The following is a 62,442-nucleotide window of genomic DNA, read 5'->3' on the forward strand; positions in this document are numbered from 1 at the left end:
ATTATTTGCAATATCAATTCCTTCTTGCACTAGACGGAAAGCAGTCTGCTTACTATCTAATGTTATATCATACGACATGGCATTATTTTTTACAACCGCTAACACCGAATTTAAACCAGTGACTGTTTCAATATCTTCGATTGCTATTCTTTCACCAATAACATCTGTATTGATTACTTCAATTCTCACAGTACAATCTCTCTGATACGACTTTACATCACGAACATAATTTTGCTTTTGATTATATCCATTCCCAGCACCACGGCTGCCATTCCGTTGAGAAAAATAAGATTTTTTACTAGTTTGCTCCATTTCGCCGGTCATTCCGGAAAATTACAAGCAAGCACAGCCCAAATTTGTAAACAAACACTCGAGTGCTCCTAAACGACCCTTCTTTTCCACACGAATAAATCGTCGGATTAGGGGAACTACAGTTTATTATGACAGTTTCTCTTCTTAATACAACACAGTTTTGTTAATAAAACATGAATAAATCCTTACTGTTATTATCGAATCATAATATCCTGTTATGACACAGATTTGTCCACCGGAGCAATTATGACACGTCCATCCTGGGCTGCGCTCAGTTGGGAATCAAACAGGAAAAGAGACGGATAGCTTAACGTGATTAAGTTCCATGTACTATTACATTGATATACCACTGACAATGCAATTTCACAATTTTGTAAATGTTGAGAAACAATGTCTACTACATGAAATAAATGATAAAATAAGGTATACTAAACCCAATTAATTAACGTGACGCAGAAAATAGACAAACTGTCAAGACAATAATGAAGACTACGTAAAATTGTTTATAAAAGAAATGTGAGTCACAACGACTAAAAAGTAAGTCAGGTTCCACCGAGATTTGAACTCGGATCGCTGAATTCTATATCTATCAGTCATCAAATTGCCAAATATGAGAGTACAAGGATAAAGGCTGTTGATTTTCTATAAAAGTCTTGATTTATTTGCCACAAAGTCCTCTTTTTCAGCGGAACAGTAAAAAATAATGCTTTGCATCAAGTTTCCCCTTGGAATATGTACAAAATGGCCTATCTCTATTATTCATCATATTTGTAGTTTTGATACAATTTAATTTTGAAAAGTTCGTACAAAAACGGCTACAGAAGGGTACATAAACCTTAACAGGTTTTATGGTATAATGGTAAGCACTCTGGACTCTGAATCCAGCGATCTGGGACTTCCGGTTTGACTTCCATGATGTGCTGACGTCTTTTTATCAAAGAGTGTAATCCAGAAGATATTTAGTGTACCCACAGGCCATCAAGTTTTGGTGGCTGCTATCGTCAAAGTTACTGTTCCAAGTCAGGTATATTCTGAACTTTTGATTGTTATTTTTGAATTTTGAGCGACTTTAGACTTCCATGTCTGGTGAGAGGGGAGGCTGTCTTTTAAAAGATCTTACATTAATTGTCGACGTTGCAGACAACAAGACGGTTGGTGCAAATAGTATTATAGAAGAAGCTGAGGTTTTGTGTGGAGAAGGTAACGTTTTAGCGGTGGTACCCAGAAGTGGTAACTTATATGAAATAACTTTAGCAAATAGTGACGCGGTTGATGAACTCAGTAATGGTCCTTTTGTAATTGGTACAACGAGATATAATTGCAATGCGATATATTAAAAAGATAGAGTTGTAAGCTTTATGCACTTTCCGGTCTTTATCTCTGATAATGTGATAAGGGATAAGTTGGAAGCATATAATGTTGAATTCAAATCCCCGATAAAACAACACATGTATGATGGTACGAGTGTGACCGACGGAACGAAATATGTTGTGGTTAAATTTCCGCCAAATATATCAAGTCTACCGTACACCATGAAGTTTGATTTAGGTAACAATCAACATGAATACATTAGAGTCAAACACGACCACCAATCAAAGGTGTGTTCGAATTGCTTGTCACCTAATCATTTGTATCTAAACTGTCCAAACAATAAGTGTTATCAGTGTCAGAGTTTTGGGTTTATTTCAAAATATTGTGAAAGCTCCAAATGTATAAAATGTGGATTTTATCCTCGTAGATGAAAGTGCGAGTCGTCAGATAATTGTACTGCCTCTGAAAATTCTGAAAAAAACGACGAAAAAAAGACACAGAAACTAAACCAAAACAGTGTGATACCAATGAAAACGAGCAAAACGATGAATCCGAACAACCCCTCCAAAAGAAAAGCCGAGTTGAAAATTACACACCTACAAGTGAAACGTTAGAAAAATCTGAACCAGTTATTGACAATTTAAATTCCGAAACCGTTATAACCGTTGAAGTACACAGCAATGCAGATACCGTTATAAATGTTGACGTACACAACAATGATGAATCCAATGGTGAAGACTTAAATATAACCGAGACAGAGATGTTCGAAGCAGAAAAAACGTGTGAAACAACGACGACCGAGGTTGCTGATGAAGCAGTTGATAATGAACTTGATTTACTTATTGATAATGACAATGTTGTTAATTCTTTTGATAATAATGTGCCCAGCCCTGGGGTTATATCTGAAAAGGGTGTTGTTTGTGGTAAAGAGTCAGTGGACATAGAACACGAAGAGTGTACCATGACCTCTGACCCTGATGTATCTATTGACAAATTGAACTTAGAAAATGAGTCTTTGGTTGAAATGACTGATGAAGAAATGGCTAATGAATTAGTAAAATATGGTGGTAGAGCCAGACGTAATCGCATTGTTGTTAGGCCAAATATTCCATATGTTAGAAGACATTCTGTCGGTAATAAGTCGAGTCCTAAAAATATTTAATTTTTCGCTTTCAAGGGACAACTTATTTGGTATATTTTTTTCTTGATGGTATAGTGTGTTACCATCAATGTTAATGGTTTGTTTGATGTTGCTAAGTTTATAAAGACGGTGCAACTTGTTCAGAAAATAGATATGATATTGTAGCTTTACAGGAAACCTTTTGGAACCCTGATTTTATTGTTAAAAACAAAAAACATTGGAATGGTGAAAAAAAAAATTCATGTTCAGATACAAACAGACAAGGAGTAGCATTTCTTGTTAGTCCAAAGTAGAAAAATTATGTCACTGAAATCAAAAGTTTTGATGGTAGATTTATTTATATTCAACTTGAAGTTGATAACAAAATTATCGACATTGTACATGTGTATTGTCCAAATGTCGTCAATGAGAAAGATTTGTTTCTGAAAAAAGTAAATGATAATATACCAAATTCGGATGATTTGCTATTGCTTGGTGACTTCAATCAATCACTATCCCCATTGGATAGGGTTGGAAAACATTTTGAAGATAAACTTTTAAATCACTAAATAATTTATTAGATAGCTTTAACATTTATGATGTGTGGCGCGCTCGATTCCCAACATCGCGGGTATTTTCTTGGAGACGTGTGATCGAGAACAAATTAGTCCAGAGTCGGATTGATTATAATTTCATTATAATTTCATTTCTAAAATGTTTACGTCGTTCGTTAAAAATGTGTATTATAAACACACAGCTTTTACGGATCATTCGTTTGTTGTATTAAATATCGATTTTTCTTTAATCGAACGCGGGCCAGGGGTGTGGATTTTCAATAATATGCTCCTGGACGATGGAGTGTATGTTGAAAAAAAAACAATTTAATTATAAACTGCCGACTTTATAATGAAGCCCCATTAATTTGGAGAGATAATTTAACATACAGAATAAAAAGAGAAACTCAAGTGTATGCTAGAGATAAAAAAAAATGTAGAGAAAAAGCTGAATATTTCAAAATACAAAACAAGTTTGATAAGATTTCAAATCAAGAGGCAAATAATTTAGAGTATAATACGAATGAATATGAAGAAATAAAATCTAAAATGAAAGATTTTGAGGATAAAATATGTAAAGGCGTAATTCTTAGATCAAAAGCTTTCTGGGTTGTTGAAGGCGATAATAACTCAAAATATTTCCTGCAGTTGGAAAAATTTAGACAAGAAAATAATGCTATTTAAAGAATTAGAAAATGATCAAGGCAAATTGCTGACAAAATCTACTGATGTCTTTGATGAAATACAAGATTATTATAAAAATCTGTACTCATGTACAAATATTGATGAAACTAAAATGAAAGAAATTAACAATTTTCTAACAAATAAAGTTTCTGAAGATGATGTAAATTTTTGTGATACAGATATAACATTAGAAGAAATCTTTAAATCTTTACATGAAATGAATAAAAATAAAAGTCCTGGTTCTGATGGTTTAACAGGCTCGTTTTACTGTAATTTTTTTCATTTATTTGGTGAAATTTTTCATAAATTTTTTAAAGTCATAGGTAAAGAAAAAATAATGCCTCGTTCAATGAGATTAGGTATGCTAACATTGATTTATAAAAAGAAAGGCAAAAGAGATAAAATTTCAAATTATAGACCCATGTCGCTATTGAATGTAGATTATAAAGTCTTGGCACGTATAATGGCTAATAGATTAAAACATGTACTGCCTAAAATGATTTCTCCCAGTCGAACATGTTGCATTTTAGGTAGAGACATTGCTGACACAACTGCAAGTCTGAGAGACAAAATTGAATTAATAGACCATGATAATTTAGAAGGACATTTAATTAAAATAGACCAAGAAAAGGTCTTTGACAGAGTGGACCATAAATATCTATTTCATATTTTGTTCATTGGATAAAACTGTTTTATAATGGAATTAGGAGTACAATATTTGTAATGGATTTTTGACAAATTATGTGCCAATATTAAATAGTTTAAGACAGGGGTGTCCACTTTCTGCTCTTTGCTACGTTATAGCAGCTGAACCTCTAGTACAGGCAATTTTGAAAAATAAAAACTTAAAGGAATAGAAATTTCAAATTCAGATAAAAATTCTACTGTTTTTGCGCACGCAGATGACTTTACTTTTACAGTTAAAGATAAACAGTCCATAGATGAAACTTTTAAAGTGTTGAATAATTATAGTGAAGCTTCAGGTGCTAAAATAAACAAACAAAAATCAGAAATAATGTGTTCAGGTTCAGGTTCAATTTCTAATCCGGAATTAACAGATTATTGAATAAAACAAGCTGATGAAGTGACACAAATATTGGGAATTTACATGGGGAAAAATTCTGAAATTTGTGATTATCTAAATTGGGATTCAAAAATAAAAAAGGCAAAAACCATTTTATACTTTTGGTCTAAAAGAGAATTAACGCTGCACGGGCGTGCAACAGTTCTGGCATCATAAATTATGTCAAGATTTTATTACACTTTAACAGTTTGTCCAATTCCGGAAAAGTACAAAAATGAAATAAAAGCAGTAACATTAAAATTTCTTTGGCAAAATAATTCTCATTTAGTAAAACACAAAACAGTAGTTGCGGCTAAAATTGAAGGAGGGTTAAATATCCCTGACATTCATTTAAGAATGCAAGCTTTTAGATTAAAAAAAATCAGTAAATTTCTAGATTCTAATTGTCATACACTTTGGAAGAATACAATGAAATATTTTATAAACAAAATAAAAATATGAAAATCGTCGAAAATATTGCGTATGCTTGTTTTAATTTAAATCAGATAAAAATCTTACCAAATTTTACCAAGAAATGATCCAAGCATATTATGCAATTAAATCCAAAGTTGATTTCAACATACACGTCCAGCATATCTATGAAAATCCGTTATTTTGTAATCCGGTTATTAATGTGAAAGGCAAAGCACCGTTATACAGAGAATTCATAAATTCCGGTATTGTTAAAATCAAAGATATTTGCTACGAATTTATTCCAGGTTTTCTTTCAAAAGATTCAATCATTGAAATAGTACAAGAAAAATACCCAGAATTACGAAGTTGGGTTATCATAAATGCATACGGAAGAATTGTAAATGCAATACCGCAATTGTGGAAAAACGAATTAACAGCAATAAATCAAGTTAATGTTGACAGATTTCCATGTTTAACGGTCGGAACAAATATGACCGAATTCTCGAAGGCTACTACAAAAAATTTCTATAAACTCCTCCTACAAAGTTTTTCCAAGCCGCCCACATCAGAAATGTTTTGGTTGAAACACTTCCTTTCAATGTGTTTTCGTGCATTATACCGGGTTGTCAATCAATATCATATCCCGCCTGAGTGTATTAGCCTAATTATAGGGCCGCAACAAACACTATATTTACGTTTGATAAATTACAACGTATTAACAAGGTAGATAGTAACACGTGTTTGTCATGCAAATCAAGCCCTGATGATATGTTTCACCTTTGGAGTAGTTGTCCGTTTCAGATCGATTTCAAACGGTATACACAATGTACTTTTAAAAGATACACAACATCCAATCATGGATTATGATCAGCTGAACTTACACGGATATTTGGTTAATACAAAAGCAGTTAAAACATATTTTGTCAATTTTCTAAAGTGTTGCAAGATTGTCAATATATAAAACAAGTCAAATAAAAATTTACGAAAAAAAAGATATAGGTACAAAAAGATTATTTATCTTTATAATACACAAATATGTTGAATATGAACACACATATTATAAAATGACCAACAGATTACATCTTTTTATTAAATATTTTGTGGAAAAGAATCCACTGCTGCTGTACACATATGAATCGGGTAGCTACAAACTTTTAATTTAAAACGTCCATTTGTAGACGTAAAGGTAAAAAGACATAAGATTTATTCCTCTTGTATCAATGAGTGTAATTTAGTGCATGTGAAAGACGATATTTTAAATTTGAAAATGGATAACTATTTTGAGCTCTCATAGACAATGAACATTATTTCGATATCTGGATAGAAAGTAAACATACAATATAGATTGAATTCTGTTAAGATTTACAAACACATAACTTGGTAAATTAACAAAAAATGTTTTAAATACTAGTTAATTCGGAGACTTGCCGATTCACATTTTATTGTACATATTGTTAATAAAAAATTTATTGAATGAGAAAAAAAGAACTCTGGACTCTGAATCCAGCGATCGGAGTTCAAATCTAGGTGGAACCTAAGCTTTTTCTGCCGTTTAAGTTTTACAAACTTACTCAGAAAGTTCAATAAATATTGGAAACTGGTTCAGTGATGGAGCTATAATTCGCCATGGCGAAATAGGAAAAGAGATGGATAGCTTAACATGATTAAGTTTCATGTACTTATCTATTACATTGATATACCACTGACAATGCAATTTCATCATATACTGTACGTGGATATTTCAAGTATGTAAATATTGAGTAACAATGTCTAATACATGAAATAAATGATCAAATAAGGTATACTAAACCCAATCAAATAACGTGACGCAGAAAATAGACAAACTGCCAAGACAATAATGAAGACTACATCAATTGTTTATAAAAGAAATGTGAGTGTGAGTCACAACGACTAAAAAGTAAGTCAGGTTCCACCGAGATTTGAACTCGGATCGCTGGATTCAAAGTCCTGAGAGATAAATGGTATAAACAATTAGATAAGAAAGAAATGAAGGACACTCCATCCAGACCAGCATGCATCAGAAAGCAAGTTAGTTTTGTGAAATGATTTATTTTTTTAAAATAATTTAAACAGTCTTGACGGTAAATGTTCTAAATTTTAAGTATGCATGCTTAACAAAATCACTAGCATTCTCATTCAAATATTCTAGGTTTACAACAAGAAAACTATGTTTGCATATATTATATTAGTCCGAGATTACTTTGACGTCCAACGTCTGTTTTTCCAGACAAGCTGGGGCTGTCCGACATCTCAGAGTAATCTCGGACTAATATTATATTATATCAATCTCCTACTTTCATGACCCTTTTCTCCCAGAAACCCAAATGGTCCGACCCCTATGCAGATGACCTATACACACCTGAACTCTTAGGTCCACAAATTTTCAAATCAACTACATGAATGATAGAAGTACCATGAACTCTGCCTATGTATAGCCTATGGTTACATGTATATTTCAGCCTAAAAAAGAGGGGGTCATTGTTTAATTGTTTGCTCCGGATATTGTTTTGAAATTTCTTCCGCTAATTTAAAGCTAACAAATTATTTTCAGGGGTCGTGAATCGTTCTTTGGGCATTTATATTCAATTCATTAGTACTTACTAACAATGTATCAGTTTTCCTCCTTTTCAAGATCTGTTTACATCCATCTGCTTCAAAAGCTGCCAAAATGAAGATCGTTATCTATAATTTCGATCTGCATTACAGTGTTCATGAAAAGCAGTTCACGTGTTCGATTATTATAAGTTATTCTTTCTTCAGTCTTCTCCGACGTCAAGAACATGCTCCATATTTTAAGAACGGAAGTACTATTTCGACAGTGACAATTTTTGCAATAAACCTTAATAAGTTTTGAGATTGCAGTTAATAGTTATTCAACTCATTCTCAATGTATTTAAATAAAAAAAAATTTAATGATCAAATTTTATTGTTATGGCAAATTACGACAATGTACATGACTTACGATATCAATGCGCAACTTTATGCGCAGACGGCGCAAAAAATTTAAACACCCGATCTATCTTAAGTCTGTTCATAGAAGTATAAAGAGAGTATAAAGATATTAATAAAGCTCCTGGGCTTGATGGATTGAATGTTGAATTCTGCAGAAAATTTTGGGAAGAATTAAAAACTTTTATAGTCGATACTTTTAATTATTGTTATGAAAAAGGAAAGCTATCAAACACTCAGAAAGTAGGTTTAATATCCTTAATTTATAAAAAAAAAAATGACCCTCTTTCACTTGATAATTATAGACCTATAACTCTTTTAAATAATGATGCTAAATTACTCGCTTATGCATTAGCACAAAGATTAAAACCCCTGCTACCCAAAACTATACACACTGACCAAAAACGATATGTACAAAATAGGTATATTGGTTTTAATTTTGACAAATACAAGATGTTATAGATTACACTGACACTTTTAAAATAGATGGGGCAATCTTATTCCTTGACTTTACAGAAGCATTTGACTCATTAGAAAGGGACTTCTTGTTTGAGACTTTAAAGAAATTTGGCTTTTTAAATGTATTAGGTGGGTTCAGACAATGTACTCGGATATTAAAGGATGCATTATTAATAACGGATGGGTTTCTACTAGATTCAGTGCTTCTCGTGGAATCCGACAAGGATGTCCGTTATCATCGTTACTTTTTGTTCTAGCAGTAGAAGTAATGGCAATTAAGATAAGGGAAAATAAAAACTTAAAAGGACTAGAAATAAAACTAGACAGCAAAAGTAATACTCTGAAAATTTGTCAACTAGCAGATGATACCACTTTATTTCTTCAATCAAAAAATGATGTTACTTTTGCAATTAATTTAATAGAAATATTTGGTACTTTTTCAGGTTTAAAACTAAATAAAACAAAAACTGAAGGGATATGGCTAGGACAATTGAAACACTGTCGTGATAAATGTGAAGATATAAATTGGTGTACTACACCTATTAAAAGTCTAGGAATTTATTTTGGGCATGATAAACAAGAATGTCAAAAATTAAACTTTGAAAAACAGCTTTTAAAATGTAAAAACATAATAACTGATTGTAGTAAAAGAAATCTTACTATTATAGGAAAGATAGTCATCATCAAATCACTTGTTTTGCCAAACCTAACATATATTGCATCAAACACTATAATTCCTAAAGAAATGTTGCAAAATTTTAAAACTTTGATATATAATTTTATATGGAAAGGCAAAAAAGACAAAATAAAAAGATCCACACTTTCAAAAGATTTTTTGGAAGGTGGACTTCAAATGACAGACATTGATGTTTACATAAAACTATTGCATATTAATTGGATTCTAATATTAAGAGAAGATAAAGATGATAATTGGACAATCATTCCAAAATTTTATTTAAACAAATTAGGGGAAAATCTTCTTGTATTCAAAATGAATTTAAAGAGTATTAAAGACATTGATAAAAATAAGTTACAAAATATGCCAGACTTTTACAAGCAACTAATTGAAGATTGGATTAGTGAAAAAGGAGGAAATACAAAGATCCCGAAAGATTTTTTGAAATTAGAAAACAAGTTTTGAGGGGAAATGATAATATTAGGTTTAACAGAAAATGTCTAAACTTTGATGATTGGATAAAAAGCGATATAATTAATATAAATGATATCATTGATGAACAGGGTACAATCTCTGAAACTACCATCTTATCTAAACTTAAATATAAACAAAATTGGATAAACCAAATATATATGTTAAAAAAAGCGATACCAATGAATTGGAAAGTAATTCTTTGTACTGAAGAATACATCAAAACTAAAGTTAAAGTTGTCAACGAATTAAAAAGTAGGTATACAATAATATCTCCATTAACGAGCACAAGAGAACTTTATAAAATATTTAAACTAAAAGAAAATCATGAAAAACCGAACGGGTTTCTTTTGTGGGAAAAACTATTTGACAAAAATTTAAATCACAATTTCAAAAATAACTTTGTTTTTTATTTTTCAATATCTCACTGATAACAGATTGAAAATATTTAGATGGAAATTTATTCACTATATTTTGCCATGTAATGAACTTTTAAAAAAGTGGAAAATTACTGAAGACAACTTATGTAAGCATTGTAAAGAAAAAGATAACTATGAACATTTTTTTGTCAACTGTTTATTTAATACAGACTTCCTAAAAATAGCAATGAAATTAATGTCTCAGAAAAGAAAACAAAAAATAATAAACATTTTGAAAATTTTCCAAAAAGAAATTTCAGATATAATTGAAATGAACAATTTTAATAACGAAAATAATAGTAAGACAATTCTAAAAACAAATAAATTCATTGAAGATTATAAAAAAAAATAGAATTAAATCAGTTTTAAATGTTTGAAACATTATTTAATAATAAGAACTAAACGTAAGCACAATTTTAATTGTTTATAAGCCATATATGGTCATGTTTATTCACAGGTTCAATCATGCATGTCGGCATGTGTTACAGATATGTTTGTAATAATGTTCAACCATGCATAAATAACGACATGATATATATTGTTGTTTTATTCATAAACATTATGAGAAAAAAAAGAAACATGTGTTATCACGATTATTTAATAATTTTATTCATAGCTTAGACAAATTGTGAACTGTGCACGCTAAAATGAATGATTTAGCTTGTGTAATACATATACACGACGACATACAATAGATCAGTAGAAATTTAAACAAAAAATGTATATTTACCAAATTTTATAAAAAGAGTTAAGTCCTGTTTATTTAAGAATATTCAGACACAATCGATAATGCGATAACGCACATGCTTGCCGAACCAACGGTATGCCCAATTTCATTCAATGGAACTCGGATCATTTGATAAAATCGATAACGGAAAAAATTCCGGAAAATCAATGTATAAAAAAAAAGGCAAAAAACTTTTAACAAAGATCTGTATGTGTAGTCACAATATTTATTTTATATAATTGTGAAATCAATTATACTATAGCTACTAATATTATGAATGAGTTATATCTTACCAAATAGTGCTTCCCTAAACTATTAGGTAAACTAACATGAGGGATACTAAGTTACAAGCTGTTAACTTAGTAAATTGTTACAGCAAATTATATGCAATAAAGATATTATTACGTTTAAAAAAAATAAAAATAAAGATAGTATGACATAAAATGAATTACAGTGAGAGATTCACACAAAAAGCCTAAATAACAAAAATTAACATAAAATTAGCATCGTCTTTCAATATTATACAATTATGGCCCGTCGGAAAGGGGAATATCCAAAACTGTCAACACGAGAAGGTTATGTCATTGAGGGCGTAGCCCGAGGTGGAATAACTTTTAAGGTTTGATAATTTTGGATATTCATCGCTTTTAAGGGATCACAATTGTTTTTTTATACCGAAATAACAGTGGAAGGGAATTCTACATGTTTGAAACATTAAAAAAGAACTAAACTTATTTTAGTAACAAACACAAGTTGACGTTCGAAAATACATATGTTTCTGACACACCTACAGGCGTGGAAGTTCTTGTATGTTCAACAAAGGTTGAATCTTTTTATAAAATGTTGATTGCCCTGAAAAGGACCGTTTGTAAGAGATACCATTGGTATTAGATGCATGTAAATAGTCTTATTTGCGCGTCCTTCGATGGTCTTTGAAAACTTATGGTAGATCAGAAGTAAATATTTTTTGAGACAAGATTTTCTTATACTTAGCCAAACTGAAGATTTGACTATGCTCTTTTCAAAAATATAATATAAAGTATGGGTCACCGTGCTATTATTCAAGCTATGAGTCGTTGAAAATTACCTAAATTTGGTTAGATTAATCATGGAAAAACACATTTGTGTGCACAAAAAAAAATCTATCAGATAGAATTTTGAAATATATTGAGAAAAGATAGCTTTTGTAATATATATTTAAAAAAAATAAAAAGAAAAAATGGTGTCACTAAACTTCTTTTCTTGCTACAAGTAAAAGAAAAAAAATCCCTATCAGTCCAGTATAATTTCAAATGGCTCATTTGAAAGAAAAATGATTCTAAAAGCAAAAAAAATAATATTTGTTTATATATTTTAAATTATACAATACATTACCAAATTTTCTTTATATTATTTAACAGTTTAACCTTTAAATTTCAAATCTGTCTCCAAATTTGCAGAAATAGGCAAATAACTAGACAGATTTTTTACTGTGTTGTACAATCCTAGATGGCGGTATACCATGTATCTACCTTATATGTTGCCATTTTATTTATTTACATCTGTGACGTCATTTTCATTGGAGATAACTTGTGTTCAAATCAAGAAACTGAAAAGGTTATTCGCCTGAAGTTTTCAGGGTCATTCGTCCTACCTTGGAATTAAATAAAAATTAACTGAAATATTCCATGTCACGTGATAACGTATTATCCAATCGAATTGTTTGTAATATATTTAAGGTATAATAAGAATGATTATCATTGTCTTTCTGGAATGCTCATATCAAGTTTATATAGAATTCCTTCTGGTATTTTGTTTCAATATGATCATAACCTCTTGGAACTCAATAAGTGTGAATGACATTTTTTCTTGTTTCTCTTTTATTATTAACTGTCTTGTTTGTTCTAACAAAGACACACAGTGATCATCTCTGACAGTTAAATCAGCTTTGTTATGTATCATCAATGTTATCTTTTCTTTCCTATTTCTAATATCTTGCTCTTGTATTATCATTTGTTTAATTAAGGATTGTCCCTCTTTATCACATTGATTGACATTTAATCCTAAATGAAGGAGATGTGTTAGAAAAGCCGTGTTTTCCGAAAATATCAAATTCAAAAGGGATTTCGATAAGTTTTGCACTGACCTTTCATCAATGCATATACCTGACATTTGTATATCAGACAATATATCAAACAAGTCATTATTCCCCGAAAGCGATGTAATTTGATTTTCTTTTTCAATCAGTTCTTGAGTGATTTTAAAAAAGTTAAACCATACTGCAATTTGTAATGGGGAAACATTCTCGTTAGTTCTAATGGTCACATCTGCATTATGTTTAATAAGAATTTTTACTGTATCAAAATGACCAATTTCCACTGCAACAAACAATGGAGTTTTGTTCACATTATCACACTGATTAACATTGGCTCCGTTTTGTAAGAAATATTCTGCAACATCATTATGTCCCTTTTCTATTGCTTTATAAAATGGAGATTTGTTGTATTCATCGCAGAGGTTAGCATCGGCTCCGTTCTCTACTAGATATTTTACAATTTCAATGTGTTCTACATTTGATGCTTGATATAATGGAGTCCGGTTAAAGTTATCACACTGGTTGATCTCGGCTCCGTTCTGTACCAGATATTTCATGACTTCGTAATGTCCGCTTTCTACTGCTAAAAATAATGGAGACATGTTATAAGGACCGCACTGGTTAATATTGGCTCCATTTCGTAACAAATATTTTACGACATCATAATGTCCATTTTCTGATGCTCCAGTCAAAGGAATAAATTTGTGTTTACCCATTTGGTTTACATTGGCTCCGTTATTGACCAAATATTCTACCAGGTTATATTGTCCTAAGAGTGATGTAAGATATAATACAGAACGACCAAGCATATTACAATGGTTGATATCGCATCCCTTCTGTACCAGATAATTCATAAAGTATTTTTGTCCTCCTCTTACTGCATAAAATAATGGAGAGTTGTCCAATTCATCACACCAATTAACGTCGGCCCCGTTCTGCACCAAATATTCTACAACGTCATAATGTCCGTTCGCTAATGCGACATGTAGTGGAGACACATTACCCTTACCACACTGGTTAACATCTTCGTCGCTCCGTACAAAACAATCTACCTGCATCGGAGACTTGTTGTATTCATCTTTTAGGTTAATATGGGCTCCGTTTTGTACAAGATATTTTACTACGTCATAATGCCCTTTATCAGAAGCTACAAATAATGATGTGTCTGTTCTTTCCTCACATTGGTTAACATCGGCTCCGTTTTGTACAAGATATTTTACAACGTCGACATGATCGTTGAATGAAGCTGCCAAAAGCGGGAAATGTCGACCATCATCACATAGATTAATCTTTGCATTGTTCCTTAAGAGAAGCTGTACAACTGTTACATGCCCTGAACTACAAGCTGCTGTAAACGGTGTTAATACTTTATGTCTATTTCGATATAATTCACGGGGGTGGTAATGTATGTTTCCATCCAACGATGTTTTATTTATACAATCAATGTTGACAAATTTCAATATCGTATTTACCATACAATCTTCACCACTGTAACATCCTAATGTAAGTAATCGTGTTTGTTCTGTGATTTCTGACCCAAACACTATGTCAGTGGAATCATTGTGTTCTAGAACAAGATCGATAATAGTGTTTAAAAGACATGTATGTCCATAATAAATTAACCAACTTATGACTCTTATAAAAGACGTTCCATCTCTATCCATATCAAAATGAGTGTTTCTGAGTAATCTAATTTTTTTTGGTTCCTCGTTTTTCTCGACTTTAGTCGAATCGTTATCCGGATGTATTTTCAGATCTTCAAAATCTTTTTTTTTATACAAAAATAACGTCATTAGTTCCTCATATGGCTTCCTCCTCAGTGTTCTAATAAAAACTTCAAGAAACGGAAGATAGAATAATGATTTGTTCCTGAAAACATCAAACAGTTTTTGAGATTGTACATCTGAATACAGCCTTTCAGCTAGAATATCATAATGCTTTTCATCTATTACCACTAATAAATCGGTACTACCATTTTGGTCCATCTGAACTGTTATTTTAGTAGATATGAAGCTGCTTTTCATATATTTTAGTATCATAAGTGGGCAGATTTTGCCATAATGGTATGCAACCCTCATAAATTGAATCATGTATGAAATGGAAATCATTTCCAAATTTGTTTAAATAGGTTCCTTCTAACTTAAACAATTCATTTTCTATCTGTTTATCTGAGGTTCCTATGTTTACTCCGCAAGTATTGTATACATCTAATTTCATTTTATGGACTGGCATTGTTTGTATAGATAGAATATTGTTGCTCAGTAGGCACAGTATAAGAGCTGCATATTGGTGAGGAGAAATACATTCTAACTTATCCAACTCTTGAATGAGACAATCAAAAGGTTTTGAGAAAAATCTTTCCGCTGAATCATGAAGTAAATACTTTGTTGAAAATACTTTACACAGCAAGGGGAACATTATGTGTGATGCTGATAATGATAAATTACTATATATTTTTTCAGGAACTCCTCTATACCTACAATGTTTTGTTAGGATGTTTTCTTTTTCATCATCATTCAATGTGTTTTCAGTACTTTCTAAATCTTGAATATTTTCTAATACAAACGATTTAAGCTTAACTGCTTCATTATAGACACATTTTCTACAAGTGAATAATAGCTTTGATTCTCTACTTATTGCTTTTATGATATACTCTTCGTGGTTATTTACATTATTATATATTGATATATCTACAGCAAATATACCAAGTATGTCATCAAATAAAAATATTTGTTTCAGTTTGTTGTCTGCATAATGTAAAATTTCTTCGACTCTAAACACTGGTATTACTTCCCATCCGTTTTGTTCATATTCTAATGCTATATGCCTTGCCATAACTGTTTTACCGCATCCTGGTCCACCCACAAGGGCAATGATCGGACAAGACTCTACCATGACCTTTGTTGCTCTGTAGCAGTTTGTTTTATCATAATATAGCTCATCATCATTTTTCCATCTTTTAAGGATTTTTAAGTGCGTTCCTGGAATACAATAGAAAAGAATGTGCATTTTCGAGAACAAAACGATTAGAAAGCCTAACACAAGACGAAATAAATATAAATAGAACAGTCATAAAATATAAAGGCAAAATTAAGTGATTTGCTGGTACAACATGTGCAAATCTGTTCCACTCAATACCCTACTTGTTAAAACTGATACGATTTTGCAACAACCAAAACGTGATCACCAACCAAGACATCGGTGATCATGTCCTGATAAGAAGTTTTTAACCATATATATGCTGTTGAGATTATAAAAAATTCGTGAATACTAACTAAAGTGTTTCTTTAATCCAATACATGGATGACTCGGTCATATTTGTCACAATGTTTAACTTGTTTGTCTTTAATGCTTCTTATATATATTGTTATTAGTTTTGACTTCTTACAATGTATACACGAGCGAACCAAAGGAATCTTACGTTACAAGAAAGCGACTGCAGTGTACTAAACTATATAAACTGTACATATTGATACTATATTTAGTCACGATAAAATAAACATATAACCGTACATCTTATAATGCCCTGTAGCAACTAAGTAATAAAGAAGAAATAAGTATATGTACGAAAAATGATAATCCTTTTTTTAAGTACGATAGAGCATTATTGAAAAGTTTAAGTGATGTAAGGACATACTTGTTTTGGAAATTATAATAAATGGCTATAGACATTATATGATACAACAGTTAAATGAAATGGTAGGGATAATTCCTGATTGAAAGTATAAATCTTGTAATATTTTAGTAATGCATTATCTTTTTATTTATTTACAGTTCAAAATAATAAATACAGAATTTGAAAAAGTTAAAAAAAAGTATATGACACTACTGTGAGAATACCCATTAATGAGCCATGAAATATACCCATTAAATTAGGTCTATTAATTACGGTTACATTTAATGTGGTAAATTGCCATCAATTTGATCGTCTTGCCATTGATATCATGAATTAAAAAAAATGAATATTAACCCTTAAATAAAAACTGTATGTACTAATTTGTTAAATAACCAAAAAAAATGTCGCTTTCTTTCTAGGTTACGGTTGAGATACACTAACAAGACAAAACAGTATTTGAAGAGATAACTCATACAATTGGAAGTCTAAAAGCGCACTATCTATTCAATAAAATAACAAAAACTATCTCAGCGAAACAACTTTATACCACAAGAAAAATCGATATTTTTTCTTTTCGAAAATGTCACTTTCAGTCTCAAATGATAGCTTTATTCACACTGGGTGTGTTCACTTGAAGCTTTATAATCGACTTTCAAGAGTATCACGTGAACACACTAGAGTTGCTATTTGGAACAACTCTAAGTAACTCCAAGGTCGAACCCTAACCCGAGTTTAATCCTGATTCAGTGAGGGTGGTAATCTGGGTACGAGGGGTTAACTCGAGTGGTTCGAGTAAACTTGGATTGTTGAAACCCGAGTAATTTAAGTTAGCTCGAGAGGTTCAAGTAAACTCGGCCAATGATTCAAAAAATATATAGTTTGTATACACTTATGCCTGCGATAAAGAAATAATTTCCGGTATCAAATGGTAACTTTATATATGCATATAAGTAAATATATGGATTTAGGTACTTTTCCATAAAATAAGTGCAAAATATACTACTTCCAGTTCACTCAAGGTCATTTCCTATGAACTATTATAAATCTTTTCTTATTTCTTTTATTTTATTTTTTGCAATGTAGTTGTCAAATCCTCTTTTACTTGACGTGTTAAATGTATTTTTCCTTGTGTATTTTTCATCTCCCTTTATTGGCTTAACTTATTGTATTAACATTGTGTTTTGTGGAAGACTGTCATTTGCCTCGGGTAATATTTGTTGCTGGGTTGTTTTCTAGTTGCGTATACACTCTGAAACCCTCATTTATAAACAAACGTTCAGTTAATCATATCGGATTAAGTGCAACTCAAAAGGATATGAAAAATGATAAGAGGCTGCCTTGGATTAAAGTTATATATCACTTACGTCTTATATTAGAGAGAATGTGTTGGTTCTCCATTTTCTTGATTTTCTCGTGGTGTTGAACAATCGCTTCTTTGCAGTCAAACATATTTAGATGTAGTTTGTCCATTTCACTTTTCACGGTTTCCACATCTTTCTGATAACTTTCCAAAATTTCATTTTTTATCTGTTGATCTAATTTTTGCTTTAAAATGTTGCTCGCGTCCATTGACAGGGACCCAATGCTTAATCTTACAATTGCCTGAATACAGAATAAAGATAAATCGATAACTTCTCAACAATTATAGGTGTATTCTTTCTGATTTAATAATAACTCAAGAACTGTAAAAGTGACGCTTCCAAATTTGAACTGAGTTATGTGGTTAAAAGCATTATATGTACTTTTCCATACATTTAGTTCAGACAAACTCAAGTTAGAGAAAGAAAACAAAAAAATCAGTAATTTGTTCATTTGAAAGGGGGCATAATCCTAGAACGGTAATCAAAATGCTCGAACGCACTGAATGGTAAAGATTCCTTTAATGTGTCCATAGGAAGTAAAATTGAATATTGCATTGAATAAAGTATTGGTTTCAGTTGATTTAAAAACCATTATGGACAAAGAAAGATAACTCGAATTTGCAAAGAAAACTAAAAAATATTTATAAAAATGGAGGGTAAAAATTGCTTTAATTTGTCAGTAGAAGGCAAAATTAAACATTGCATTGTATAAACATGATGAAAATTGATTCAATTTTTATTATGGACAAAGGAAATACCTTCAATTTTAACCAGATGCTCCGCAGGGCGCAGCTTTAAACGACCGCAGAGGTCGAACCCTGAACAGTTGGGGCAAATATCGACACAACATTCAAGCTTGATACAGCTCTGAATTTGGATTGTGATTAAATAGTTGACACACCATAGGCTTCTGACACAGAATAAATGTGGTCTAAGAACTTAAACTTAAAAACTTGAAAAATTTAGATTGGACATTTATCTATTATGGTCCAATATCCAAAATCTAAGTACATGGTCAGATTAAGCATACCAAAAAAAACCCAAGAATTCAATTTTTGGTGAAATCAAATAATATTCAATTTCTGACCCTTTAGACCTCAATGTGGACAAATTTGATAACTGGGCCAAAATATTAAAAATCTAAATACATGGGAAGACTCAGCATATAAAAAAAAACCCATATACTTCACACGAAGTTTAATTTTGGACCCCGATTTGGACCAACTTAAAAACTGGGCCGATAATCAAAAATCTAAGCACATGTACATGTTTAGATTCAGCATATCAAAAAACACCAAGAATTTCATTTTTGTTAAAATCAAACTTACTTTAATTGTGGAACCTTTGGACCTTAATGTAGACCAATTTGAAAACGGGACCAAAAATTAAGAATCTAGATTCACGGTTAGATTTGGCATATCAAAGACCCCCAATAATTGAATCTTTGATAAAATCAAATAAAGTTTAATGTTGGACCCTTTTGGACCCTAATACCTAAACTATTGGGACCAAAACTCTCCAAATCAACCCAAACCGTCCCTTTGTGGTCATAAACCTTGTTTTTAAATTTCATAGATTTCTAGTTTTACTTATACTAAAGTTGTTGTGCAAAAAAACAGAAAAATGCTTATTTGGGCACTTTTTGCCCCGTAATTCCTAAACTGTTGGGACCAAAACTCCCAAAATCAATCCCAACCTTCCTTTTGTGGTCATTAACCTTGTGCTAAAATTTTATAGATTTTTTTTCACTAATTCTTAAATTATTGTGCGAAAACCAAGAAAATGCTAATTTGAGCCCTTTTTGGCCCCTTATTCCTAAACTGTTTGGACCAAAACTCCAAAAATCAATCACAACTGTAGTAAAGTCATCATCTCTAATCTGTTAACGTAATTATCTATGACAGATCACAGACATATTAATTCTCAGTTCTCCGGTCAATGTTTACATTATCCATGTTATCGGTGTTAGATATTTTCTATATACATCTGGTTTAAGTTAAAGAGTTAATAGGAAGCTTTCTCACGGTTTTGATTCATTCTGCATTCTAACTGTACAACTATCAACATGTATTATTTCAATAGATTATCAGTACTTTAAATGTGTTTCGTTTATATATGTAATCCAAAGTTACTACACAAATTGGCGACGAGGATAAACTATATTTTTCAAAACTCTTAAGCAATAATAATGGGAGACGACGCACCCGTCATAGTTATTCCGACTAACTATGGTCGTATTGAAGAATTCAATGATAAAGGCGATTGGATAGAGTATACGGAAAGACTCGATCACTATTTCGAGGCCAACGAAATAAATAATGCTGAAAAGAAAAGAGCAATATTGTTGAGTGCCTGTGGTCAAAGGACATATAAATTAATCAGGAATTTATGTGCACCTACTAAACCGAAAGATAAAACGTTTAAGGACATAGTGGATTTAGTTAAAACTCATCAGCATCCAAAACCGTCTTCAATTGTAGAAAGATGCAGATTCAATAGCAGAGTCAGACATCCAGACGAGTCAGTGAGTCAGTTCGTGGCTGAACTCAGGAGTCTATCAGAACATTGTGACTATAAAGATACACTTGATCACATGTTAAGAGACATGCTCGTGTGTGGAATTAAAGATGATAGGATTCAGCGACGTTTATTAGCAGAGACCGACCTAACATTTAAGAGGGCGATGGATATTTCAACGGCAATGGAAATGGCTGCTAAAAATGCACAGGATATCCAGGCCAGTGGAATACTTCAAAATTCCGTGAATAAAGTAACTAAAGGGAAGCCAAGGAGCAACTACAGTCAAAACAGTCAACATGAACAATCTGATTGTTACAGATGTGGAGGTAACCACAAAGCCGCAGAATGTAGATTTAGAGATGCCAAATGTCATATATGCCAAAAGAAAGGACATATTGCAAAACAATGCAGGAATAGGGATGACCGTAATCCACAATTTCAAAGAAGTAATGCAAATTCTGGATCAAGATTTTACAAAAAGCAAGCACACTTCGTTGAGCAGAATGCCAGTGAAAATTCTGGAAGCGACAGTGAAAACGAAGTATATTCGGTTTTTATCTTGGGATATAGCTGCGATGCATATAAAGTTGATATACAAGTGAATAATAAAAACATTATCATGGAAATAGATACAGGAGCCTCCGTTTCAATAATGAGTGAGGAGACGTATAAAGAATTTGAATCGAAGTTCAAGTTAGAGCCGACTTCAGTAAAACTTCGAACGTATCTTGGGGATTCCATTCCTGTGTTAGGACGTGCAACCGTAAACGTAACATATCAGAAGGAAAATGTTAAACTTCCGTTATTTGTGGTGAAACGGAAAGGTCCGAACTTATTAGGTCGAGATTGGATCAGCAAGATTCAACTCAACTGGAAGGAAATTTTCGCAGTACATGTATCGAAAGATCAACCAGGTTTGGAGGAGACATTATCTACTTACACCGACGTATTCAAGGATGAATTGGGGGCTATAAGGGGAGTTAAAGCAAAGATCTATGTCGATGAAAATGCAACACCAAAGTATTTCAAGGCCCGCCCATTACCATATGCGTTGAAAGAAAAGGTAGAACTAGAGTTAGAAGGTTTGGAAAAGAGAGGACAAATAAGTAGAGTCGAGTTTTTGGAATGGGCCGCACCTATAGTACCTATTGTGAAAGAAAATGGATCTATAAGAATATGCGGAGATTATAAAATAACAGTGAATAGAGTGTCAAAGTTGGATAACTATCCAATACCGAAAACCGAGGATTTATACGCCACGTTGGCAGGAGGGGAAGAATATACAAAACTGGATTTAGCCCAAGCTTATCAACAGATTGAATTGGAGGAGAATTCTAAACAATACACCACAATAAACACGCACAAGGGTTTGTTTCAATATCACCGTCTACCATTTGGAGTTTCTTCAAGTGCTGGGATTTTTCAACGAACATTAGAGAACATTATACAGGGGATTCCTAATGTACTTGTCCGCGTTGATGATATTTTGATCACCGGGAAGGACAGGAACGAACATTTGAAAACATTACATGAAGTGCTCAGTCGTTTCCAGAAGGCAGGTATGTTGAATTATTACAACCGATTTCTACCAAATTTGTCAACTTTGCTTCAACCATTACACAAGTTACTCCAAAAGAATATTACTTGGGAGTGGAAAGAGGAACAAGAGAAAGCGTTTGTAGATTCAAAAACATTGTTAACTTCATCTAAAGTGTTAATTCACTTTGATCCAAAGAAAAAAATCATACTAGCTTGTGATGCGTCAACTTATGGTGTAGGTGCAGTGCTTAGCCACAAGACAGAACATGGAGATCAACCGATAGCGTTTACATCGAGAACTTTGACATCTGCCGAAAAAAATTATTCCGTGCTCGAGAAAGAAAGCTTGGCAATAATTTTCGGAATTAAGAAATTCCATCAGTATTTGTATGGAAACCCAGTGACAATATTAACAGACCATAAGCCGATCATAGGGTTATTTCGTGAGGATAAAGCCGTACCCACAATGGCAGCGTCACGCATTCAAAGATGGGCGTTAACTCTTAGTGCATATGAGTATACCATGGTTTACCGAGAAGGGAGTAAAAACGGGAATGCTGATGGACTAAGCAGACTACCGTTAAAAATCAAGGATTCAAAAACACCCGTTCCAGGAGACACAATACTATTGATGGAACATTTGGATAACACACCAGTGAACGCGAAATCAATCAAGAAATGGACGCACAAGGACACCGTATTGTCAGTAGTTCTAAGGTGCATATTGAATGGATGGCCTAGTAACAGTCAGAATGAGGAGATACAGCCGTATTTTACTCGTAAAAGTGAGTTGAGCGCTCAGGATGGCTGCATATTATGGGGAGGAAGAGTAGTCATTCCAAAGCAAGGACGTGAGTCCATGTTAACAGAGCTTCACCAGGGACATCCTGGTATAACACGCATGAAACAGTTAGCAAGGAGTTATATCTGGTGGCCAGGACTTGACAGTGATTTGGAAAAAACCGTTATCAATTGTCAAAATTGTCAAGAAAGTAAAAAGTTGCCTGCCGAGGCACCGTTACACCCGTGGGAGTATCCTAACCGTCCGTGGTCTAGACTCCATTTAGATTTTGCAGGACCGTTCATGAACAAAATGTTTCTAGTCATCGTGGATGCCTATTCCAAATGGATTGATATACATATCATGAGCTCGACTACAAGCGAAGCTACAATTGATAAGCTGAAACAAACGTTCGCTACTCATGGCTTATGCGACTTGATCATAACAGATAACGGAACCGCTTTCACTAGCAGGGAATTTGCAGAATTCATCCGAGTGAACGGTATCAAACATAGAACAACCGCACCGTGGCATCCTGCAAGTAATGGATGTGCAGAACGGGCTGTTCAAACTTTTAAAGAGGGAATGAAGAAGATAAAATCAGGAACAGTTCAAGACAAGCTCAATAGTTTCCTATTCAACTATCGAAGGACACCACAAACAACAACAGGAATAGCACCGTCTGAATTACTTATGAAGAGACAGTTGCAGTCAAGATTAAATCTTGTATTTCCCAACATTGACGAAAAAGTGGTTGAAAAACAATTCAAACAGAAAACGTACCACGATAAAACAGCAAAACACAGAACAATCGAAGTAGGAGAACTCGTATTCGCGAGGAATTTCGTTGTTAACTCCAAACTGAAATGGATTAAAGGAGTTGTGGTGAATCAGACAGGACCGTTGTCATTCAAAATAGAACTTTCCGATGGACGGATTATACGTAGGCATATCGATCATATCAGAATTAGAAGTTCCGATTGTCGAGATACTGAAACAGGTGACAACATAGAGACAAGTGTCACAGACAAAAGTAATCTTGAGCTTAAGATTACTGTACCACCGTTATCTACAGAGCAACAAGACCAAGGTATGCCAAATCCGACAATTAACGAAGATTCAGATCCAATCAAAACAGCTGATCCGATTACAGATCGATATCCGACAAGAGCCAGAAAACAACCAGCGTATTTAAAGGATTATGTGCATAAATAAATGATTGGTGTATAAAACGGCATAATAATCCGTTCAATCATTAACAAGGTATTTTAGTGCTTTAATTCATTAGTATAATGGAGAAGATTTGCGAACATTTTTATAGTTCTTTTTAATTGCATAAGTACTCAAGAACGGACTACTTCAGTTTTCTTTAAAAAACATTAATTAAGTGATCTGACATTTTTCATTTGTTTTTATAACAGTTTTATTTCCATTCATGAAAGACATTAATTTAAGTGTGAAATTGTTCTAATTGATTGATGATCTAAGGGTGGAGATGTGTAGTAAAGTCATCATCTCTAATCTGTTAACGTAATTATCTATGACAGATCACAGACATATTAATTCTCAGTTCTCCGGTCAATGTTTACATTATCCATGTTATCGGTGTTAGATATTTTCTATATACATCTGGTTTAAGTTAAAGAGTTAATAGGAAGCTTTCTCACGGTTTTGATTCATTCTGCATTCTAACTGTACAACTATCAACATGTATTATTTCAATAGATTATCAGTACTTTAAATGTGTTTCGTTTATATATGTAATCCAAAGTTACTACAACAACCTTCCTCTTGTGGTCATAAATCTTGTGTTAAAATTTCATATTTTCATGATTTTTATTAACTTATGCTAAAGTTATAGTGCGAAAACCAAATGTCTTCGGACGACGACGACGACACCAACGTCATACCAATATACGACCAAAAAAATGTTTGCGGTCGTATAAAAATTAATTGATTGATATTTTCAGAGATAAAAAGATAAAACGTTTAGCTATTTTTTTTTTCATTTGTAAAGGGCATAACTCTAAAACAGTCAAAGTGACAGCACCAAATTTCCAAATTGATCTGAAATTGTGGTAATAAACATTGCGTATGCGTTTCATAACATTTGGTTAAGGTAGATAGGGTGTCTTCCTCCATTTTAGATTTTGAAATACCAGAAAACAAGGTCTAGATTTTTGATAAAATGTGCAAATTTTGAAATTAGTAGGTGATTCATGAGTAAGATTTTTCATTATAATATAGAATATGCCATGTTTTATCATATTTATGATTGTATTTTACCAAAAAACAAATTCTTTTGTTTGATTCATTTTTTCCCAACTATGCCAAAGAAGTCAAATGCAAGGACAGATAATTCAGATTGTGTAACATTTACAATAGAATGGGTTAGGAAATACACTCCAACTTATCCAACTCCAAAATGAGGCATCTGTACGGGTTTGCAAGAAAGCGTTCCATAGAGCCATGAATTTCGTGATTTGTCGTAAATACTTTGCAAAGTAGAGGGAACATTATGTGTGATGCTGAAAATAATAAATTTCTAAAGATGTTTTCAGGAACACCTCTATACTTACAATGTTTTGTAAGAATATTTTCTTTTTCATCATCATTCAATGTGTTTTCCTTACTTTCTAAATCTATTACATTCTCCAGTACAAACGATTTAAGCTTAACGGCGTCTTTATAGACAGACTTCCTACAAGTAAAAAACATTTTAGAATCTTTATTCATCGCATTCATTATACTGTCTTTGTGGTTATTTATAGTGCTATACATAAATATGTCTACAGCAAATTTACCAAACATATTGTCCAACACAAATATTTGTTTTAACTTTACATCTGCATACTGTGAAATTTCTTCAACTCTACACACTGGAACTACTTCCCAACCGTATTGATAATGTTTTAAAGCTAGATGTCTTGCCATCGCAGTCTTACCACACCCTGGTCCACCGACAAGAACAATAACAGAACAAGACTGTATCGTATCTTTTGCAGCTTTGTAAACATTTGTTCCATCATAATAAACCTCATCATCTTCTTTCCATTGCTTGAGAACTTTAAAATGTGTTTCTGAAGAAAACAAGATGAAGGTAAAGTGCCGATTCAAGTCAAGCAAGTGTGCCCAAAGTATTTTTTATGAATCTTCACCATTTATGCACGAGTCAAAAATAAAATTAAATAAAACTTTTGGGAGGATCAAAACCTAAAACAAATATTAAAGAAAAACAGTCATGTTTGTATACTATATCTAAATTACATATTTACTAAAACCACCAATACAGCAATACAATGCATTTAAATCATGTCTGACTCATAAGCGGAATGATTACTAAGATCAGTATGTTTTCAATAACAAATGTTGAACTAAATGACACTGTTTAAATGTTATTGATACATGCTTTGGAATTCTTTCATGAGGTTCTCAAAAACTTCAAATTTCTAAATATGTTCAATGTATGTCATCATAAAATCTGACAAAAGCGAAGCAAACGAGCCGAATCAGATAATTATCAATTTTGCTTGGAAGTTCGCTTGTCATGTGTCTGGGGTTTTGTCAGATGTTTGGAATCATCTGCTTTTATCCATTCGAACATCATAAAAAAATTGGTCCATTGACACTCATTTTCCTTTTTATAAATCTTTTACATGTATAATGGTAACCCATCAGTAAACGTCTTATACATTTTTAATAATGGTTTAATAGTTTTTTAGAACATAACCTTGTCAATGATAAAACTATAAAAAGTGAAGAGAGAATATTTTCCCGCCACATTTCAATGGCTAATTTTTTTCTCTTTTTGATTCCTTTATTAATCCTCTATCAGTATAAAATTATGTTTTGAAACTGAGAGGCGAACTCCCTTAAAAAATTTACCATAATGATTTTAGTTTTGGTACAAAGTTGAAAGGTCAATACTTATTATCATTTGGCATGGTGTGCTCATATAATCCATGTTTTATGAATATCCTCAGGGTAATGTATTGGAACAAAACTGTCAGTACCAAATCATGTACTAGTATTTCAGGGAATGCACCAAACTCTTTAAATCAAATGTGTCCAGGTTCTTTTTGAACAATTTAAGAATATTTAAAACAATACTACACATACGTCTGATATTAGAAGGTATTTGATCATCTTCTGTCATCTGGATTCTTTCCTGGTGTTGAACAATGGCTTCTCTGCATTCAAACAAATCCTGATGTAATATGTTTATTTCACCCTTATTGTTTTCAATTTCTCTCTGAAGATTTTCAAATATTTCTTTTTGTAACTTCTGATCTAGTTTCCTATTCAAAAGATTGCTCACGTCTGCTGACAGTGTGCCACAGCTTAAGCGTATGATAGCCTGAAAAAAAATGGTTTATCTTCATATAACAAGCACGAAAAAACGTAATTATAATTAAAACAGTGTTCAAATGATACAAGAACATTGCAACGTATACAGTACAGTAATTTGATTAAATGCTGTTCCCGTCTACGTAACATTAATATTTTTCTGGTTTTATTATCTACGTCGGTGTATGACTGCATTTGTCTAACTGTTGGTGTGTCCCAAAGTTAAGTTACATTACTTTTATAGAAACAGGATACTCATGAGCCATACAACATACAAGTCCCAAACACCCATACATCACGATTAAAAAAAAAGACAAACACCTGTTCACAAACTGTTGAAAACTTAACTACTGTGATGACGACATTGGAACATATGCAGTTGTGACAAAGAAATTCAGTCATAATCGATCTAATTACTGTGCCTCCGGAAACACAGTCAAATCCTTATAGCATGACGTGGATGTATTGTTATTTGTCTCAAGTCACAATGAGAGTAATTATGTTATTATTATATTCAGATCTTCATGGCAGTATATGAATGTGAATTCCTAAATAAAGCAACAAATTAAATTGTTGTTAGGTTTACAAGAAGTAGTGTAATCGTAAGGTATTCACTTGTTTATCAAATTATCAAGTTATTGTCAGGTGTACACTGTTATATGTATGTTGGCGTTTGGTTTTGTTGCAGTTCAGAGTTTCTGTTATTCCGTTTTTATCATCTTATAGTTGATTTGTTTGACTTTCCTCGGTTTTGGTTTGTTATCTAAATTAATTTTCGCTTAATCGATGTATGACTATTGAACAGCGGTATACTACTGTTGCCTTTGTGTACAATAAAGTGAGCTCCGATTATGGTTTGAATAATAATAGTTGTGTCTACCATATTATTGTTAATGATTATCAACGTGCCTGAGATAGATCAGTCCACATGTTATTGAAGTCCGAATCGTTTAATCTGAATTCTGTATTGTGAGCTAATAAGTTTCTGTTGTGTCGGATTCGTTCTATATCATCTTCTTTTGCAATGTCCCCTGGTAATGGCTGTGAACCCCAGCCGCTTGTTGGTGCTGACAGAGAGGTCAACGTGTTCCTTGTGAGTTTATATAGCAAGGAGAAATCAAAGTCGGTTGACTTAACATTAAGTGATGCGCCTGAAATATTATATTATTTGAAATAATTAAACCGCAAATATGTTTTAACCAACCATTCTATAAAGGTTTCAATTCATTGATCATCGCTATGCTGCAGGCTAAATTACAATAAAACTCTTTAGTGTTAATTGATGTATTTGTCCTTATTATTCCATGTTCTTTTTCCGTGAAAAGGAAAATGGCCATTGTTATATTATAGTTCCTGTCTGTTTGGTTTGCTTTCAAGTGCTTTTGTTGTATCGTTGTTCTCCTCTTGTATTTGATGTGTTTCCCCCAATATTAGTTATTATAAATTTTGAAACACGCGTCTGGCGTTAGTGTAAAATTTTAGTCCTTGTATCTATGATGAGTTTATTTACAACCACTGGGTCGATGCCACTGCTGGTGGAGATTTATTTTCTCATGTGTATCACCAGCCCAGTAGTCAGCACTTCTGTGTTGACTTGATTTATCATTGATATGTTCACAATGATAAATTAACTGTTAACAAAATTTTGAATTTTTGAAATACTTTGGCTTTTCTACCTCATGAATATATTACCTTAGCTGTATTTGGCAAAACCTTTAGGAATTTTTGGTCCTCAATGCTCTTCATCTTCGAACTTATTTGGCCTTTTAAACATTTTTTTATTTGAGCGTCACTGATGAGTCTTTTGTCGACGAAATGTGCATCTGGCGTAAGTGTTAAATTTTGGTCCTGGTATCTATAATGAGTTTATATACTATTGTTGCCTTTTTTTGCATTTACAGTTAAGAAATTCCATGTTATGTATTTCGGGGTTTTTTATTTGACAAAAAAAGAATTGCCTTGTACGATTTTTTAATGTATGTAAACCTTAAGAAATTTTATGTTGGTACTATTATTTTGTTTGCAATCCTTGTAAATTTGTAATGAACATGAAACGTAAATGTATGACAAAATCCCTTATACTAGTAATACACCTTGCTCTTGCTTTACATAGACAGTGATCCCGTTTGTGCTTATCAAAATGTTGTTTGTTTGTTTTTGGTTTTGCTAGACAAAACTAAATAGGAAACATAAGTCGGTAAATAAAAAATTGACAATTACAGGATCCGAAGCTGTGACAGGCATATACAGAAAATGGCGTGGTTGATATGTTTGTATTTGCCCAACCCTCTCTTAACTTTGAGCAGTGACGTATTAGAATTATCTAAGAACGCACATAAAAAAATGAAAAACAAAGTAGGAACCTAAGAGAACAAGGAGTTACAGAATACGTAATTTGTTTGATAGCACCAAACTGTTACTTGTTCGGGCCTTAATCATAAACCCTTTGGAAAATATTATTCAGCTTAGTATGCTTATAAATAATCAAAATTTTATACATGTTAAGAGAATGACATGAAGAAACAAGTGATGTGGACTTGTCTAATGTCTCCGAACAACCTAATTTGAATACATTATACAAAACATGCCTCGTCTTTTCGCCTTTACCAAGTTCGTTTTTTATTTAGTTTTAATTTTATTTTTCATTTCATAAAAAAAAAACGATTAATGATATTAATTGAGGATGTACTAAGGTGAGGTTTTGGAATTCGTGTCAAATTTTCGTTTCCATACAATGCAAGGTAAAATATTTTCCCCCATAACACCCAATTTTTTTTCGTAATAAGTCTAAAAACTCATAAATGGTCATTTGCCAAAATTTTAGAAGGTTCTTAATTTTCTTTCATTTGTTTTGAGACCCAAAAAATACCAAATGCAAATATGACGTAAAAGTCCAAGTCAGCCTTTTCCCGCCATATTTTAAATCTCAAATATCTCGAAAAGAAGGTCTATGAACTATCAATATTTTTAGCTTATTTTTATCCTTAACGAATGCTATTTTCACCTGACATTACCTATGTACATCCTTAAAGGATTGAAAATAATGTTATTAATTCAATGATAAAATAAAAATATGTGACTTAAGGGACATCATCTTTATTCATAGATTGTCCTTCCTCGTTTCATTAATAAAATATGAAGAGAATCATGATAAATACGACCAGCAGTTGAATTCCTTCCAATTTGTGATATTTCAATTATATTAAGAAATAACACTTTCTTTTCAGATTGTATTTTTAAATACCTGGAAACAGCACAGCTAATTGGTCACTAGAACATTTCCAGTAACTAAATCTTAAATTTTTCATATGACTATTCAAATGTGTTGCTAGAGTTGGCTCCGGGACAGTCTTTATGAAATACAAGCGAACTGATTCGGTTGCTATTGTCTGACAAAGTAGGAAGTATCGAAGAAAGTTGTTTTTCTCTTTAGGCAATGAATAAACTGGCTCTGAAAAAAGATATCAGATTATTAAAACAAATTACAACATTAAAGGTGTTGGAAAAGATTATATCTGCTGAAAAACAATTTCAAGTTCAGTTAAGTGTGTGAAAAATTACGTAGCAAAGTCTACATTAAACTCATTTTCAGGAGTACAGTCCACAACTGAGAAATTTTTAAATGTAGCAAAACATATAATGAGATTACAGTGCGTTAGGTTATTCCAAATCGAGACCGCCCTAAATGTAGAACTTAATGTCATACTTGCGAGCATTTAATCTAATAAGTCTATTGACAACAATTGTACCTGATGGGATTAAATTGGTTGTTGACATGAATATCAATAATGTGGTAATTTTTATAAATTTCCTGTTAACCAAACTTTGAAATTTTCGGCAAACTAATGATTTTCTTATTCCAGGCATAGATTTCCTTAGCCATATTTGGCACAAATTTTTGGAATTTTTGATCTTCAATGCTCTTCAACTTTGTACTTGTTTGGCTTTATAATTATTTTGATATGAGCTTCACTGATTAGTCTTATGAAGACGAAACGCGCGTCAGGCGTAAGAAAATTATAATCCTGGTACCTTTGATAACTATTTATTCCGAATTCAATTTTTTCCGAAAATATTTTCAAGTTTTAGATATAATTTATGTCTGCCATTTTTATTTTATAAAAGAAATTGCTTACCACCGAATACTTCCAATTGGATATTCCGACCAGTAACCGTTCCACTGATTGTAGTGACAGATAACTGGTAAACACCCGCATCTGTGTTATCTACATCATTTATAATAAGCTCAGGTGCTGGCAGGGAACAAGAACTTCCGTAGTATTTCATTGAGTGTGTAAGAATGTTTGTTGGTTTATTGTATTCCATCTTTTGCCATTTTATGAATGATTCAGGAGACGACGTTCTTACAGAAGCTAATAGTTTTATACTTCCTCCGTGTCCAATGTGAACCTTTTCATTTGGATATTGGTCAATGTAAACATCATCTATTTAATAAAACGCTAGCATACAATTGTGAAAACATAATAGTATTGTTTCATTCATAACCTACCATCAAAAAGAAGTGTCTCTAATCTACATATTTTGAAAGTAGAATCATAAAAATCTTATATTTAGCAAAAGCAGAGAAGTTTAATTAACATTAATTGGTGTGTATAATTTACCTACTTCCCTGCAAAGAAAATGTCATAAAGAACTTGTACAACATATCCGTGGTCACGTGTAAATTCAGAAATAATCTGATTACAATGTAGATCGTGTGTCAACGCAACGCTTCAACGTATCTGATGGCGCTAGGCTCTACTTTATGTTTTCTATTTTAAATACCTCTCGTGATCCTCTGGTTTTGTCAGATACTACCTACAACAATTTCAGATTAATTGGCATGGAATAATTGTTCGATAAACCGGGGTTCGAACTAACAACCTCAGGGGGACAATTAAGTGATCGCTGTGAATTGACAACACGGTCGCCGAAGTAAGAATGTACTATGCTCACTATTATATTTCCATGTTCAGTGAACAGTGAAACTTAGGGTCAAAACCGTAGTTTTGTATTTGATTTTAAATGTCACATCATTATTCAAATCTGTATCAAGTTTTGATAGTTTAATATGTTTTAACATTGATGTGATGGACTATCACGATCGTTGCATAACAAGCATTTTGGTCAGTTAGAATTAAAATACAAATGTATGACTCTTAAATGAGATCTGATCAGATACCAGCTTATAATAAAAAAAACACCGGCTCGCTTAATTAAGTGATTAGTGGCAATAGAATTACAACCGCAAAAGGCCAACAACTCTCAAGACACTAGTTGAGTAAAACTGAAAATCTTTAAATCTAATATGTATTGCCACACTTCTTGTTCTTCTTTGCTTGTGGACATCCATTCACGGTTAAATAAAACTCTAGTTCTTCAATTAGTTTTAACATTTGATGAACGATTACTGCAATATTGATAGATCTTGAACAATTGTGTAAAAATTGAAAATCTTACATTTTGTGTCTGTACTGTACCACCAATTACAAATGTAATGCCAAGTATTTCTTATAAATGACATAACCTGACTGTTGTATTCCTCTGTGTAAAATGTGCACTGTGTAATTTATGTCGTCTGAAAAAAGTAAAATGTGGTATAGGATTTTAAGGCATTAAATTGCACATAGCTATTCAAAATGCCTTATACATGTTATACAATTCTATAAAAAAAAAGGATAGATATAGTTTTACTTATTACGTCAGCAAGCTTGTTGGGGGTTGTCTTTATTTACAAATAAAAGTTTATGTTTGGGGGTAATCATATGTGGGTTGAGGGTGTCGTTTGTTGTAGTTTTTGTTTTGTTTTATGCAAGAATTAATCCTTTTTTGTATTGTTGTTGGTGGACTGGACATGTATGAACGATACTCCAAATAAAGCAGCTTTCATCAAAATAAAACCAGCTTTAACATCACAAAACACAATCAATAAAGATCAACAAGATACAATCAAAAAGTTGCAAACCAAATTAACTGATCTTGGAAAAAGGATTGAAGAGCAAAAGAAGTCTATATATATATTCATTTATAGAATGATTTAATCTACAGTTAAAAAGAATATCATTATCTTTTTTTCAAATTTTGATGTTTGCTAACATACATCGATATACAGAACGCAAATATTCCTTGTACATTTACTGTTTTTTTGTTTTTATGTTCATATGTTTTCATTCTTACCATTCGAAGTGAACAATTAAGTAATTGTTTCTTTGTTTATTTTTTATACAGCCTTTTGTAAACATGTGTGTCAGATCAATTTTTGATAATGAGTAGTGAAGCAATCACACATAGAATAACAACAGGGCTTTTTTACGGGACCATTAGTGAAGTACTTATAAGAAAAGCGATAGAAATACATGTCAATATATATGATGGATTATGTTCATTTATACTATGGCTTTGTTTGCTGAGTTAAAAACCAATTATGCATGCTGAAAAATATTTTATCATTCTTGTTTATTTGTCTTATGTGTGTAAATAAAAGTAACATTAAAATAAAGCGGTGCCTGAATTAAGAGCATGATAGTCTAGAAAGTATGTGGTTTTAATTGAAAACAAAATTACACGTGCTATTGAATACCATTACTTATCGATCTGAACGTTTTTCACCGTCCAATTTTTATTTTATTTTATACGACAGGATGATGAAAAGGGCATTAGACGAAACTAATCATAGTATTCGTTTGGGTAATCTAAATATTAATATATATTATTTATAAATATTTTGATATACTTAGTATAAATGGTCTATTTAATACAATTAATGATGATACTCATTTTGATTCACAAACTGGTTCGTTGTCCTTATTATACCCAATATTAATAACTGATTCCATTCAATTTATTGACTCGGGTATTATACCTATCAAAAAAGAAGTAATCATGAAGGTACTTACATAACAGTCGGAAGCGGGTTCAGTAACTCGAAGAGTTTCAAACGTACAACATGGGACTATAAAACAGATGGATTCAGAGGTCGAATGGAATAAATTACTGGATAATTATATTAACATCCATAAATCTTGCAATATATTAACGTACGAATTTTTAAAAGTGACTGAATCCTGATTTTCGAAAAAAAACAGTAATTATGATCTAATGATAAAATCTGGTCTAATTCAAATCTGCGTATAGAAATAAGGAAATCAATATAAAAAAAAAGAGACAGGTTTCGGAAAATATTTTTAAGAAATAAAAGCACTACAAACAAATATAAATTTAAAAACCGAAGGACTTCGATGATAGAGGTAATAACGTTTTGTCAGAAATTACTGTAACTTTAGAATACGTTAAAGATACTATTTCTACTTTAGATCCAAATAAAGCTGTTGGTCCAGACAAAATCAGTAATAGAATGCTTATAACAGCAAAAAAATGAAATTGCACTTCCCTTATGTATTCTTTTTAATAAATCGCTTTCTCCAAATATATTTCCTAAAGATTGGAAATTGGCATATGTTATTCCTTTATTTAAAATGGAAATAAGTCTTTCTTGCGTGAGCAAGGTACAAGAAAAAATAATCTATTAACATATGTTCAATAATTTAGTTTCTAATAAACTTTTGTATAAATTTCAGTCTGGTTTTATACTCAGCTGTTCTACTTTTCATCAACTAATTGAGATGTATCATTCTGTCGTGTATGCTTTAAATTTTGCTAATGTAAGCAAGGCATTCGATCGAGTATGGATAAGGAGCCTACTTCTTAAGTTAGAAATATATGGTATAAAAGGCAATCTGTTAATATGGCTTGAAAGTTACTTAACAAACAGAACTCAGAGGGTAGTATTAAAAGAGGCGACTTCCGAATTAGGTAATCTAAAAGCTGGTGTTCTACATGATTCGGTACTGGGTCCTCTCTTATTTCTAATATCAATTGATGACATTGCAGATGATATGATTGGATTAAGTAAAATGTTTGCAGATGATACATCTATTGGACATCTCCAGATGAAACTACTCTACAATCTATGATTAATATCGATCTACCAAATATAATTCCTGGGCAAATGCTTGGCTAGTCAAATTCAATCCAAATAAAACTAATAACAAATTGCTAAGTAACAAAAATCAAAAAAATAACTTGATTTTTTTTTTATTTTGGCGGAGTTCAGGTAGATACAGTTACTAGTCACAAGCATTTGGGTATATTTTAGCAGTAAATGTAGGTGAACCAAGCATATTGATTCTTTAATAGAAAAGTTATCAATACAATCAAATGTTCTTATTAGACGTTTGAAATTCCCACTAAAAAGGGAAAATTTAGAAAAAATATATTTAACTTTTATTAGGCCTTTTCTAGAATATTCTTCTGAAGTTTGGGATAATAGACAATTGTCAATTACTGAATTGATTCTGTTATTAAACACTTTTAAACAAATTACTTCCCTTTGTCAATCGTAGACTGGTTCTATACTGGACAATATTGGACAATGCAAACAATGTATGATGAATTGAAAATGATATCTCGGCGGTTTAATCAATCTTTCATTAAAAACAATTTCTGATGTCGTAAGTATTTAGCTAACGACAAATTAATGTAATTAAAAGGTTTCAAAACCTTAAAAAAAACTCACATTACCCACAGGTAAATTTGCTCTTTTTTCTAGCTCTCCATTGTAAATAAAAATTAATGTCCCTCATTAGGGAGACAACTAAAAAAACGTCTCTAATTACAGGGTCAAATACGGGAATTGGCAAATGGACTATTTCGAACAGTTGAATTCTGAAAGATAAGAAAAATTACAATTGGAAGCACGTATTGTCACTGGTCTAACAAGCTATGCTAGCACTCAATCACTTAATATTGAGACGGGATGGGGAAAATTAAAGATTAGACGGGAAGTTAAGAAATTAACTTTATTTTACAAAATTATGAAAAAGAACACTCCAGATTACCATTTAGATGTAATACCCCCTACAGTTGCAGAAACAAACAATTACAATCTACGAAGCAGTCAAAATATATACAACACCACTAGTAGACTATCCCTTCATCGAGAATCATGTATTCCATCTAGTATTAAAAGTTATCAAAGGTACCAGAATTATAATTACGTATGCCAGACGCGCGTTTCGTCTACATAAGACTCATCAGTGACGCTCATATCAAAATATTTATAAAGCCACACAAGTAAAAAGTTGAAGAGCATTGAGGATCCAAAATTCAAAAATGTTTTGCCAAATACAGTTAAGGTAATCTATGCCTGGGATAAGAAAATCCTTAGTGTTTCGAAAATTTCAAAGTTTTGTAAACAGGAAATTTAGAAAAATGACCACATTATTGATATAACTGTGGAATTCGCTCGATTTGAGTTTTAGAAATGAACTGTCTTTAAATATGTTTGAATCAAAAAATAAACAGAAATATTTCCAATGACATGGATCATCAATTTGATTTTATTAATAAAATCCTATCAGTTGACAACGACAATTTAAATAATTGCTTTAAATAATAACTAACGTTCTGGGTGAATATCTATATCAAGATTAAAACAACCTACCAGGTCTATCATAAATAAATTTACGGTCAACTCGACTTTTAGAAATCGGTGAGCCATGTCGTTTAAATTCTTGTTAATTTCATGCCTCCATATCAATATTGTTTGTGATGTTATCATAATGTATTTTATTTTGTTCGGTTATTTATTATCAATTGTATGTAATGGAGAATAAAATTGTGAAGGTAATGGGGAATGTGTCCTAAGTTCTAAGTTGCAAAACTTGAGTCTAATCCTATTGTCAATGTTATTGGACAATAAGATATGTTTAAACTAACCCATAAATGTTTACATCGACGTCGTTTGATCCTTTCTAGATACATTTCTCATTGGAAACCATATACATTTTCTTATTTTATTTTATATACACTATGTTCTATTATGTTCTATTTATGAATTTGAGAGTTTATGTTATACGCTATATTCTATATATGTGTTTAAATGTTTTATGTTATACATGTGGTGAGACTTTAATATAATATTGAATCCCGAATTTTGCAAAACAGTCATATTCAATGAATTGTTTGCTAATTTTATCTGTCTTTAAGTACAACGGAAAATATTAAAACAGTGAATTCATTTAAAAATAATCACATTTTATGCTGATCAGACCATATTTTGGATAAACTTTTACATGTTCAGAGTATTTTTTAACTTGAAATGAAAAATATTTTAATTATAAAATAAAGGCGATAGTAGTATAACGCTGTTCAATAGTCATGAATTCATTTAACTGAAACAATCCCGGGTCACAAACCAAAACTGAGGGAAACATATCAACTGTAAAAGGAAATGAAACGGAACAACAAAACACTTAACTGTTACAAAAACAGAACCCAACATGCATAGAAACAATGTGTCGCATTAATCAAATAGGTGACTCAATCGGATGAACAATTACAAAGTGTCATTTTTTTAACATGCTAAGTGACGATCTAAATCTCGATAAAAAAAACTCACAACCTTAGTACAATTCGAAAGATGATGGCAAAATCTTAAAATTAAAAAAAACCTCACCTATGGAAGAATTCTTTCTTTAGTTTGCGGTGTCTGGTAGTAACAGCCGAATGTTGATATGTTCAGCCCTTTCTGCGATAACGCTCCGATATTACTATTTCGACGAAAGTAGTTGGGTTTTTTTTAGTTTGTTAGATTTTTTGAAAACAATTGAGTGCCTCCGCTAACGTCAGCTTATACTTTCTTTCTTAGTCGGCAAACCCCGTTGTTATGCCAATTTAATCACTTATTTATACAGCAGTTCACGTTGGCGGAGGCCCGTTAAAAACAAAAATATCCGCATATCATAATTTTTCTATATTTTGACGTATTCAAAGCATTTCAACAAACATAATATCAGGTTTCTGTATCCTCAAATGATGAATTACGCAAATATTTTTCGATGCTAAGTTCATTTTTTTCCTATGAAAATGATTGTGTGACAAAATAGGGGACCAAATAAGGCCCCTTTAATTATTTGGTAAAATCAAAATATTGTGTATTAAAAAAATAAACAACTCTTGGTATATCTGTACAAAGTCAGCACTTGTATACTCTTATTTTTATTCACTTTCTTTAAAACATTTCTGCACTTTCTTTTTACGTTGTAAATTAAATTATAACCAGATGCTCCGCAGGGCGTAGCTTTATACGATCGCAGAGGTTGAACCCTGAACGGTTGGGGCAAGTATGGACACAACATTCAAGCTGGATTCAGCTCTAAATTTGGATTGTGATTAAATAGTTGACACAGCATAGGTTTCTGACACAGAATGAATGTGTTCTAATGAACTTAATTTTTTTGTTTTCTCTTAGAGCAATTCACTATGCTGTTGAATATTAATTCTCTCAAAAAAATGTTTGAAGAAATTTTCTTTTTATTTATGAAATTTCAAATGAGAAAAATTGAACCTAATTTTTTAATCACTTCCCCCTTTCCCTTATTCCAAAACTAATCTCAATTAAAATATTTAAATGGAGTTTGCAACAATAACTACTCATTTAAATACATCATAAAATATTAAGATGTAAAAAAACTGCTTGTTATCACTGAATGGTAAAGATTATTTAAATTTATCAGTTGGTAGTAAAAAGTGAATATACATTGTATATTGTATGTAACAAAGATTTAAGTTGATTCTGGACAAAGAAAGATAACTCCAATTAAAAAAAATTCTTGCAATAAGATATTTCTTGCTTACTATTCTGAACAAAGAAAGATAACTCCAATTAAAAAAAAATTTGCTATTTCACAACATTGTGAAATTATATATTTCTTGCCATTGCACAATACTGTGCAATTGAAAAGACTTGCTATTGCACAATACTTAATATAATAATTTTAGATCCTGATTTGGACCAACTTGAAAACTGGGCCCATAATAAAAAAAACTAAGTACATGTTTAGATTCAGCATATCAAAGAGGCCCAAGAATTTAATTTTTGTTAAAATCAAACTTAGTTTAATTCTGGACCCTTTGGACCTTAATGTAGGCCAATTTGAAAACGGGACCACAAATGGAAGAATCTACATACACAGTTAGATTTGGCATATCAAAGAACCCCATTTATTTAATTTTTGATGAAATCAAATAAAGTTTAATTTTGGACCCAGATTTGGACCAACTTGAAAACTGGACCAATAATCAAGAATCTAAGTACATTTTTAGATTCAACATATCAAAGAACCCAACCGATTCATTTTTTGTCAAAATCAAGTTTAATTTTGGACCCTTTGGACCTAAATGTAGACCAATTTGAAAACATGACCAAAAGTTAAGAATCTACATACACAGTTAGATTCGGCATATCAAAGAACCCCAATTATTCAATTTTGATGAAATCAAACAAAGTTTAATTTTGGACCCTTTGGGCCCCTTTTTCCTAAACTGTTGGGACCAAAACTCCCAAAATCACTACCAACGTTCCTTTTATGGTCATAAACCTTGTGTTTAAATTTCATAGATTTCTATTTACTTATACTAACATTATGGTGCGAAAACCCAGAAAAATGCTTATTTGGGTCCCTTTTTGGCCCCTAATTCCTAAACTGTTGGGACCTCAAATCCCAAAATCAATACCAATCGTCCTTTTGTGGTCATAAACATTGTGTTTAAATTTCATAGATTTCTATTAACTTAAACTAAAGTTATTGTGCGAAAACCAAGAATAATGCTTATTTGGGCCCTTTTTTGGCCCCTTATTCCTAAACTATTGAAACCAAAACTCCCAAAATCAATCCCAACCTTTCTTTTGTGGTCATAAACATTGTGTCAAAATTTCATAGATTTCTATTAACTTAAACTAAAGTTATAGTGCGAAAACCAAGAAAATGCTTATTTGGGCCCTTTTTGGCCCCTAATTCCTAAAATGTTGGGACCAAAACTCCCAAAATCAATACCAACCTTCCTTTTATGGTCATAAACCTTGTGTTAAAATTTCATAGATTTCTATTCACTTTTACTAAAGTTAGAGTACGAAAACTAAAAGTATTCGGACGACGACGACGACGACGACGACGACGACGCAGACGACGACGCCAACGTGATAGCAATATACGACGAAATTTTTTTCAAAATTTGCGGTCGTATAATTACTCAAATACCATCAATGTCTATGTTTTCAGCACATATTTCACAAGTTATGACACAGCTGTGCTTTTTTTTATATCTGTTAAAGAGTTGTATACTAAATTTTATTTTTTATCAATAAATATATATTGTGTCATTTAAGAACTTGTATTTTGCCAAAAGATGCATACTAGTGAATGAAAGTTCATTTTGCTTTGGTATATAGAATTGAATTACATTTGTTCATGTTATTGGAATGCTTATAAAAATAAGGAGATGTGGTACAATGTATATGATATTTAGTGAGTTTATCAAGCAAAAGTGAATAAGAAATAGGTATAAGCAGTTGCAGGTACTACTGTACAATCTCAAACAATGAGAAAAACTCATACCGTAAAGAGAATTTCATATTTACAAGTAAGTTTTGTTTTTGCGTTGAATAATTTTCTTCTATTGTTTTAATTGCAAATATGGGAAGTGGTAAAAATGCTAATGAGACAGCTGTTATGGCCACAGAGCCTTAATTGAAAACTTCTTTTTCATTCATACCGGTAGATTTTGCCTGGAGTTAGAAACATATCTGACAACTTTTCAAAATGCACATGGGGGTTTTACGTGAAAGATGGTTCATATAGTCATACAAAACCTTCAAGGGGGCCTTCAAATGGAAGCAGGACAAGTCACCCCACTGGTTAATCGCCCCACTTTTTAAAAAAACGCCACAAACTGATTTATCCAATCGCCCCACATGTGAAATTGGTTAAATCATGTTTAATATTACTCCTGCCAACTCGCCCTACTTATAAAAAAACGGTAATATTTAGATTAATATATATATATATATAATTAAAAATAAAAGCTCGCACCACTTTAATGAAAACTAATCTACACAGAATACAAACAAACCGAAAATTAATTTAATTACTATTATTGATATATACTGAAATTATATATAATTCTAAAAAAAAACTGATTGTTGAAGAATAACTGTAACTTTTGAAGCTTAGTTATTTGCATAACAATTGAAAAGAAACCTGTTAAATGTACCATAATGCAATATAAGGAATAGAACTTATATTCAATGGGATAACATCTTTTTCCATAAGTGGGGCGAGTTGGCATTACTAAATTCACCCTGGTTAATAATACATTTATCTAGATTTCACCGATTTCCATTAGGTGGGACCAGTTGGCAGGAGTAATATTAACGGAATTTAACACAGTTCACAAGTGGGGCGATTTGGTATCCAGGTTGGGGCAGTTTTTTTGTCAAGCCTGCGACTTTTTTCGCAGAAAGCTCAAAATAGGGATAGTGATCCTACGGCGGCGGCGATGTTAGCTCAGTTCTTAAAAGCTTTATATTTTAGAAGGTGGGAGACCTGGATGCTTCATACTTTGTATATGGTTGCCTCATGTTACGAAGTTTCCGTCAGTCACATGTCCAATGTCCTTGACCTCATTTTCATGGTTCAGTGACTACTTGAAAAAAAAGTTGAAATATTTTGTAATGTTAAATTCTCTCTTATTATAAGTAATAGGATAACTATATTTGGTATGTGCATACCTTGCAAGGTCCTCTTGCCCATCAGACAGTTTTCACTTGACCTCGACCTCATTTCATGGATCAGCGAACAAGGTTAAGTTTTGGTGGTCAAGTCCATATCTGAGATACTATTAGCAATAGGTCTAGTATATTCGGTATATGGAAGCACTGTAAGGTGTACATGTCCAACTGGCAGGTGTCATCTGACCTTGACCTCATTTTCATGGATTAGTGGTTATAGTTAAGTTTTGTGTTTTGGTCTGTTTTTCTTATACTGTTTGCAATAGGTTTTCTATATTTTGTGTATGGAATGGTTGTAAGGTGTACAGGTCTACCTGGCAGGTGTCATATGACCTTGACCTCATTTTCATGGTTCAGTGGTCGAAGTTAAGTTTTTGAGTTTTGGTCTGTTTTTCTAATACTATATGCAATAGGTCAACTATATTTGGTGTATGGAAATATTTCATGATCCACATGTCAGTCGCGCAGGTTTTATTTGACCTTGATCTCATTTTTTACGGTTCATTGCTCAGTGTTAAGCTTTTGTGTTTTGGTCTGTTTTTCTTAAACTAGAAGCAATAAGTCAATTTTATTTGTTGTATGGAAGAATTGTTAGCTGTACATACCAACCTGGCATGGTTTATCTGACCTTGACCTCATTTTCATGGTCCAAAGGTCAATGTTTAGTTTTCCTGGTTTATGTTAAGATTATGTGACAGTTGTAATAAAGCTTTATTATTAGGACTATCAACATAATATCAATGATTCTATGTACATTTACCATTAATTATGTTACTTGATGTTCTTGCTATACACACAGTACAGAGACTAGTCAATCTTTGTGAACTATTTTTTATCGGAGTCATAGAATATGCGTATACAATCAATAATTAAAAATAGTCTATTTATATTGAAAAGAAAAAGTTCTTATATGTCTAAAGAAGAGGGACGAAAGACACAAAAGGGACAGTCAAACTCATAAATTTAAAGCAAACTGACAAGACCATGGCTAAAAATGCATTTCATGGGAGGCACAGAAAATATACTGTAAACAGTAGACTATAGATATAGGTGAACTAGGTACAAAAGAACTCTAAATCTTAAATTCTACAAACCACCTCTGTTCTATGGAAGATAATGATATAACTGGACTAGAAATACACACAACCTGTAATTAACTGCCTTTACAGCGCTTTCGTGCTTTGATTATGACGACTGACTAATTGGACCTCGTAATTTTAGTATTATATATGCATCATTTAAATTAAAATAAATGTAGTCCACATCGTAATGTTGTACTAGAACACCCCTTCAGGCGAAATGGAGTCTTTCATATTATTGTTTCGAGTTGTCTCCCTTCTGGTAATAACTTCTGTGAATTATGAATCAAAACAACACGTCGATTATTAGCTTGTTTTGTCGATAGTTGTCGTATTATATTAAAAACGATCGCGATTTAAACAGCAGAATGTGTAAGGAAAGGAGTCATTATCACTGACCCAAAGGAAATTAAATATTTAAAGAGTTAGGAATGGGGTTCCTCATAGAATCAACGTAAGAAAATAGGTGATAAGATGCATAGTGAAATACCTTCTCTCACCCTATGAGTCTCAGTGACTGCTGTGGAAAGTAAACTTGGAATTAATAGTACAATCAAAGCACTGTAAGCGCTGTCGGCAGTTAACCAAAAACCAAGGCATAATTATAACAAAAGTGCATACACTGAAATGTCTCGCCTTCTTTACTAATCATTGATATTATGTTGATAGACCTAAATATAAAGCTTTATCACAACTGTCACATAAACTCAACATTAACTAAGAAAACAAAGCATTGATCAATGAACCATGAAAACGAGGTCAAGGTCAGATGACCCATGCCAGGCAGACATGTACAGCTAACGATTCTTCAATACAGAAAATATAGTTGACTTATTGCTTATAAATTAAGAAAAACAGACCAAAGCATAAACACTTAGCAATGGACCGTGAAAACGAGGTCAAGGTCAAATAAAACCTACGTAACAGACATACAGATCATAAAATATTTCCATACACCAAATATAGTTGACCTAATGCATAAAGTATTAAAAAAATAGACCAAAACTCAAAACTTAACTTTGACCACTGAACCATGAAAATGAGGTCAAGGTCAGATGACCCCTGTCAGCTAGACATGTACACCTTACAATTATTCCATACACCAAAGTAGACTTATTGCATATAATATAAGAAAAACAGACCAAAACACAAAAACTAAACTACTGTGGATCCATTTATTTTCGTGGATACCAATTTTCGTGGATTGCTGAAAACTTGTTTTTTCTTAAATATTTGATTACATTGTTTTGCCAAAGTCTGCAAACATCCTAATACAAAATTTGTTATTCGTTGAACATTTTAATTCTTGGTTCACCTGAACCCACGAAAACCACGAAAATTGGTATCAAACGAATAATAATGAATTCACAGTATAACCACTGAACCATGAAAATGAGGTCAAGGTCAGATGACACCTGCCAGTTGGACATGTACAACTAACAGTCCTTCCATATACCGACTATACTAGACCTATTGCTTATAGTATCTGAGATATGGACTTGACCACCAAAACTCAACCTTGTTCACTGATCCATGAAATGTGGTCAAGGTCAACATGGTCAAGTGAAAACTGTCTGATGGGCATGAGGACCTTGCAAGGTACGCACATACCAAATATAGTTATCCTATTACTTAAAGTAGTGTTGTTCCGATGATCGGAATAAGTCGGAAATCAGTTGGTTGGGCCTTCCAATGTCGATAATCGATTGGGATTTTGTTCAATCGATTGTCGTTTTAAGTTTCCGGACCTTTAGCTTGTCAACTTCCGGTCTGTTTTACGGTTTGCATTTTATATGCGCAGTCAAACAATATTAACCAGTCGATGACAGTAACAATGTCAAACATAAATAAAGAATAAACCAATTTCCTTCTTTATAAACGTGACAAAAGCATTTGCAGATTGATGGAAGGTTATTTAACATTATTTAACATTAATAACTTTGTATGAAATACTTTCTTTCATTACCGGTACTTGTTATTTGAGAGCGGTACAAATCATTCTGATTTTAGACAAAATAATTTCGTTGCTTCATTAGAACGTGTTGCAAATTGCCTTTGAGAAATGTTAATCCATGTGTTGCATCAAAAACGTCATATTCCGTTCCAAATTATTTGCCAAACATCGTTTATTGTTGTAAATTTTCCGAAATTTGTCTGCCATTTATAACCAGATGCTCCGCAGGGCGTAGCTTTATACGACCGCAGAGGTTGAACCCTGAACGGTTGGGGCAAGTATGGACACAACATTCAAGCTGGATTCAGCTCTAAATTTGGATTGTGATTAAATAGTTGACACAGCATAGGTTTCTGACACAGAATGAATGTGTTCTAATGAACTTAACATTTTTGTTTTCTCTTAGAGCAATTCACTATGCTGTTGAATATTAATTCTCTCAAAAAAATGTTTGAAGAAATTTTCTTTTTATTTATGAAATTTCAAATGAGAAAAATTGAACCCAATTTTTTAATCACTTCCCCCTTTCCCTTATTCCAAAACTAATCTCAATTAAAATATTCTAATGAAGTTTGCAACAATAACTACTCATTTAAATACATTATTAATATTAAGATGTAAAAAAAACTGCTTGTTATCACTGAATGGTAAAGATTATTTTAATTTATCAGTTGGTAGTAAAAAGTGAATATACATTGTATATTGTATATAACAAAGATTTAAGTTGATTCTGGACAAAGAAAGATAACTCCAATTAAAAAAAATTCTTGCAGTAAGATATTTCTTGCTTTCTATTCTGGAAAAAGAAAGATAACTCTAATTAAAAAAAAAAATGCTATTTCACAATATTGTGAAATTAGATATTTCTTGCCATTGCACAATACTGTGCAATTGAAAAGACTTGCTATTGCACAATACTTAATATAATAATTTAAGATCCTGATTTGGACCTACTTGAAAACTGGGCCCATAATCAAAAATCTAAGTACATGTTTAGATTCAGCATATCAAAGAGGCCCAAGAAATTAATTTTTGTTAAAATCAAACTTAGTTTCATTTTGGACCCCTTTAGACCTTAATGTAGGCCAATTTGAAAACGGGACCAAAAATGAAGAATCTACATACACAGTTAGATTTGGCATATCAAAGAACCCCATTTATTTAATTTTTGATGAAATCAAATAAAGTTTAATTTTAGACCCAGATTTGGACCAACTTGAAAACTGGGCCAATAATCAAAAATCTAAGTACATTTTTAGATTCAACATATTAAAGAACCCAACCGATTCATTTTTTGTCAAAATCAAACTTAGTTTAATTTTGGACCCTTTGGACCTTAATGTAGACCAATTTGAAAACATGACCAAAAGTTAAGAATCTACATACACAGTTAGATTCGGCATATTAAAGAACCCCAATTATTCAATTTTGATGAAATCAAACAAAGTTTAATTTTGGACCCTTTGGGCCCCTTTTTCCTAAACTGTTGGGACCAAAACTCCCATAATCAATACCAACCTTCCTTTTATGGTCATAAACCTTGTGTTTAAATTTCATAGATTTCTATTTACTTATACTAGCGTTATGGTTCAAAAACCAAGAAAAATGCTTATTTGGGTCCCTTTTTGGCCCCTAATTCCTAAACTGTTGGGACCTAAACTCCCAAAATCAATACCAACCTTCCTTTTATGGTCATAAACCTTGTGTAAAAATTTCATAGATTTCTATTCACTTAAACTAAAGTTATAGTGCGAAAACCAAGAATAATAAAATTGAGAATGGAAATGGGGAATGTGTCAAAGAGACAACAACCCGACCAAAATAAAAAAACACAACAGCAGAAGGTCACCAACAGGTCTTCAATGTAGCGAGAAATTCCCGCACCCGGAGGCGTCCTTCAGCTGGCCCCTAAACAAATATATACTAGTTCAGTGATAATGAACGCCATACTAATTTCCAAATTGTACACAAGAAACTAAAATTTAAATAATACAAGACTAACAAAGGCCAGAGGCTCCTGACTTGGGACAGGCGCAAAAATGCGGCGGGGTTAAACATGTTTGTGAGATCTCAACCCTCCCCCTATACCTCTAACCAGTGTAGAAAAGTAAAAGCATAACAATACGCACATTAAAATTCAGTTCAAGAGAAGTCCGAGTCTGATGTCAGAAGATGTAACCAAAGAAAATAAACAAAATGACAATAATACATAAATAACAACAGACTACTAGCAGTTAACTGACATGCCAGCTCCAGACTTCAATTAAACTGACTGAAAGATTATGATTTCATCATATGAACATCAGGCACAATCCTTCCCGTAAGGGGTTTAGTATCATACCATCATAACATATATGAGAAGAACATAACCCGTGTCATGCCAACAACTGTTTTTAGAATAAATGTGTTTAGTTCCGACGCAAAGACCTTATCAGTGACTCAATATTAACGCCAAAATATGCAATCTTTAATGACTTGACAACAGTATCGTAATTATATCCCTTCTTAATAAGTCTATTCAAAGGTTTTGTAAGTTTATGAGGTGAATACTGACACCTTTGTGCTTTATAAAGAATATTTCCATAAAAAATTGGATGTGAAATACCTGAACGTATAAAAAGTCTGCATGTTGAGCTATATTTACGAATGATGTCTTTATACCGATGATAAAATTTAGTAAATGTTTTGACTAGTTTGTGATATCGAAAACCCTGGTGTAATAATTTTTCAGTAATACATAAATTTCTCTCGTTAAAATCTAAAACATTGTTACATACACGAACGAATCGTACAAGTTGAGATATATAAACACCGTAAGATGGTGACAAGGGAACGTCACCATCTAAAAACGGATAATTAACGATAGGAAATGAAAAATCATCCCTTTTATCATAAATTTTAGTATTCAGCTTTCCGTTAGTGATATAGATATCAAGATCGAGGAAAGGGCAGTGGTCATTGTTAGTATTAGCTTTATTTAAAGTGAGTTCACCAGGATAAATTTCATTAATATACATACTGAAGTCGTCATGCTTATTTGGGCCCTTTTTTGGCCCCTTATTCCTAAACTGTTGAAACCAAAACTCCCAAAATCAATCCCAACCTTTCTTTTGTGGTCATAAACCTTGTGTCAAAATTTCATAGATTTCTATTAACTTAAACTAAAGTTATAGTGCGAAAATCAAGAAAATGCTTATTTGGGCCCTTTTTGGCCCCTAATTCCTAAAATGTTGGGACCAAAACTCCCTAAATCAATACCAACCTTCCTTTTATGGTCATAAACCTTGTGTTAAAATTTCATAGATTTATATTCACTTTTACTAAAGTTAGAGTGCGAAAACTAAAAGTATTCGGACGACGACGACGACAACGACGACGACGACGACAACGACGACGACGACGACGACGCAGACGACGACGCCAACGTGATAGCAATATACGACGAAATTTGTTTCAAAATTTGCGGTCGTATAAAAACACCTCTTATTTCCTTTACTCTATACAATCTACACTTTTTTATACTGTCAACCAGGCATTAGAATTTTATGCATTAAACATGATCAAAGATGTTACTGACGTTACCCACACATATAATGAATTGTCAACTCTTGAACCCGATCGTCTTCAGTAAACTTCGCACACCTTTTCTCTTCTTCTGCAAAACTTATTGTGTCAAACGGGACTATAACTTGGCAGGAATATCAATTTGCAGGTATTTACAAATTTATGATATTGAAATTCGTCATAATTTTAAAATGCCTTTGAACCCAAATATGTCTTCTGAATGCCACAAATTGCAAGGATGGCCTGAGGAGTCACTTGACATACGGAATTGAGACAACGACGACGACGGACGCCAAGTGATGAGAAAAGATCACTTGGCCCTATGGGTCAAATGAGCGGGGGGAAAATGAGGCTCTAAAGAGCCTGTGTAGCTTGTGTCTACATGAATATCCATCATCATAGAGAATAACAGAATTTATGACAAAAATCTCTGTTTTAATTTTATCTTATATTGATAATCGTTGAAGTCTGTTTAGATTCTCTCTATCTCATTTAGCTTTTGCTCCAAACACAAAAGAGGGTAAAAATAATTATCATACTTATTATATCGGAAAAATTTGACTTGTTAGGTCTTGTCTTACTTATCATTATTAATTATTTAAGTTTCAGTCTATCTATCTATTAAAATGTTTTTCATATACGGCAAAACGCAAAATAAAGTAAGAATCGGCATCTAAAGGTAATAACTCCAATAAAGATTCTTCGGTCAATTTTCGATATTTGTCTTAATTGAAGAAATTGTCTTGCTGATCATTTTGGTTTATTTAAGTTCCTTTCTATCTGTTATAAGTTTAAAGATATAAAACGAAAAAAGAACAAATCGTCATCAAAGAGTCATAACTCTAATAAGGAATCAACTGACGGTTTTAACCATAACACTTATTTGTCCTTCAGATCATTTTTTTCAATTTAAAGTTTCTGTCTATCTGTTTTGTCTCCAAAAAAATAATAGGCAACGAGAAGCTGCCAGAGAGACAGAAAACTGAATTTTTATACAGAGGTCGAACCATGAACAGTTGAGCAAGTATGGACACAACATGAAAGCTTAACCCAGCTCTAAATTTGGATTAAGATAGAATATTTGAAGGGTGCCACATGTGGAACAGGATCTGCTTACCCTTCCGAAGCACCTGAGATCACCCCCAGTTTTTGTTAGGGTTCGTGTTGCTTAGTCTTTAGTTTTCTATGTTTTGTCTTCTCTACTATTATTTGTCTGTTTTTCTTTTTTATTTCTTTTTAGCCATTCCGTTGTCAGTTTATTTTTAATCTATGAGTTTGACTGTCCCTCAGGTATCTTTCGTCCCTCTTTTTGATAAAGCATAGGTTTGTGAAACAAAATAAATGTGGCCAAAGAACTGAAAAATTTAAAATTGGACATTTACCTTTTATGGTCTAATATTCAAAATATATATAAGTTTTGATGAAATATTTCTTTGTTAAACCATTTCTGTTCAAAGGGAAAAAACTTTATTTCCATGAACCATGAAATAATGTAAAAGTAAAATTAGATTATTGTGTTGTTAGATATGATGTTACATTTAGTTTCAAATTATAATCCTATAAAATCAATAGTTTCAAATAAATCTGTCATTCCAGTTATAATTGATTGACAGGAAAGTGTCTGGCACTTTTGGAGTATATGGAAAAATGGTAGAGCTCAACATTCTGAACAATTACACCTTTTTAAGATTTCCTCTATTTATAACGGCTATCAGAATAATAGACAAATTTTGCATTTAACCTAATATGTTCTATTATTTGCCACGTTGGCAATCTGTGTTGGCATGTAGTATCATCGAACACATTTTTTTTTAAACTTAATACCCTAATGCTTTCAGAGGAGAATAATTTTGTAAAAGATAACAAAAATTAACCAAAAGTTGTTAAAAAATGACTATAAAAGGCAATCACTCTTTAATGGGTCAACAGACAATTTTGGTCATGTCGACTTATTTGAGGATCCAACTTTTCTCTTTCAAGTTCATCTTTATCTATGATAATATCCAAAATAATAACCAAAAACTGCCAACTTTCCTTTAAATTTACAATTCAGGGGCAGCACCACAAGAACGGGTTTTATGATTCATCTGAAATTTTCAGGGCAGATAAAATAGATCCTGACCGGATGAACCTTTGTATCTATTGTCAGAATTTGCTCTTCATGCTTTAGTTTCAGAGATATAAGCCTTTCATCCCTATGTTCTCTTATAAGCCATGTTGTTGGTATGCGGGGTCATCAGACACGTTGTTTAAACAAGATAACCAAACAATGATTGTGGCCAAGTTTGGTTAAATTAGTCAATGTAATTTTAGAGAAGATGTTTGTAAAAGATTACAAAAATTATCGAAAAATTGTCAAAAAATTTACTATCAATGGCTATCACTCCTTCAGGGATTAATTGACAATTTTGCAGTTGGTCATGTTTGACTTATTTATAGATTTTACTTTGTTGAACATTATTGCTGTTACTTTTTATCTCTATCTATAATATAATTCAAGATAATAACCAACCAGATGTTCCGCAGGGCGCAGCTTAATACGACCGCAGAGGTCGAAACATGAACGGTTGGGGCTAGTATGGACACAACATTCAAACTGGATACAGCTCTGAATTTGGATTGTGATTAAATAGTTGACACAGCAAATGTTTCTGACACAGAATGAATGTGGTCTGATGAACTTGAAATGTTTTTTTTTTGCTTTTGAGCAATTCAGTATGTTGTTGAATATTAATCCTTTGATATTTGAAGAAATTTTCTTTTTCATTTCTGAAATTTGAAATAAGAAAAATTGAACCCCACCAATTTTTTTCACCTCCCCCTTTCCCTTATTCCAAAAATGATCTCAATCCAAATTTCTTACGGAGTTTTCAACAATAACTACTAATTTAAATACATCATAAAATACAAAATGTCATACAGTCATGATTTAAGTTGATTTAACTACTATTCTGGACATAGAAAGATAACTCCAATGCAACATTTTATATTGGCAAATTTCCAATGAAGTTCATTAAACTAAAGTTTTTGGCAAATTCCCAATGGAATTTATTAATAATAAAGTTTTTGGCAAATTTCCAATATACATAACTTAAGAGCAGTTAAGGTGACATATTAAAATGAGTTACAATTACCAACCTTACACTGCTTTTAAATTATGTTTTGTACTTAAGTAATTAACCATTAACCTGGAAACCCTTTTCCCCCCTTTTTTGCACCTTATTCCTTAACGGTTTGAGCCATACCTCCCAAAGACAATTCTTACCATCCCTTTGTGGTATTCCAATATCCAAAATCTAAATACATGGTTAGATTCATCATATCAAAGAACCCCAAGAATTCAAATTTTGATGAAATCAAATAAAGTTCAATTTTGGACCCTTTAGACCTCAATGTGAACCAATTTGATAACCGGTCCTAAATATTAAAAATCTAAATACATGGTTAGATTCAGAATATTGAAGAACCCCATATATTGAATTTTTGTTGAAATCAAACAAAGTATAATTTTGGACCCCGATTTGGACCAACTTGAAAACTGGGCCCATAATCAAAAAACTAAGTACATGTTTAGATTCAGCATATCAAAGAATCCCAAGAATTCAATTTTTGTTAAAATCAAACTAAGTTTAATGTTGGACACTTTGGACCTTAATGTAGACCAATTTGATAACAGGACCAAAAACTAAGAATCTAAAAACACGGTTAGATTCGGTATATCAGAGAACCCCAATAGTTCAATTTTTGATAAAATCAAACAAAGTTTAATTTTGGCCCCGTTTGGCCCCAAATACGTTGGGACCAAAACTCCCGAAATCAATCCCAACCTTCCTTGTAAGGTCATAAATCTTGTGTTTAAATTTCATAGATTTCTATTTACTTTTTTTACTAATGTTATGATGCGAAAACCAAGAAAAATGCTTATTTGGGCCCTTTTTGGCCCCCAATTCCTAAACTGTTGGGACCTTAACTCCCAAAATCAATCCCAACCTTCCTTTTGTGGTCATAAACCTTGTGTTTAAATTTCATTGATTTCTATTTACTCATACTAAAGTTATTGTGCAAAAACCAAGAATAATGCTTATTTGGGCCCTTTCTGGCCCCTAATTCCTAAACTGTTGGGACCAAAACTCCCAAAATCAATCCAACCTTCCTTTTGTGGTCATAAACCTTGTGTCAAAATTTCATAGATTTCTATTAACTTAAACTTAAGTTATAGTGCGAAAACCAAGAAAATGCTTATTTGGGCCCTTTTTGGTCCCTTATTCCTAAACTGTTGGGACCAAAACTCCCAAAATCAATCCCAACCTTATAGTTATAGTGCGAAAACCAAAAGTATTCGTACGACGACGACGACGACGATGCAGACGACGACGCCAACGTGATACCAATATACGACCAAAAAAAAATTAATTTTGCGGTCGTATAAAAACTGGAGCAGAAACCCAACAACGTGTTGTCTAGTTATTCTTCAAATATCAGGGCTGATGACAAACTGTACGCATTGTCAGCTTTGCTCTAAATGCTTTCGTTTACATTTTACCCCTATGTTCCATTATCAGCCATACCGACAACCTTGGCTGAAGGGCGGGCCTGGTCATCGAACTTTGGCACATCAGTTTCAGAGGAGAAATTTTTTTGTAAAGTTAGCGACGGACGACGGACAACAACTGATGAGAATAGCTTTGGGCCAGTGTCAATGTCTTTAAGTGTCAATAAAAAACATAACTATTTGAAAAACCTTTCCAGACAAAAGAAGTTTGGTGATAATCAGTTATCAAAGGTACCAGGATTATAATTTAGTACGCCAGACGCGCGTTTCGTCTACATAAGACTCATCAGTGACGCTCATATCAAAATATTTATAAAGCCAAACAAGTACAAAGTTGAAGAGCATTGAGGATCCAAAATTCCAAAAATTTGTGCCAAATACGGATAAGGTAATCTATGCCTGGGATAAGAAAACCTGAGAGTTTCGAAAAACTTAAAGTTTATAAAAATGACCACAGTATTGATATGCATGTCAACACCGAAATGTTGACTACTGTCAAATATTGTAAATGCACAAATACAGCTGAGAAATATTATCAGTTTCAAGTCAGCAAGCACCTCTCCGTCGACAAACGGAAATATTGGATGGCGATAAACGGAAATATGTAATAAAACATTACAAACACTTAATATACACATCCTGTATCAAAGTATGTCCTCATCTTTCACAAAACTTTATTAATCTTAATTTGAACTCCCTTAGAAAAAGATACGACATCAAATTTTTAAATTTTATAAAAAGCATCGTCAATTATGTGACGCAGTTATTTTTTTGGCTCAACAGACCAAAAAGGACCAAATGAGCTTTCCTCATTACTTTGCGTCCGTCGTCGTCGTATGTCGTTGTCTGTTAACTTTTACAAAATAAACTCTTCTGATACCGCTGGGCCAAATTTAACCACAATTGGCCACAATCATCATTGGGGTATCTAGTATAAACATTTGTCCGACAACACCAAGATGGCCGCCATGGCTAAAAAAGAACATAGGTGTAAAATGCATTTTTTGCTTATATCTCTGAAATTAAAGCATTTAGAGTTATCTGACAATGGATTAAAATAATTATCAGGTTCAGATCTATCTGCCCTAACATTTTCAGACAAATCAGATAACCCGTTGTTGTCCCTGAAATAGTAGTTTTTAGGTTTCACAGTTTTTGGTTATTATCTTGTATTTTATTATAGATAGAGATAAAATGTAAACAGCAATAATGTTCGGCAAAGATCTACAAAAAAGTCAACTTGACCAAAATTGTCAATTTACGCCATAAGGAGTTATTGCCATTCAACGTCAATTATTTTTTAAATCGTTATTTTGAGTAATCATTTACAAAATTCTTCTCCTCTGGATCTTTTGTGACAAATCTGACCAACTTTGGCCACAATCATCATAAGAGTACTATCTAGTTTTAAAATGTGTCCGGTGTGCCTGCCATCCAACATGGCCGACACGGCTAAAAATAGAACATAGGGGTAAAATGCAGTTTTTGGCGTAAACCTCTGAAACTAAAGCAAAAGTATAATGGTTGCATTATTTCATGCATCAAATTTTTAACGAAAATATCAGGTGGACGACACAGGTTCCTTGGGACCTCTAGTTTTTTCTATCCAGTTGCATGAACATTTCCTTTCTAATCTCACTTTTAATATTTACTTCTATATATACCAACATGACCAAGTTCTATAAAATATTTACAGATACTCATTTCTATTCAAAGGAGAGAGAGAAGATACCAAGGGACAATCTACAAAAAATAGTCTAGTAAAAGTAGACAACACTAGGAATGAAACGTAGAACGCTGTTTTTATCATTATTAGAAAGGATAAAACATATCATTGAGAGTTTGATATCTGAGAATTATTTTGGTATTAATATCAACGATTTTTGCCGATATTTGGTTAACATTTTTTTTGAGAATATAGCTATAGATAACCCCCAGATTAACCTAATAAATGATTAAGAAAACGGGCGTGACCAGCAAAATCAATTATTTTTTTTGTTAAAAACGATGAATAAATGAGATTGTGAATCTAACTATAGTAAATGTCATATTCATGATTTAAGCAATTTTGTAATTCAAAAATTAGATAAGTGCGAGTTCTATAAATAACTGTAAACAAGTTGTGCGTGATCAGATAAGAGGCTCAACAAAGGATAAATTACAGAAAAAAACGTAGAAAAGACAAAACAAAATGTAATGTAAAAACATAAGAAATTGCTACCACAGGCAGGCATGCATTAACTTAATTATCTGAACTTCATTTAGATTATACACAGTAGTATTGATCAATTATACATTTATTTCACAATGGCAATGGCATTTCAGCGATAGCATTTTTAAGTACGAGGAAATTCAAAAAGTTTTGAAATAACAATTTCTGTAAATAGACATCTACTTCCAATTTACGCACGAAAATTTTAATAAAGGTGTAATAATTGTTCTTTCCGATATTTAAAATTTAAATGAATTCAATTCGAATAATAGGGTGAAATTAGAGTTCTTATAATTTCTTCTCGCATTTATGAATTTAACATGAGTTTTGAGAAGGGCTACAATTACTGATGCAGAAAATATCATGCCAATGTATGATGAAACTTGCAAGACATATTGATCCCATTATTTCTTTTTCTGAAAGCATATTATATATAAGAGCTATCTTCTTACATTTTATCTCAACATTCTATGGTGCAGTTTTGTTTTATCAAACAAAAAAGGGTTTTCCATGCATAATTTATAAGTTTAAGTTTATTGAATAAATGCACAGTTATACCCCAATGGGGTTGAAGGCACATATAAATGAACACAATACATCATACAAAAAGAACAACAAAAGAACAAACATTATATACATATAAGTATCTATCATGCAGTTGTTGAGTCCACTCTCCTCAGTGACCATGACTTTTTAACAAATGGAGCCGTATACTGCATAATTGACGGACACGAAAGACATAAAACCAATTTATCCACATTATCCATATTATCTATATCAGAATAGGTATTTCTAACTTTCTGTAAAAATTCAAGTCTCAAATCTTTATTTTTAATACATGTAAATAAAAAATGTTCTTCATCATCTATTTTATTTAGACAACAATGTTGACATAAACGTTCTTCCCTTTTTATATTTTTGTATCTACCCCTTTCAATTTCCAAAATATGGTCACTTACCCTTAATTTAGTAAATTTTTTCCTTATTTCAAAGTTATTCTCTTTAAGTAAATAAGGCTCAGTTTCATATTTCTTTTTGATTTTACTATAGATAAATAATTTATTATTTTCTGTTAAAAAATTTAATTTTTTAAAGAACAGCTTTTTATAGTTTTCTTGCATAATATCTTTCATTTGTTTATTCATTTTATATTTTTCTTTTATGAAGTCAATAATTTGTATATCAGATATATTTAAATTATTTTCATGAATTATATTTTTTACAAAAGTATACCAAGAATAGGTTCCTGATTCATCCAACAGTTTAGTTGTGCAGTATGCATCATATAACAACGGATTAATTTCTGTGTTAGATACTCTTGCCATATATTTTAGTGCTTGAACCTTTACATATACATCTATTGGATATTGTCCTAACTCTGCCCTTGATGCAATGTTACCTGCTTTTTTACTACAAAGTCTGACAATTTTGCACAACCGGTAGGCTGTAGCGTGAAAAAATTCTGGTGGTCCATAAATTTTATTAAATTTTGGAAAAAAGCATGATAAAAACTTCATTTTGACAAATTATTAAAAAATTCTATGGATTTTGATTAGGACGTTTTGCATACAAAATTATCAGAAATTTATTATACTTCTTTGAAAATTTTGAATACCTATGAAATACATCCCATCAACCTTAAACAGACATTTAACGAGGCGAAACAAATATTAATAAATTGTCTCCTAGAAAACTATAATTGAATTTATTAAACAATTTCCCATGTGATTGAACGGAGATTCATTTCAGTTTTGCATGAACACATCTTCATGAATTCACTTTCTTGTTTGACATGATGTGTTAGTGTTTCACGCATCACTGTCACTAATATAGAAAAAAAAAGATATTCAATAAGAAAGTGTTTTACATAGAAGTATATATAACTGACCTTCATTTCTTCTTTAAATACATTTTCCCGAATTTGCAGTTCAAGGCATGATAGGTATTGAAATTTGTTTCGTTTGTAGCAATATCTTTGTGTTCTTATTATTTCAACTATCATTTATCAGGTTTGCTGCTGTTAAAAATTAAAACAAACATGTATGGAACGCCACAGCTTGGTGATATATTCTCTCCATAGTATGGCTTTGACATTACGCGTTTTGATATAATTAACTATAAATATGGAATAGTCATTAATTAACGATATTTCAGTTTTACGTGATGGTTTAATGTCGTATTGACTTGATATGTTTTTTTCCTAACTCGATGATTTTTCATTTCTATTATACTTTGCACTGTATTGAAAAAAATAAACTTTTTGTAAATCTGTTTCACAGGTGACGATGGATATGTTCCGGTTGTCGTAACCACATCCGTCCTCTTTTCCTTGAATATGACCTATCGAATTAGACCAAACCACTTGGTTTGTACTTTCAAAAAACACGACGGGTGTCACGTGTTGAGCAGAATCTGCTTACTCTGCCGGTGCATCCGAAATCCCCCCCCCAAGATTTTTATTGATTGATATTGCCACATCATACCGATCTATAGAGTTAAGCCAATTGCATATGAGTTTTACAGTTTCTTCTTGTGTTGTGCTGTTACACTATTTGCCAATGGTAGGGTTAAGGGTTTAGTGCTTACAGTCATGTTTAACTCCGCCACGTGCTCATACTTTAAATGCCTGTCCCAAGTCAGGAGCCTGTATTTCAAATGTTGTTGTTTCATGTGTGTCATATTTGTTTTTCGTAAGTTGTTTAGTTATTAGTTACGGGTACCTCTAATTGTTTACATCTAATGTATTAAAACTCTGGTGGATAGTTGTCTCATTGGCAATCACACCACATTTAACTTTATTTCGATTTCTTAATGGTGTTTTGCTGGATTTGGCAAAACTTTTAGGAATTGTGGTCCTCGATGTTCTTCAATTCGTACTTTATTTGGCCGTTTTAACTTTTTTGGATTCGAGCGTCACTGCTGAGTCTTTCGTAGACGAAACGCGCGTCTGACGTATATACAAAATTTAGTCCTGGTATCTATGATGAGTTTATTTGCAACCACTGGGTCGATGCCACTGCTAGTGGAGATTTATTTCCCCGAGGGTATCACCAGCCCAGTAGTCAGCACTTTTTGTGCTGATATGAATTTGATATGGTTATATTTATAATTTAACTGTTTACAAAATTTAGAATTTTTGAAATACTAAGGCTTTTCTACCTCAGGCAAAGATTACCTTAGCTGGATTTGAAAAAACATTTAGGAATTTTGGTCCTCAATGCTCTTCAACTTCGTACTTTATTTGGCTTTTTTAACTTTTTTGGATTCAAGCGTCACTGATGAGTCTTTTGTAGACGAAACGCGCGTCTGGCGTATATACAAAATTTAGTCCTGGTATCTATGATGAGTTTATTGATCATGTAACGTTGTTTATCTTTTGTACCCTTAACCCTTCTTTCGCATAACCGAGTAAATGCCCTTGATCCGCGATAGAAAATTTAAATAAGAACCTATTTTAGATAACTCTAATTTCAACTCGATATCTTCATCTAAATGAGACTCAAATTCGAAGTCTTACTCGAACTCTACCTCAAAAGGTAACTGAATCTAGAAGTTCAATTCGAAACTCAATGCTTACTCGAAATTTAATTCTAATTATGACTTGAATTCTAACTCGAAATCTAAAATTTAATCGAAGCTTAAATTGAAGGCTAACTCGAAGTTTAATTCAAACAGTTACCCGAACATTGATTTGAACTCTGACTCGATGCATTGCCATTGTGATCCAAGGAAAAGAGTTTTAAGAATAGAACTAGATTTTCCAAAATAGTCACGTGGTTTTATCTCATTATGACAGAACCACGTATATCAATTACTGGAACGAACACATCATGTAGTGTTAAACGTCAACTTTTTAAACATCATTACGTAATTCTAAAGCGGAAAATCATCTCTTCTTCTTCTTCTTCTTCTTCTTCTTTTTCTTCTTCTTCTTTTTCTTTTGCGTTATTAGAAATTAGAAAAAACAGGAACTTGTATTTACACTATATATTTTAAAATGGATAAAAATACTTACTTATCAGTTGTTTGTAAATTTCTCTTAGCAAAAGAAAAGTGATATGAATTACTATTATTCCGTATTAGTAATGGGTAAATTTATGCACTAGTGTGATTTCATATTTAGTTTATATGTACTTAAAAACTAAAAGGGTACAAAGAAAAAGAAAAAGAAAAAGAAATAGAAAAGAAAAACCATAAAGATTAGTTTTTAAAATTGTAGAGGTCGTCAACACAATTTAAGGTCTACAAGTTTATTTACAGGGGTCATTAATATTCATATACACTAGTTATAATTTTAACTCATGAGTACTTTTCTATATCACTTAGTATTTAATTAAGTATATACACATAATTAGTATAATACTTGTTACATGTTACATTTCCACGACTAACAGCCACCTGCAAGTTAAGCACCAAGAACTTTAACTGATTGTTCATTTTTTTCTCTAAAAGTTGAACTCTTTTGGCATGCAATGCATAGATCCAGTCTTTGCAGATTTGTTCTAAATCTCTCTAGCTGCTGAGACACAGTTATAAGGTTGTTCCCAGAAAAGTCTACTATGAATTCGAGAAGATCCTCATAATAATTAAATATACTGTAATAAGGGATATGATTATCCTCCAGTAGGGATTTTAGTCTATTGTGATGATTTTTTCTCACACTATTCAGACTTTCACACACAACTAGGAAGTGTTTATAATCCTCAGGTCCTCATTACGAAATAACAAATTAACATCATGTAATGAAACAACTAAATTACGTTAAGCCAAATACACATCAAGTAATATCAAAACCCCATTGCCTAATAACACAACCACATTAAATAATGATGAAACCATATTGAGTAATGACAAAAGCATATCAAGTCCATACGAAATTATATCATTAAGTAACGATTATTCCATATTAACATCATTATCAAACCCAAATCAATTAAATACCAAATATCATCAAGTAAAGAAATGCAAATTTATATCCCTAGAGATTGACCTGATCCATATATAAACAATACAATACCAAATAATATTCACAAATTAATTGCAAAAATTATAAAGTGGTGAAACAGTAATAATATTTATGCAGGTGTTGTGTGCACTCCCCTCAGTGCAAATGACTTTAAAAATAATGAACGGCACAGTAAGCTGCACAAACCATCATAACGGTATATCAGAGTACCACATAAGACAGCTGTGGCGTTCCATAAACAGATATGTTTACTGTGTATGCACAATATGTGACCATGACATATATTAAATAAATGGCGTATTGAAAAAAAAAACAATAGTAAATTTGTGTAGGGGCTCGAGGAGGTTTTTTCTACTTATGTTACAAACAATAGATTTTAATTATCGAATGAAATGGTTAAAATCAGCAATTTGTATCCTTCTCTATTAAAATCAGTATTTAACAATATGTAGAAATATTAAAACTATAACATCAAGAGACCTAACCATAACTGATCATAACTTTAATAATTAACGGTCAAAGTTCATCATAACCTTTTCGCAAATATGACCCGAGAACAAATGCAGTTATTTTGTAGTGCACTTCTTTTAGACAATAAATTCAAATTTAAAAAAAATCGAGCCTGCTCTAGATCTTGTAATATATTTGCTATGTAATAATATAGTCCAGTTTCTATAACTAATATTTATCAGCAAGTACATCGTTTGATGGTCACACTACAGAATGACACCATGTGTATAAGAACCTCAATTGATCTATTTAATTACATGTTTATTTAAGAACGTGCAGACATGTGAGAGTTGCTGATCTGTCAATTATAGTTGATCATGTTGATGTAACAGATTATACGGTAATAAAGTGCGGTGAACTTTATAACACTTATCCGGCCTTAGATAAAAAAAAAATAAAAAAAATAACTCAATTACAGAAAATTAATGTCTTTTCACGCCTTCTGTTTGATAATTCCATATCAGTTTAAAAACAAATAAAAATGTCAGATTACAAAGATTCATTCGTTTTAGTTTGTCTGCACTGAAACTATAACATGTATAATGTCCTACTATGAAAATAAAAATAAAAAAATTTGCACTGGTCTTGTTGTTATTTCTTACACTAATTGATATGTACACACATGCACTGCGAAGTACTTAATGCACTTCAAACGGTTGTGAGGATTATTGTGCCTCTTCTTAATCAACCATTTTTTTCAATTCAAAATCCTTTAAATGCGACTGTTCTTTTCTTATTCTCTTCGGATAGCGTAATTTCATTTGTTCAGTCATATTTGACGGTTTCTCGATTTGCGGTTGTTCGGTCTCAGGAGTACTTATCGGTATAGTTATTTCTGGCTAAAACAAATCATTGTCATTGTCACATTTTTCTTCATGTTCGTTGTTTGTGCAATCGAAGTTTCGTACTCTGTCAAGATGTGGTCAATATATCTCCAAATGACACGTTCATCTTGCAATTTTTAAATATGAAATGAAAGTGGTCCTGGTTGTTTTATAACTTCTCCTTGAATCCATTTAATCTTTGAACCAATTGCGAAATTTCGGGCAAATACTCCCTGTCCTACATTAATTTGTCTGTTCACAGATTTCTTATCGTGATAATCATTTTGTTTTTGTTGTCTCTCCTGTACTCGTTTCTCGATATTTGGAAAAACTATACATTTTGAATACGCATCAACAATAATTAGAAATGATTTGTTCATGAATGGTACTGCAAAGTCTATGTGTATTCTTGACCACGGATGGCTCGGATATTCCCACGGATGTAACGGTGCTTCTGCTGGTAGTTTGCGGTTTTCCTGACAACTGTTACAATTAACTACAGTTAATTCCAAGTCATTGTCCAATCCCGGCCACCATATGTAGCTCCTTGCTAGACTTTTCATTCTAGTAATCCCTGGATGTCCTTGGTGTAATTCGTTAAACATGGCTTCACGTCCTGGTTGTGGTATAATTACTCTTCCTCCCCACAATATGCATCCGTCCTGACTACAGAGTTCATTTTTTCTACTATTATACGGTCTTATGTCTTCAGTGGGATATTTTGACGGCCATCC

The 62,442-nt window shown here is 32.2% G+C and overlaps 2 protein-coding genes and 1 pseudogene across 2 annotated transcripts; 1 reads left to right on the plus strand and 2 right to left on the minus strand.

The window, feature by feature from the left end:
• Positions 1-12,686: 12,686 nt before the first annotated feature.
• Positions 12,687-16,149, minus strand: LOC134718229 (uncharacterized; annotated as a pseudogene).
• Positions 16,150-20,419: 4,270 nt separating this feature from the next.
• Positions 20,420-24,286, plus strand: LOC134718230 (uncharacterized protein K02A2.6-like). The gene has a single exon (XM_063580723.1). It carries the CDS (start codon positions 20,420-20,422, stop codon positions 24,284-24,286), a length of 3,867 nt encoding a protein of 1,288 aa, XP_063436793.1.
• A 1,176-nt stretch (positions 24,287-25,462) lies between these two features.
• LOC134718231 (uncharacterized) lies at positions 25,463-57,423 on the minus strand. The gene is made up of 7 exons (XM_063580724.1): positions 57,297-57,423; positions 32,879-32,996; positions 31,555-31,863; positions 30,663-30,869; positions 28,328-28,569; positions 27,191-27,428; positions 25,463-26,151 (listed from the first exon to the last, which is right to left on the minus strand). The coding sequence occupies exons 2-7, from the start codon at positions 32,940-32,942 to the stop codon at positions 25,463-25,465; spliced, it is 1,749 nt and encodes a 582-aa protein (XP_063436794.1). The 5' UTR covers positions 32,943-32,996; positions 57,297-57,423.
• Positions 57,424-62,442: the final 5,019 nt, after the last annotated feature.

Source organism: Mytilus trossulus, chromosome 5 (genome assembly GCF_036588685.1).
Source record: "Mytilus trossulus isolate FHL-02 chromosome 5, PNRI_Mtr1.1.1.hap1, whole genome shotgun sequence".
In the NCBI taxonomy this organism is placed as follows: Eukaryota; Metazoa; Mollusca; class Bivalvia; order Mytilida; family Mytilidae; genus Mytilus; species Mytilus trossulus.

Coding starts and splice junctions, on each gene's coding strand:
- LOC134718230 (XM_063580723.1), top strand. CDS start 20,420: ATGGGAGACGACGCACCCGTCATAGTTATTCCGACTAACTATGGTCGT.
- LOC134718231 (XM_063580724.1), bottom strand. CDS start 32,942: ATGTCATTTATAAGAAATACTTGGCATTACATTTGTAATTGGTGGTAC. Junction 31,864..32,878: donor GTACAGTACAGACACAAAAT/GTAAGATTTTCA, acceptor TTTATTAAATAG/ATGATGTTTACATTGACCAA. Junction 28,570..30,662: donor ATTAGCTGTGCTGTTTCCAG/GTATTTAAAAAT, acceptor ATAATATTTCAG/GCGCATCACTTAATGTTAAG.